This window comes from Ictidomys tridecemlineatus, chromosome 13 (genome assembly GCF_052094955.1).
Source record: "Ictidomys tridecemlineatus isolate mIctTri1 chromosome 13, mIctTri1.hap1, whole genome shotgun sequence".
Taxonomy (NCBI): domain Eukaryota; kingdom Metazoa; phylum Chordata; class Mammalia; order Rodentia; family Sciuridae; genus Ictidomys; species Ictidomys tridecemlineatus.
Genome location: NC_135489.1, coordinates 65,931,609 through 65,992,556, shown reverse-complemented (window position 1 = coordinate 65,992,556; position 60,948 = coordinate 65,931,609). Strand labels below are relative to the sequence as shown.

Here is a 60,948-nt window from a genome sequence, read left to right as displayed (position 1 = left end):
TGGTTATTGGAGATCAAGTAAATGGTGCATTCAGAGGCAAAGGAAGGAAGTTCAAGACCCAGGACTCACCCACAGGATATTTCAGCATTCAGAGAAAAGACAGCCAGGCAGACACTTGTCAGAGCAGCTGATGAAGGAAACCAGAGGAATGAAGATTAATGGAAATATTTAACTAATACATAGGCAGACAATGACCAGACCAGGTGTTAATACATAACTCTCACCCACAGCCTGCAGCCACCTGCACAGCCAATAGTCCCCTCTTAAGATACTCAGCCCTGGGAAGCAGCCTGCTGTAGGCCAGACTTGTAGAGATCAGACTTTTAACTCTAGCAACAAATCATGAGGGCAAGTAGTCACTTCTGTAACAGTTGGCTTCAAATGGCCAGAACTTCAATTTCCCTACATGTTGACCCTACTTCCAATATAAGACCAACTAGAGAAGGCCAAATATGTACCCATAACCAAACACAGAAGATTCTAGTTAGATATCTTCAGCTTCCTGTAGCCAGCAGCCTCCATCAAGGTTCAGCAGAGCCTTTCCTTCACCACACAATGAAGTTCTCCCACACCTCTGGTTGCCCTTGAGTCTCCCTCAATGCAAGTGCTGGTGACTGACTCCCATGCTGTATCAAGCTCCAAATGAGTTTTTCAACAGGTTGGTCTTTATCTCCACAGCACCATGGGTTAAGGTGTCAGGTAGGGTTGAGTTTGGGGAGGCAAATCTCTGGAGGGAGAAAAGATAAGAAATTGATGGCACATTCCAGAAAGAAATTCTACTTTGCATGAAGAAGTCTAACTTGAAGGAAAAGGGGAGGGGGAAAAACAAGAACTGCTGAAGAACAGTTACAAAGTCTTAGGTCCAGCTTCTCCACAGGTGGACTAGTTGGGATAGGGATACAAAGACCATGTATGGGAAAGATAGAATATATTTGAAAATCCAAATATTTAAAAAGAAGATTTTAGACATGGCTCCAAATCTGGTGATCATAATTCAGAGGTTGTGATGACGGCAGTGATGACTGACATGAAGCAGAAGGAAACTGACATGTTAGAAAACTGAAGCACACACAGGTAGTGTAGAAATAATGCTGTAACTCATAATTTAAACTGTTATGGGATGTATAACAGATGTTGATCTCTATTCTGAGACTTAAAGGTACAGGAAATATGACAACATTTTGTTATATTTTCTATGAATCCGCTCACATTAGATGCCAGTTCTTCTGGGCCAGCTGGAAGAAGATGGTCCCTATTCATTCTCGTACCTCTCTCCACCTGACTCAGGCCAGGTTACAATAACATGCAAGGAACCTGCTGTGGTCAATTCCAGTGGGTCCATCCCCACATGCAGATGTCCTTGTTCCTTCTTGGACACTGCTGAACCTTTCACCACTAGGAGAATCCCCTGCCCTGGTCTCTGCACCTCCTTTCTCCACTGAGGCTCCAGAATTGCTGTTTAATGCTGGCTGCTGGCTTCTTCTGCATTAGACAGTCCCGACAAGGAATCACAAAGCTGGGCTACCAGAACAGATGAGAGAGGAGGAGAAAACGCGGAACAAAGAAGCAAGATTTGATGTTACCATAAATTCTTCTGACAAAGTCAGGCTAATCCTGGTGTTTGATTATACATGGCATATTATGAATATAGTAAGCATACTCCAGAATGTAAATCGACATCTGTTGAAATAAGCTAGTAAGAGAGTTTTAAATGTCATTGTGGCTTTTCAGGCGATTGTACAAATATAAAACACAATAGTTACAGAATCAATATTATTATATATTTAATTCACTATTTATTTTTATTTCAAGTGTCATCAGAGAAAAATTTTCTTTCCTACTAACAAATTAACAGAACAAAAGAAAAGGACATGTTATTTACTCTAAGCTTGTGTTCCACTTTAGTATCTAAAAATATTTATAACATACTCATTCAGTAGGAAAAAAAAACTCTCCACAATGGGAAAAGACAGAGTTATAATTACAAAACAAAAGGTGTTCTTATTGTGTTATTTTTATTGGCTAAATAAACATCTATAAAACAAGACATAGAAAAACAATTCCATTCTCAGAAGTCTTCAAATTCTCTCCTCACCTTTCTATATAGCTGGCGTTAAATCATCCTTATCTCTCAGTGTGATAATTGGACTCTGAGAATGTAAATTAAAGTCAGGCTGTGGGAATTTCATTGTTAATGGTGCCTCTGTTTTGGTTTTCTCTCTCTGCTGGTTTGCATGGGTGAATACCATGACAGGAAGAGCTGCCCCCCTTGTCTCCAGGGTGTGGCTTTAGGGATTCTGACCCAAGCATTTGCTTTACTATGGGACATGGAAAAATCCAACTTCTCACCATGAAGTAGGACCATGACAGAAAAGACAATGATATCAAGGGGTTTTAAGCTGCGCTATTGTTTCCATGAATATAAACATTAATATCATGCCGATGTTTCTGGTGAATGACCTGGTAGGGCTCTACAGAAAACAGGGCCCCTGAGGCTGGGGACAGTGGAGATGGCCAGGTTGACCCTGCAGACTACTTTTGGTCTTGCCTCTGGTACTTAAAATCAGTAACTGAATCTCTCAGAACCTGTTTTCTTTTTATTAGGAAACTTTAGCTTAACTCGACTTCTATTAATCATATTAGAACTATTTAGATTTCACTTTGATTGAACAGATATTTTGTGTTGATTACACTAGTCCCAGTGGTTAGTGGTACAGTTTTTACCTGATATGATTCTTACCTGTTTTATTTTGGGAGATTTATTGGCCAATATAATATTTTATGGAGATTTTAATATTTCTTTAAAATGTAATTGGGGGTTAGCTCAGTAGTAGAGCCCTTGCCTGGCATGAGGGAATCCCTGAGTTTCATACCCAGCACCACAGAAAGCTAAACTAAATCATTATAACACAAATAATATTATGCATAAATATTAACATTGTTTATTATTATATTTAAAATACAGATATTAAACTAATATTGAAATACAAAAGAGCATAATTAATGAAAGACTGTTAAGTTACTCTAGAATTCATGAATTTTTCCTCATAAGGAATTTGTGTATGTAATATATTGTTTCATTTGTTCTTGATTCTACAAAAGTTGTAATAATGAATGTCATCTGGCTCATTTTTTACTCAGCAATATTAGGATTAATATTTATTAGGATTTGTTCACTTTGTTGGGCAGATCTGTAGTATATTTGTCTCCACAGCTGTGTTATATTCCACTGAGAGAATATTCTACACTTTAATATCCATTTCTCATTTGTGGCATTTGGATGCATGCTCTTTTCACTGCCACCAGTGCTTTTTCATATGGCTCCCCATGTGCTTTGTGTATAGCAAGCATTTGTTACAATAGAGGATATAGTAGAGACTGACTCCATCTTCTCCTGTTTGACTGCTTTTCCATGTTTATGGTTTTAAGCCCCATCTCTCACTCCCTTTCTGACCCACATCTGGATGAATCCATGAGGAAGCAGCTGCTCCATCCCTTGGTACAGGTAGGAAATTCAAGGCACAGATGAAAAAATTCATACCAACCCCAGCCCAAGACTCCATGTAAACCCTAATTCTCTTTCCCCTTCCCTTAAGGCAATTTGCACTAGCTTGGGAAACCTTCCTTGCTCTCTCTAGAAAGCCTCCTTCCTTACCCTCTTGGTGAGTATGTGGCATTGACCACTGGGACTAGTGTGGTTAACACAACAGACTGTGGTTAACACAACAGACTGTGCAACAGCAACACCTGACTTTTAGGCTGTGGATGGCCGTGAGCTCTCTGTACTGTATTGCTGCTTGAGTCAGGGCCTCCCTGCAAGCTGCACCATTTCCTCCTGCATCTGCTGAGTTCCACAGAGCCTTCACTATAGATTTAACTTTTCTAAGGCAGAATTCAATTTAGGGAAGGGGGCCCTCCTTGCAAAGGCATTAGGTCTTGTCTCAGCTGGACATATTTGTGCATTACTTTGAATGTCTTGATTCCAGCACTCCTAAAAGCAATTTGCTCAATAGTACTCTTCCAAAGTCCTGGATTTTTGACAGGAAAAAGTTCCTGATCCTCAAGATAATAAGAAAAAACATTCATGGCACCCTATGATATGGCCTGAGGATTAATTCAACCATGATCACTAGTGCAGGAGGTCACTAGCCATCAGGTGAGGTGTCCTGGAAGAAGATACTTATAAATGTGAGCAGCATCAATGCTCTTGAATCATAAGAAGGAAATGTGAAAGAGGAAGAAAAAGAGAGAGGGAGAAAAATCTGGATATAAAAGGAAGAAATAAAAAATGGAAATAGTAACCTACAATTTAACACTACTGGAAATCTAATTTTTATTAAAAGAATTATTACACCAAAAAAAAAAAGAAAAAAGAAAGAAAGAAGAAAGAAAGAAATAAAGAGAGGGAGGGAGGAAGGGGCAGGGCTGGGATTGTGACTCAGTGGTAGAACACTTGCCTAGCATGTGTGAGGCTGTGGGTTTGATTCTCAGCACCACATAAAAATAAATAAATAAAATAAAGGTATTGCGTCCAATTGCAAATAACTAACTAACTAACCAAATAAGAGAGGGAACTGATTGACTTTTGAGCCTTTGCAAATGTACCAACTGGAAACATTCATGATTTTAGCCAATACTGAGGCTTGAGTAGAATAGTTATATACAGGGATCCCACTAAATTAAAAAAGGTAGCACCTATTATCTTAGAGAAAATTACTGAAGTACAAAATAGAGAACAAGCATCTTGCATTTTAATCATTAGAATTAATAATTGCCTTACCCAAATTACCCATAGTCAGCATATATTTTTTTTTCCTCAAGTATGTAATGGACACATTGACCCTATGAGTAATAAATCAGAATTAAACTATGGTTATGATTTTGGCATGTTTGAATCAACCTGAGAAAATGCACATTATTGTCCAGTTGTCCCAGACAAAAGAGTTGATGTTGCATAATGTAAATAAAATATAGTCTTCAAGGGTGATCCCCAGTGTCCAATATGAATATGTCCTGTTACTAAACTTGGAAAGGCTATCGGAGCCTTAAAGCCATGGCTCTACCCATTAAGTCTCTTATACACAAAATTAGGAAAATTACTCCCCCCATCAACCAAACTAATAATTATTTTGCTGTTATAGATTTGGTGAATACATTCTGTTCCATCTGATTTCAACAGCCCCTCAGCTACCTTTTCCCCCTGTGTTTATGAGGACACAACATATCTGCTCACCTCAGCATCCCTCAGCTGCCGTGGGATCTGCCAAGCAAGACCTTAATGAACTGAGGTTTCTCAAAGAGCACTGCCATTACATCATCATGATAACTGCCTCATTACAGGGATTCATTTGACATGCTCACTTAGGACATACAAATAAATATTCAAAAAGGAGCTCATGAAGAGAGTGGATTCTAGCTTCACACAGCACTGGGCCCCATCTGCTTGGCCAAATTCCTGAAAATTATTTGGAAACCAATGTTGCTCCATTCCTGACACTGTGAAAAAGCAGAAACATCCCTTAGGATTTTGTTTAGGTTCCCAGGCACCCATTGCTCATTTACAAGTTTTGCTTAAGCATATATGTGCTGTTGCTTAAACTAGGCCTACTTTGAGTGAGGCTTTCTCCAACAAGAGTCTCAGTTACAATAGAGTGGTGCTCCAGCTAGTGCTCCTAGAGTCCTTCAATGCAGAGGTTTTGGAAACCTCATCTCATGTATTCTGTATTATGTGGACCATCTTGATGGTGCTGAATTGTCTGTGAGCTGCTAATTTGAAAACCTTCCCTTCTTAGCCCTGTGCTATAATGCCATCAGAGCAGCAAGTACTGCCACTTTCTGGGTTCTGGTGGAACCAGTGAATCTCTTAGTGCCTGGTGTGTGTGATCCTCCTGCCCCTGATGCCCATTATGCATAGGGTCACAGAAGGAGCAACCTACAATTATGGCACAGTCACCAAGCCTCTTGCTACAGGATGCAGCCCAACATGGGCCCTGGAAGTGTTCCCTCTATAAGAGGGAACATCCATTCTGTGCTCAGTCTCTTGCCACATGCCATAGTGCTAGAGGGTGTCACCCCTTACCCAGTCTTCTTGGGTACCTTAAGAGTTGATCTTTTGAGACAAACTGAATGAGCAGCAGCTGGAATTTGCATTCTTAATAAATTGCATCTCCTCTATTGCATGCAATGGAGCTCAGTGGAGAACTGCTGTTTTTTACCCCTTATTCAAAATGTCACTGATAACAGGTCAATAAAGTTGGCCAAACTGAAAGCATTTTAATTCTAGATACCCTGGCCAACAACCAGACATATCTGTACACTTTATGGACTTGTTGTCTATTGAAAACAGTCTGGCTGTCTGTTCTAGCCAATAACCCAATTCCCTTTTCAAGGATCCTTCCATGGGATAAAGAACTCTGAGAATCTCTTGTTTCACTGAGAATGATTAAATAAAGTGAGCTCTTTTTTATTTTATTTAGAGATAGGTTCTCACTAAGTTGCCTAAGTTGCTTAGGGCCTCTCTAACTTGCTGAAACTGGCTTTGAATTTGTGATCTTCCTGCTTCAGCCTCCTGAGCCACTGGAATTACAGATATGCACTGCTGTGTCCAGCAATATTGAGTTCTTAAATGAGGTGTTCAATGAACCTCAACCTCTTTTATCATTTTCACAATTCTTAGAGCATCATAACAGTTCACTCAAACAAGATCAAAATCACATTAAGTAAAACCTGGCACATTTTGATCATGTGTCAAACATAAGGGAGTATTATAATAAAGAATGGGGTTCCATTATTTCAATGTATGAGTGCTGAAACCTTTAAGCCTCACTTTTCCTTCATCTCCTTGTGCTACATAGCAAGGCAAGCTCATAAACAAACTCAGTGCTCCCTCCTTTGGTGGTAGTGGGACTTTTGATCCACACCTGAGAACCTCTGTCAGAATTTCAGCCCTAAGCATTATGAACAGCCTAAGCCAACCACTTTGCCTTGTTCTCTCCAGTTATGCTTGGCCACACTAAGAAAACTTTTCCTGCTCTCCCAGAAAGCCTCATTTTGCAGGTAAGTGAAAAAAATCCAACTTTATCAGCTAAACAAATACCAATCTTGGCTCTAAATAGAGAATGGAAGTTATAATAATTGTTCTGCTCTAAAACATAAAATAGCCATGCTCTAAGTTCAGCTAATCAATATGTGTAATTAGTGTTTAATTTTTCTTTTATTTTCATTTCCCTGAATACTAATAAGATGCCAAGTACATCCATTTATTTTTATAGATCATAGATATTTCCTCTTCTTTTTTTTAGAGAATTTTTTAATATTTATTTTTCAGTTTTCGGTGGACACAACATCTTTGTTTATATGTGGTGCTGAAGATGGAACCTGGGCTGCAAGCACTTCAGGCGAGTGGCCACTGCTTGAGCCACATCCCCAGCCCCAGAAACTTCCTCTTCTAAGAAATGGTTGTTCCTGTCATTAGATCATGTTTCCATTGGAGTATGATTTTCTTATACATTTCTACATGCTCTCTACAAATACTGAATAGTTATTTAGCATTGTTACATGTGTTATATCTCCTTCCAGTGTCTGGTGGCTGATCACTTTTTTAAAAATATGTCTCAATGATAGGAGTGCTTCATTTTAATATGGTTGAACTTATAATGTTATACTGCAGATAGCAGTTTTGGTACTCAACTCCAGGGCAGATAGGCAGTCACTTAAGCTGGCATTGACTTTGTATATGGTATGAATTAGAAGATTACACCTATTTTTCCTACTTATAGCTCATTTTCTAGTTTAACATATTGAATATTTCTCTTCCTCCCACAACTTTTGACATCTAGCAACATTACATATGTGTTGAACTGTCTCTAAATTTTCCTTTGTCCCTTTGGTCACTGTCTTTTCTCTTTCAATATGTAATCTTTGTAGGTTTTGTATATTAAGGAAACTCACATAACAGTAGAAAACCAAAAAATTGTCATCTTGTAAATATTTAAATATATATACACACAAAAAAACTTATATAATTTAAAATGAATAAGTTTACAGGTGTAAATGCAAACCGTTTCTAACTCAAGGCAAGTAATAACCAATGGTGGGCCGGCGGGAAAACGTTGGTAAGAATGGAAACTAGGTCCTAAGGCTGGGACTTTCCCACCCGGTTAGACCAGCGAGAAGTGAGAACTAATCCAGGAATTCTTGCCAGCCCAAGCAATCCTGGAACAATCTGTCAGCGGACACATCAATACTCTGCAGAGATCACTGCTGTGGTCTCAGATTCGCTAAGCCACCAACTTCTCTCCTGTATGCATGCTTTCACCTCAGGCACCAGGTGACCAAGCCACGTGGACTAAGGGCTTAAATCAAAGACATGCCCAGGGCATTAAACATATACCAAGGGAACAATTAACTTGAATACAATGTCCAAATCGGCAACAAGTTCTACCATCCAGGGCTGACATCAGATACAAGCTTCAAAGAAAAATTTCTTTACCAAGGCTTATTCCAGTTTCATGAGGCTAGCATGAGGGTGTATACTTTTGCCAGGGCAAATTTATACTTCAGAATCCCCTCTGAGGGAGGGGCGCGCGGACGTGCGAAGGCTGACTGCCAGGGTCCTGCCAGGTAGGGGCAGTGCTCTGCTCTGGTCCTGCAGAGTTAGCTACTGCCACTCGCGCTCCCAGGCCGCGGGCCTGCCGCCTGCTTCTAGTGTGCCGCTGGCCCACCGCCCCCTCTCTCCCCTTCCTTTCCTCCCTCCCTCCCTTCCACTCCTCTCCTCCTTTGGCGCCCATTCCCACTCCTCTGGCCGCCAGCCGGGCCTGGAGCAGACGACAGGGGTGGGGGTCCTTGAAGCCACCGCTCTGTCTCGCTAGGCTCAGGCTAGGGCAGCAGAGCCCCCGGGTGTGGCCATGAACTTACCCCGGGCGGCATCGGCAGAGGCAGAGGAGGAAATGGAGTGGAGCTTCGCAGGAGGAAAGCCTGGACCAAGTGCTCTGGAAGGTGTTGGAGACCGAGTATCTGTCCACAGAAACGACGATGACGCGGGATGAGGACTGAGGACGAGGAAGACGGGGAGGACCTTCCTGGTGCGAAGCTGCCGGCACCAGCAGGGAGAGGAAAATTGAAGAAAAAGAAGATTTTTTTTTTTTTTTTTTTTGCCATATGGCAAAAGGACTGTCTTATACCTTTGAGAGCCTCACCGAATGAGCAAAGCGCGATAACCTGAAGGGTGTATTTGTGAGAAATGGAGGAGGTTTTGTTGTTGTTTTGTTGGTACCTGGGCTTCAACTCAGGGGCATCAACCACTAAACCATATTCCCAGCCTCTTTTTTGTATTTTATTTGGAGACAGGGTATCACTGAGTTGCTTAAGACCTTGCTAAATTGCTGAGGCTGGTTTTGAACCATCAGCCTCCTGAACCGATGGGATCACAGGCAGGAGCCACCACACCCAGCGAAGAAACGGAGGAAGTTTGAAGATGATTTATCACTGGGAACTGAAGCCAACCACCTCCATGAAAGTGATACTCAAATTGAAAACGGCAATAACATCTTGGCCAAAGAGAGAAGACTCCAGTTTCATCAGAAGAGGAGAAATGTGAAATGTGGGTGTGGGAAGAGCAGTGGGACAGTCTCAAGAGTTTCAGAATTATTGGAACTTTGTGAGGAAGAGCCTGAAGAAATGCTTTATAAACTTGGATTCGGATGAGATGAACCAGACATTGCTTCTAAAATTCCTTCCAGATCTTTAAATTCTTTCATTATTTGCCACAAGGGATAGATATTAAAGCATTTTTAAAATTTATTTTTTAGTTATAGGTGGACAAAATACCTTTATTTTTTATGTGGTATTGAGGATGGAACCCAGTACCTCACGCAAGCCAGGTGAGTGCTCTTCCACTGAGCCACAACCTCAGCCCCAATATTAAAGTATTTTTGAGTGCTCAAATGCAACCAATGACATGCTTACTATTAAGGCAAATGTGTTTTCTATTTTATATTTTTTCTTCTTTATACTCTCAAGTCTCTGGGACTCCCCTTCAGAGAATTGGAAATATGTCCTCAGTGACCTCTACCAAGGAGATAGACTTGCCTCGTCTTTAAGTGTAAGTAACAATGCAAATCATTTAATGAAAACATTATCAAAACTAAATTTTTGATAAAACAGAGAAAGGAGAAGGTAGCACTCCTTCTCCAGCAGTTGAAAAAGGAAAGAGGCCAAATGTTTCAATGATTGAAGAAAGTGGCAATAAAAATGATAAAAAATCTCAAAAAGTTGTAAAAAAGAAAGACTCATCTTCTATGTTAGCTACAGTTAAAGAAGAAGCCTCGGGTATTTCCTTAGGGGTTTTGGAGAATGCTGACACTGATAGATTTTCTGATAAAACAAATAGAAATTTTAATAAAAAAACGTGAGAGTGAACAGAATAAAGAAACTCAAAGTCATGAGATTATATTGCCTGAGGAGTCTGTTGTAGAATCTGATTCAGGTGGTGATTTTAACATGTCCAAACACAGTGAGCTGGAAAATGCCCCTATGTCTGCACTTGAAGAAGAGCCTTGTGCACCATTGATGATCCCATTCATAAGAAATATAATGACATAGCAGAAGGACTCCTTTGAAATGGAAGATGTTCAGAGTATAGAGGGAGAAGCTTCTCATGTTCTGTCCACTTATGAGCTAGATCTAAGTCCAAAAGAGATCATCTGCTATGTTCTTGCAAGTCAGCGTTCTGATAGCAATGGTTTTGCCAAAGATTCCACTCATGAGTCCCTGCAAGCCATGGGGAATAGTGCTGATAGTTGTGACAGTGAGACAACAGTCACATCATTTGGTGAGGACCTTGTTACATCAATAGCACAAGATCAACCTTATTTCAATGAGTCAGAAGAGGAATCTCTTACCCCTCTTCAGGAAGGAAGAGCCAGGACAGCAACAGTTGTCGAATGTGGGACTGTTGAGAATACCGGAAATATGCAGTCCACCTGTAGTCCAGAGGATCACATTGCTGAAAGTACCAAAACAGAAGAGGTTTTGTCTTCAGCACAGACAATAGAGCTCATGAGGGAAATAAGTGGTAAAAGTGATGTGAATTTGCCCAGTACACCACACACCATATTCTGAAACTGCTGGCTTTCATTGAAGCAAAATGCAGTGATAGGAGCTCTGAAAATACAGTAGGGCCTCCTTCTTCTGTGGACAGATTTAATATAGCTTTGCAAAGAGCTCAAATGAAAGTTTGTAACTCTGTCTAATCAAAGAGTAGGGTGTAACCTGATAAAATCAAAAGATCTTTTTTAAAACAAAGATACTTGCTTGCAAAAGCTGGCTTTCCTCCAATAAGGTCTCAGTCTTTACCAACAACTTTATTGAGCTCAGTAAGGGTTGTGTCCTCTGTCAATGTCCAGTTGTCTCCAGGGAAAGAGACCAGTGAAAGCCCACCTTCCTTCAGCTAATAAATACACACCTGAAGAGGAATAAAAGGGGGTAAAGAGGTGACTGAGCATGACTGAGTATGCAGTCAGTCTTTGGTTAAATCTACCATTTTTCATCTCTTCATCATCTGTGAAGAAAGAAGAAGCAACCCAGAGTGAGGTGACCAGGTTGGAGGAATGCCATCATGGAAGGACTCCTGCCTGTTCACAATTCATCCCAGCATGGATATCTCAGTCCACCTCTCCCTGCACTCTGTCTACTCTCAGGGGCAGGAAAGGCCCCTGTGTGAGCACATGAGAACTCTGAGCATACACAGTTTTCCCAGCATACACAGTTTTCCCATCTGAGGTGCCTTTGCCTCCCCTATAAGGTGTCCTTACTCACCAAGATACGTTGCCTATCCTTACTGAGTGTGCTCTGTGAATCCTCCTTCTGCCATAGAAATGCAGTTTCAAAGAGTGTTGCATGATATTAGAAACTCACTGCAGAATCTTTCATGGTACCCTGTGATGAGAGGACCTGCTTTTGCTGCGCTTCCATGTAGGACTTAGAAATCATCTGTTCTACATCTTTATGAAAATACTTTTCAGGAGCTTCAAGTAATGAGGTGAAGCCTGAATTTGTTTAGAACACAAATGATGGATTTAGAGTTGGCATTGCTGCATCAGCAAACCAAGGTTTTTATCACCACATGACTGAGGAGGAAAGATATGAAGTTGATCAGCTGCAGGATTTGAGAAATTCAATCCGAATGGAACTTCAGGACTGCTTGTTTGACCTGAATGGACAGCTTCAGGCTGTGCAGGTGTCTTCTCCTTTCTACTCCTCATCACTTGTGGAAATGTGTGGCAGTAGAAGTGCTGATAACTTGTCATTTCCTTCTCCACTTTACATAATGGAACCAGTCACTGAACTGATATGAGAACAGTCATACTTCTCCATGGAACCAGTCACTGAACTGATATGAGAACAGTCGTACTTGAAGTCTGAATTGGGCCTGGAACTTAGAGAAGTGGGATATGAACTCCCTCCTGGAGAAAGCTCAGAATCAGTTTTCTCCTACACAACATCAGTTGTCGGGGTCGGGGTGGGGGGATGCCCTGAACAGGAGCTGAGCACTCCCCCTTAGCCTTGAGTAATGGGGCTGTGGAACTAGCATTGCACACAGTGCGAGGCAGGTGGGCTTCACCTTCTCTTGGCAAGAAAGTACAGCTCTGGGATTGAGCTACACCTCCGTGTTTGCTGTAACACAATCCTTTGCCTTATTTGGGTAGAATTTTCTATCAAATTGAAATGAAAACAGGGGTTTAGGGTGTGCTTGCTCTCTTGCCTCTTGCCTCCTTTGCTCCTCTTTCCCTCCAGTGTGGGAGCTTAGGTCTCAGAGCCACCACTGACCCCCAAAAAAGGTATTTCTGTGTTTGTGTGATCTTTCAGTTGCCAGCACAATTCATGTGGAGTGACCCTGACTCCACTGCTCACACAGATTGTGGTAGATAATCAGAGTCATCCTCTGTGTGTTCTGGTCCCTCTCATGCTAACAGAAGAATTGGAGTGCCTTCAAACTCTGTGCAGATGCCCCCAGAGTTGGAGAGTTCTGAAGAAGTTGGAGTAGCCAAAGAAGAAGCCTCATGGGTTGTAGGGACCTAACTCTGAAGTGGAAGAAGGGTCTGGAAAACTCCCCCTAATGCCTAAAGAAATGCATAGAAATATGGAGCAGAACAAGTTGCAGCAAGTCATGTAGGAGATTAAAGAGTCAATTGTTGGGGAAATCAGAAGGGTAATTGTAAGTTGACTTTTAGCAGCAGTATCTTCAAGTACAGCATCTAATCCTAAGCAAGATAATCATTAAGTGAAATTTTTAGGTTGGCATGGATCCTACAGTTATGTCTATTTGTGTTATCAATGATATACACTGGTGGAGGTGTTATCTGTACTTCAGAAGATACTGTCTGCTGAGCTGGGCTACTATATACAATGTGCTATGTGTTTCCCCTCTGTATATCTTTTCAAAAAATATACATAGAAACTAGGTACTTTGCTGATTATTTATTTTTTTAATCTCTCAAAACTGTAGCAATTTGGAAAGGCCTAATATTTATTTGTATGTTGATATTTTTCCAATTGATTCTCTATGTAGAATTAATTATAAAACTTGAAGAATTCCAGAAATAACCAGTTTATAAATAACACTTATTCAGACTAGCTTCTTACAACACTGACCTTTATGAGGTATTTACTGTGCAATAACTGATTCATTTTATGAGAGCTTGAAGCAACCAATGATTTTTCCTTCACTGATGTTAATTAGTGTCACTTCCAAGAAAACAAACTGTTCTGTTGTAAAAATTGCTCTTAATTCTTGAAGAGGCTACTGATAGCAGTAGGTTAGAATTACCTACAACTGCTCAATGTTCTTACACTGTAAAACTCATTGCTTTACCCCAAACAAATGTAATTTTATTACAGCTTACATATCATTTTTCTTTTGGAAATGTGCCTTATGTTAAATGCTATGTACTTTTGCATTGTCCAGATTTCTTATAAGGAGATGTTTCTTCTTCTGTGTTTTAAACTACATAATATTGTCAAAATAATGGGGCCTCTGACTTGAATAGATAGAAATGAATACGCTGGTTTCTTGTTTTTTTCCAAATGGAAGTAATTTAGATTTGTTCTCCTCATATATAAATTATTTGAATTCGGTATTAGCCAGTCAAAACTCTTTGTTTTTAATGAAAGAAAAAGAAAAATGGTTTCCTATTTGGCTTTACATGTATTAAATAAATGTGAAAAGTAACAACAACAATAATAACCAAGAATCCTTAATGCAGTAGGTGCCCAGAACCTGCTCAGTCCATCTAGAAGCATTTGCGGTGGAAAATGGAAGGGCCTAACTCAGTGTACTCCTGCTTGTTCATCCACATCTGCTGGAAAGTAGAATGTGAGGGCAGGATGGAGCTGCCAATCCACACAGAGTACTTGTGCTCAGGGGGAGCAATAACCTTGATCTTCATGGTGCTGGGTGCCAGGCTGTGATCTTCTGCATCCTGTCAGTGATGCCTGGATAAATGGTGGAGCCACCAGACAGCACAGTGTTGGCATAGAGGTCATTGAAGATGTTGATATTACACTTCATGATGGAGTTGAAGGTGGTCTTGTGGATGCCAGAGGATTCCGTACCCAGGAAAGAGGGCTGGAAGACTGCCTCTGGACACCAGGACCACTCATTACCAATGGTGATCACCTTCCTGTGGGGCAGCTCATAGCTCTTCTCAGGGAGGAAGAGGATGAAGTGGTGGCCAACTCCTGCTTGAAGTCCAGGACAACATAGCACAGCTTTTCCTTGATGTAACACATGATCTCCTGCTCTGCTGTGGTGGTGAAGCTATAGCTATGTTCTGTCAGAATCTTCATGAGGTAGCCTGTCAGGTCCTGGCCAGCCAGGTCCAGATGCAGGATGGTATGGGGAAGGGCATAGCCCTCACAGATGAGCATTATGGGGGCGACCCAGTTACCAGAGTTCATAACAATGTCAGTGGTGCACCCAGAGGCATACAGGGACAGCACGAACTGGATGGCCACATATATGCCAGTGTGTTGAAGGTCTCTAACATGATCTGAGTCATCTTCTCTCTGTTGGCATTGAGGTTCAGGGGGACCTCAGTCAACAGCACCCCGTGCTCCTCATGGGCCATATGCAGCTCATAGTAGAAGGTGTGGTGCCAGATCTTTTCCATGTCATCCCAGTTGGTGACAATGCTGTGCTCCATGGAGTACTTCAGGGTCAGGATGCTGAGCTTGCTCTGGGCCTGTCCACCATCATACCCTAGTGGTGGAGACGCCTGATAATAGAGGGGAACACAGCCCTGGGGGCGTCATTGCCAGCAAAGCCAGCATTGTACATGCCGGAGCCATTGTCAGTGATGAGCTTAGTGATTTCTTCTTCCCTTGTGATTGCAGAGCTGCAGGAGGACATGGAGCTTGGGCCAGTGCATGATCAAGATAATGCATTCTCACTGTTTCTGCTATTGTATATATGGTACACATATATGTAACATACATACATAGCATTGCTATCGACTTTTGTATGTTAATAACATACTGCCAAATTAATAATCTGTTTTTTGAATCTTAGCATTTTTAACTATAAAAACAAATTTTACTTGTTTTGTTATGAAGTAAAAGTGAAGGAAACCACATAAAGTACCCACTTTACAAGTATCCTTTATTTCATCTCCTTTGGCATTAGCTTTTCTTTGCCCCCAAATGCTCTCCATGTTCAGTGCAAGAGTGAACATGGAAGACCCCAGAATAACTCTCAGTTAACCATAGCCACAGGTCTTGTGTTCTGTATTCTACCTATAGTAAATAAAATATATATATATATTTTTTTTTTCTATGAAATCTTTATACTGAAAATATAAATGTACCTCCCAGGAAGGAAACACCCATCCAGTGGCAAAAATCATTAACATGAACCAATAACAAATGTATTCCTTAAGTACATCTTATATTCATTTTTCTTAGAAAACCTATATTTGACCATTTGAGTTAATAGTCAATGGAAATTAAAGTTGATCATTCCCTTCCATCTTTTTTTTATTGGTTGTTCACAACATTACAAAGCTCTTGACATATCATATTTCATACATTAGATTGAAGTGGGTTATGAACTCCCAATTTTTACCCCAAATGCAGATTGCAGAATCACATTGGTTACACATCCACATTTTTACATAATGCCCTATTAGTAACTGTTGTATTCTGCTACCTTTCCTATCCCCTACTATCCCCCCTCCCCTCCCCTCCCATATTCTCTCTCTACCCCATCCACTGTAGTTCATTACTCTCCTTGTTTATTTTCCCATTCCCCTCACAACCTCTTATATGTAATTTTGTATAGCAATGAGGGTCTCCCTTAATTTCCATGCAATTTCCCTTTTCTCTCCCTTTCCCTCCCATCTCATGTCTCTGTTTAAAGTTAATCTTTTTTTTTTCCTGCTCTTCCTTCCTACTCTGTTTATAGTTGCTCTCATTATATCAAAAAAGACATTTGGTATTTGTTTTTTAGGGATTGGCTAGCTTCACTAAGCATAATCTGTTCTACTGCCATTCATTTCCCTGCAAATTCCATGATTTTGTCATTTTTTAGTGCTGCGTAAATATTCCATAGTGTATAAATGTCACATTTTTTTTATCCATTCATCTATTGAAGGGCATATTGGTTGGTTCCACATTATAGCTATTGTGAATTGTGCTGCTATGAACATTGATGTGGCAGTATCCCTGTAGCATGCTCTTTTAAGGTCTTCAGGGAATAGTCCAAGAAGGGCAATAGCAGGATCAAATGGTGGTTCCATTCCCAGCTTTCCCAGGAATCTCCAAACTGCTTTCCAAATTGGCTGCACCAATTTGTAGTCCCACCAGCAATGCACAAGTGTACCCTTTTCTCCACATCCTCGCCAGCACTTGTTGTTTGACTTCATAGTGGCTGCCAATCTTACTGGAGTGAGGTGGTATCTTAGGGTGGTTTTGGAAAAAAAATATATTTTAAAATTGCATCTATACTGAACATATACAGATTTATTTTGTCTTTATTCTCCAAATGATACAACAACCATTCACATAATATTTACAATGTCTTAAGTATTATATGCAATCTAGAGATGATGAATTAAAATATTCAGGAGGATGTATAGGTTAAATGCACATTCTACAGTACTTAAATAGAGTTTAAGCTTGTATTCATTCTGGTGTTTTCAAAGGTGGGGTTTCTGGAACCAATCCCCTGAGGATACATACGTGTGACTACATTTTAACAGGGCAGGGAAAAAATAGCAAAAGATGTGCGCCGTTTTACCTAAGGACCTCATATGCTGTAAGTTTAGTTGAAATGCAGAAGTGTTTGTATTTTCCTGGAAAAATCAGATGAAACTGTGAGATAACATGCACACAAATGCTTTGCTGCTTTCAATGCAACACCTAAGAGACAACACAGCATGACTCTGGCTCAGTACATCCTCCCAACACAGTTGCAGGGTGTGAATATAAGAGTCACTGTTTTAAAAGCTTACAGCTTTTTTTTTCATTGTTTTTCCCTCATAAGAATTTAAGTGAACCAAAAATTACAAGATTATATAAATGAAAAGACTGTGACTTTGGTCATAGTAGACTTTTCAGAACCAAAAGATAGCAATAATAACATGACAATAGTTTTAATTCAATGTCAGGAATCTAGCACAGATATCCCACAAAACTGAATGTGAGAGTATATTTCAGGTAAGTGAGGTATGTGTCAGAGTGACAGGTAATTTTTGGAGGATTCACCCCCACCACAAATGGTCAAAATTTTAATACATTAATTGAATCTGGAATAAAGATTTTTGTTATTTTTGAATTATTTTCACTCAGACACTTAACATATAATCCAACAATCATAGTTTTTCATCTTATCCAAATATGTTCACAACTTATTTCTACAGAAAATCCGGCACATGCATGTTTATAGCAAATTTCTTCATAATTACTAAGAATTGGGAGAAACCAAAATGTCATTCAGTAGATTTATGTATAAACAAACCATAGTGCATCCATATAGCAGAACATCATCCAATATTAAATATTAAAAAGAAATAAACAATTAATGAAAAGACATGGAGGAGCCTTAAATGCAAATTGTAAACTAAATGAAACCAATCCTAAAAACCATATATACTGTATAATTCTAGTTGTCCTTCATTCAGGAAAAGATAAAATTGTGGATACAATAAAAACAGCCCTGAGCAGAAAGGTCTCAGGGGCAGGAGTAGTGATGAATAGCTGGGGCACAGGATTTTAAGGTGATGAAACCATACCATATGATACTGTAATGGTATGATGAAACCATCCCATATATACTATATGATATCATATGATAATGTATTCCATGTAATGACATGGAATACATATCATTATCCTTTTGTCAAACTCATAGGACAAAACAGTGAACTCTATGCAAGCTTGATTTATTAGGAATGTATTAACACTGAATAATCAATTATAACAAATGCCCCACACTAATGTAAGTAGGGAAACCTGGAGGTTTTGAAAGAGGCATAAGGGAATTCTATTCTTTCCATTCAATATTTCCGTAAACCTACAATTGTTCAAATGTAATCTTTTACTTGAAAAGTATTAGCCAAGGAAGTTGTAGATTTATATCAAAGTATTCATGCAAGATTCAGAAATTTAAAAATATTAGTGATAACTTAGGGTAGGGGGCTTAGGAAACAGGGTATGAGCTTGTGAGCTAAAGGGCATGAGGTTTCAAGTTCTAAATGTGACTTTGGTATTGGTGGTGTATTAAAAACTATTGCATTGTAGTCTCTAAATGGATGAATTTTGTGGTATGTGAATCATATCTCAATCTGATAAAAAAATCAAATGGCCTAGTTCTGTGCTGTTAACTTGAATGAATAGCATTTAATAGTTTTTTTTTTTTGCTGAAATGCATGATGTATATTCTGAGATCCTCACATATGATTTTTTGCTAGAAAGACAATAATGATTAAAAATATAAAATCTGAAATAAACATCAGTCTTTAACAGAGTTTAGTGAAGGTTCAGGAGAATTACAGAAGCTAAGACCAGGAGGCATAAAAATGTTTTCCTTCTAGATGACTGTTAGAACGTCAGAGCAATATTATCTAATATCAGCAGTGGTGACATGGAAAGAGTATAAAATGTGGATGTGGAATAAAGTTTTAAGTATTTAGTACAAGCAGTTCCAAAGACTGGGGGCACAACTCAGTGGCATAGCATTTTCCTAGCATATTTGAGGTTCTGGTTAGATCCCTAGCATAACACATGAACACACAAAAAGTTATAAGAACCCCTTTTTTCAAAATCACATGCACAGAAAGGCTAAAGTATACAGCATCCTTCATCAAGCTGCCAACTCTCCTGTCTTCACTGAAGGCATAAAAAAGATGAATTTCCCCAACTCTGTAATTAGTACGAAGTTTAAGATCCTAGGATATTTGACCTAAACTTGAAGCATCTCATGTGGATGGTTTTGGACTCTGAGTTTTGAGCACCAACCAATCATTTGGACTTTGAAAGAAATAGCCTTTGGCAGTAATGTCACCAGGAGGAGATACTCTTCGTTATCTCAAAGGGCACTTTATATATCTAAGCTTTTAGTGTAATTTATACCAAAGGTATTTAACCACATAAAAATATAGAAAGTATATTTTTATATTTGTGTTATTTTCCCATCAGATTAACAAAATACTTGAGATAATTGTATTGTGAAGAAAACCAGTTTGTTTTAGCCCACAATTTCATTCTGCTGATCAAGTGTATACACTGTCTTCGTGGTGTGGGTGCCCAATGGCAATAATGGGACCTCATTCTGGAGTAAAGTTGCTCACATCTTGGTCAAGAAACAAAAGAAAAAGGAAGATGAAAAGGTTAGAGTCCCACTATCCCCTGGAATAGCATGCTCCAGAGACCTAAGGACTTCTCACAAAGCCCCTCCCCATAAGGGTCCATCTTGCTTCCCGAAAGTACTGCCTGCGGAATGAGCCATTAACATACAGACCTTTTGGGAACATTTATCTAAACCACTTAGTATTCTAAATTCTGGTCATATTCTTAAAACTTATTGTCTTCAAAATATCTGTATACAGAATTGAATTTCAAAGGCCCACGTTAAGAGATATTACTGCACACAGACCAATTCTGTACGTTTTATAGGGAATGGATGGATTTCCTTAATATAGTGCATACATATTGTGCTTTCCTTGTATTGTGCTTTTCCTTTGAATGATCTCTGCAGGCTAACATTCATGGTATTTGTGCACAGAAAGTCCATATAAGGCAAGATATAAAATTTCATGTACTTTTTTCTTATAATTCATAAATATTAAAATGAGGTGACTAAAAATAAACAACAAAAAATTAACTAAATTATTTTCCTAACACATTGAATCTAAATTCTAAAAAGTAATGCCTGTAGGAATTATTTCCAGGACAAAAACACATACATAATGTTTGAAAAAACAGAAGAAATTATGTTCAAAATGTGTACATGTATAATTATGTGATAGTCAATGTCTATTTCTAAACCTTTATCCTCATTAGGCTCAATGTTCACTTTTCCAAAAAATATGATCATGTAAAGTCAATAACACACAACTCTTTAAAAATGTGTGCACACTATATTTAAAAAGATGAATTGAAACACATGTTCAATTATTTAAATCCATGCTTCATCCTACAAACTGGAATATATTAAGTCATGTAGTGTCCCTAATAAATAACTAATATATATCAGAAATAATATAGGTTTAGAAGATAATATTGATCAGAAGAAATAATTTGAATTATTATAATTATTTGAAAAATAGGAAGATTTTGCATGAATCCTTTCAGGTCTATAGTCCACAGTTTGATGGTTTGGATGGAATTCTAGCCAAGAAAAAAGTTCTATATATAATGTTTTCCCATGAAGATAAATCTCCTTGAAGTGTAAAAGAAAAAGAACAAGGGGGAATTAATCCAGTTTATGTTGATCCTTTATTTTATCAGATATTACTTAAAGTTAATTTTAAATCTATTTAATAAAATTGAAGGAATTAAATAAATAGTTTTTTAAGTATAGGCATGCCCATCCACCATGATGATTCCACTTAAATATGCATTAAAATGATAGGCTAAGATTTCAGAGCAGAATTTAGTTAGTTAAAGCTCCTAAAATCTTTTGCCAAATACCACAATCACTAATTTAAAATATTGTATTATTTTTCTGGAGTCAAACTTTGCATTAAGCTTTGGAAGCAAAGCTTTGCAACTTTGTTTTATTGATATTTGGGGACAGAATTAAAGATACTTTTTACTGGATAAAATGTGTCTCTATTAAATTGAAATATTTAAAGTCTGATCATGAAAATAACACAGATAAACAATGTCAAAAGTCAAAAAACACCAAAACATTTTCCTTTAAAATCAACTTTCCAGCAGCTTTTACTTTGTCAAGTCTTATAATCTCAATGTGCTTGAGTTTCCTCAGTTATAAAATGGGAACAATAGGTTATTTGTTTTGGAAGGTTCTGACATTAACCTTCCAAAACAGCCACAATTTATAAACATAATGTTAGAACTAAGGTGATTTTTTTTTTAATTTAGAAAGACCCAACTACAATAAAGTGTGAATTTGTCATATTTTTAAAATTGGTAACAATGTGTATTTACTCCCAGTTTATATTATTTTTTGACTTTTAGAGTAAATGAAAATTTTATTTTATTATATTTTAAAATAATTTCTAAGTGTTAAAAGCAAGACTGAGTATAATTCAGTTTTTATTTTCCATGAAACAGACTTGGTAAACTGGAGACCCTGAAGCAGGTATACCCAAATGGTAGTGTCAGGATTTTAGCTGTACCAGAGGCCTTTATGTGCTACACATAATTTGTATAAATTTTTATATGTGCAAATTGGGTACATAAACAGCTCTCCATTTTTCTAAGGGAATGCAATAAATATAGCATAGTGAATAAGCATAACTTTTATACTCCTCAAAAAATGGGAATGATAATGTTTGTAACTTCCACAACATTAATGTAGATTAATTAAGAGTCCTGACACCATGCTTATCAATAGGCTCTATGTACATTTAACTTACTATTAATACTACGACCTCAGGAAGTCCTTTAAATATCCTTGCCCATTTCTTTTTTCTACTCTTAAATATGATGTCTTCTTTTAAGAGGGCAAGTATATGAAACACACTCATTTTTAGTAAATTTAAGATTTCAGATGTCGGACACAGTGGTGCACACCTATAATCCCAGCAATTTTGAAAGCTGAAGGATGAGCATTGTGAATTCAAAACCAGCCTCAGCAACTGAGAGAAGTCCTAAGCAACTTAGTGAGACCCTGTCTCAAAATAAACAATAAAAAGGGCTGGGGATGCAGTTCAATGGTTCATCCCTGGGGTGGGGGGAAGATTTCAAGATTTAGAAAATATTTACAAGATTTTTTATCCTTCTGAAGAGAATTTTGGAGTATTTTCTTAGGAATTGATAGAAAATACAAATTTTCAAAGATAAAAATAATAATTATCTATAAGAAGTATGCTTGGATTGACAATGGATTCACATATGTGTGTTTCTTTCAAAATCAAGTCTAAAAAGGCAAGACATTATTTCATTTTTGTCATTCTTAAGCTTATGTTTTTCTAGAGTTTATAAAATATGGGGCTGAAGATATAGCATAGTGGTGGAGCAGGTGTTTATTATGCATGAGACCCTGAGATCAATCTCAGTACTGCCCCCCAAATTGATTAAATTAAATTTAAACAATGAATAAATAAAACCAAGCCAAACAAAAAACCACACCCTACAAAAAAAAAAAAACAAGAAACAATAACAAAAGTGAAGGAAAAAATGGGGTGGGGGGAGATCATACCCCACATAGTCATCTGACTGAATGAACTGGAATTCCAGTATCATAAGCAACATCTGAAGGTTTGTATTGCAGGCAGCTAAGGTGATGAACAGATAAGACATAAAATCAATGAAGATACCTTCTGGGTCCTGGAAACCCTAGTCTCTCCCACAAAGCTTCCATGGAAAGTACTTTGGGTCCATGGAAAAGCCAAATGTCCCTGAAGATGGAATTTTTCAAGTTCAGGAAAACCTTTATGTATTATTAATACAGACACAAAAATTAATGCAACTGCTTTGCCAATTTCTTACTTTAGAATGTATGGAAAATTTGTTGGAACAGTATTTAAATTTCCAGATCTGTCTGATGTTTGTAAGGTTTTGTCCAGATGTTTATTAAACTCTACAAGAACAATCTTTTCCTATTGACTGTCATTGTCTTACTTGACTCCTATTTGGTTTCAAAATTTTAAAGGCACACAATATGATTTCCTAAGTAGTGGAACTACTTATGAGTCCTGAACACCCAGAATTCACATACATTCTTGCACACACTTAAAAATCCATAAATATAGGTATTTTTGATTAACCCAATGCAATTATTTTTCAACATTAAAATATATATACTTGGGCTGGGGATGTTGCTTAAGTGGTAGCGCAGGGCGCTTTGTTCGACCCTCAGCACCATATAAAAAATGAAATAAAGATGTTGTGTCCACCGAAAACTAAAAATAAATAAATAAATAAACATTAAATTTTTTTTTCTCTCTTTAATACATACATACATAAACAAACAAACAAACAAATAAATAAATTCTATTCACCATGCCAGAAACAACTCTCTACCTTTGGTCCCAATCCCAGCATCACTGGACTTTGTCCAATTCTTTTCTAAGATTAACAGGGCACACCTCCGTTGTCTGAAATCCACAGTCAATGGCAGAGCTGGAATTAAACATTAATTGAAGAGTTGTTTGTTTGTTTTCAACTATGCCACTTAAATCACACAGTGCCTGGCATATAGGAAATCTACAAATACTTTTTTATGTAATGCAGAATCTATGCACTTCTCAATATATGAAACTTGATTGACTTTAAACAATAAGTATATCATGGGCAGTGAGTGAAACTGAAACTTCCACTCCCTCACCTTCTTCACTACACGCAAGCTCAAAGATCAGAATTTAAGAACACTTTAATAGCTGACTGGACCCAGGTGGTGGCGCTAGCCGCCACAGAGTTTTGTTTCCAAGCCCTCCGTGTTTTTATTTTTACTTTTTGAGAATTTTAATATTTATTATTTTTTTTAGTTTTCGGCGGACATAACATCTTTGTATGTGGTGCTGAGGATCGAACCCGGGCCGCACGCATGCCAGGCAAGCGCGCTACCGCTTGAGCCACATCCCCAGCCCCAAGCCCTCCGTTTTTGTCTCTGTTTTTGTCACCTGGAGAAAAGAAGCCAAAGCGCCATCAGGGTGGAGGTGCCCATAGGGCAAAAGAATGAGGCCCTCTTCGCCTCTGGCCATGTCTGTGGGATGATCTATCAAGACCCTGTTGCTTTGGTCCCAACTGCCCCAAGCAATGAGGCTCTGTTTGGGGCAGAGCAGCCCAGCAGGTTCTGCTACCTTTGCTTTCCTTTCCATTGCGTGTGAAGATCCTGGACAGTGTGCCAGCAAAGTTGGTCGACCACCGGGGCAGCCTTAGACGTGAGGAATCCAAGACCAGCGTCCAGGAGCAACCTCAGGCCCAGACCAAGACCCTGAACAACAACCATTGTAGGAAGCTCCCTGGCCGTGACCAGGCTGTAAAGCCCACAGGGTGCTACTGCGTCCTTGGGCTTCTACTGCGCGGTGGTAGATGCCTCTGCCGACATCTTCTCTGAGATCAGAACCAGCCCTGATCTCCGCAGCAGTGCCAACCCGTCAGGCCCTGTTCTTCAGAATGGTGCCTCTGAACTCGGCCCTCCGCAGCCTTGCTGCGGTCCAAGTCCTGTTCTCAGCAGTGCATCCCCTGCTCGTCAACGTCCAGTATCTGCACTAGGCACTAATCCTAGGAGCGGTGCCACCCGACCAGGCCTTGATCTTCGCAGAGGTGGCGCTTCATCTATTCCTGTTTGCACCAGTGCATCCCGGCCAACCCTGCCCTCAGAAGTCCTGCAACAAAATCAGGTCCTACTCCTAGCAGCACGAACTCAACCACAGGCTTTGGTCCATGGAGTCACCCTACCCAGTGAAGTTCATCCGGAAAGTTGGCCATTCTCAACTGCCACTCTCTGCCTGAGCCAGCTGGCAGAGACTTCCTTCTTCCTCTAGGGCAGCCTTACAAGACCTTGTCTTTCAGAGTAATCTTAAGTTCTTCTGAACCTGTGGAAGTATGCCTTCCCAGTCTGTCGGGCATGCAGTCTGTTTGCCTTCTGCCTCATCCTCACCTCCTTGTAAGTTCTTTCCTTTAAGAAGGCAATGTGGTGAAGCCTTCTCTTCATCCTCCTTCTTCTCTTTGTCCTTCTCCCTTCCCTCCTCTCACTAGATCTCCTGGCCTAAGCCCCTTCTACCACCCCCACCACCAAGTTTTCCTAAATTCTAAAATTAACTTCCTATTTTTTTTCTGATTCTGTTATAAATGTCCCAGGGCTGAAAATCTAAGTAAAGAATCTTCCAAATCAGTGAAAATTTGTAAGCAAAATTATAAAATTTATGAAGACATTTGACTTAAGCATGTCATTGCTCTTAACAAAATACCTTCTATCACTGTTATGCCTATTTACTTTTGACTGTTAGTGCAATAATATAAAGTGGAATTTATCAACCTCCTGAAAGTCATCTTGACTGTCAAATATGTATTATGTCTATGATTATAATTCAAGTACAAATTAATTAGGAGTCCATGAATTAAATTTACTTACAGCACAATATATTTAGCAGAAAAATGATTGACAAATACTTAAACCAACTGTATCCATTCTTCTGTAGTTCTTGGATTATTTCAAAAAAAAAAAAAGAGGGAGATACTTAAGATGCTATTTTTAAAGATTTCACAGCCCTGAATTTCAAGTTTTGAGAACTGTTTTGACATTGAGGATTGTTTTCTTTTAAGCAAATTAAATATTTTCAGATTGTCTTTTATTTTTTTTTACCTCCATGTATGACTTAAGTATGAGTAAAAGAGAGCAATTAAACATTTCACTGTTTTTTTCTCTGATGAAAGGATGATGTTTGAGTTACTTGTGAATGAATATGTATTGTGCTCAGCTTGCCGTCTGACTACATCACGATGTTCATGTGGCAATTACAGAGCCTGATACACTGAGTGCTTTGTCCTTTGGTTTTGTCAAGACAAAAACCCAGTGTAATCTTGATTCTGAGAAAAAGTGAGATTACAGTGGAAACTGAAACTATCTTTCTTCCCTAAAGGGGTACAATGAATGAATATATATATAGATAGATAGATATAGTTAGTTAGTTGTCAATGGATCTTTATTTTATTTATTTATATTGCAATGCTGAGAATCATACCCAGTACCTTACACATGCTAGGCAAGAGCTCTACTACTGAGCCACAACTCCATTCCCTTAAGTACATATTTAAATATAAACATATATTTAAATATATGTTTTAGTAAGCAAACACTTCTCATTTTATCAAGTGAAACCAGATGGGCTTCAAATGCTCCTATGCCAAAAAAAAATTAAAGGATCTGGTTTCGAAATAATTCAAGACCTTTGATCCAAAACAAGAGCACTCTCTTTCAAAATAATTTCTTCCAGAGTTCTATGTATGATGCCAAGTATTCTGCCTTGTCTCATAATTCATTTTCTATATACAAATAGCAATTATACTCTAAAGACTTGCATTGGTAAACATAATTATGCAATATAATATGAACTTTTTCAAAGTTTGTTTCCAGTTTCAATAATCTGACATTGTCATTTTCAAGTCTGTAAGGGCTTTGAAGGGGACTCTATGATTCTTTTTAACATTATTTTCTGAACACATTTTGATCAGGCTATGACCAGGTTGTCACAGATGCATGATTTCCTTCTTCTAACTCCGACTGGAGCATTAGTTTATTCTACATGCATAACCACTGAAATAATCTAACTTTGTGAGTGATACCTGCATACTCAATCTCCTTGTTAGGCAGAGGAGGAAATACAAGTCAGGTTGTTTAAGGGATTTACCCAAGATGATGAGAGGACTTCTTTATAACTTCAGAGGTGTGTAAATTTCCTAAAGTGCTCCACCATATTGCCATGAACTTAGTGACTTAAAACAAATTTTCTATTACAGTTTTAGTGTTCAGAATCCTGAAGCCAGTTTTCTGACGTTCAATCAAGATGTCGACAAGGTTGCCTTCCTTTTGGAGGCTCCAGGGAAGGACCTGTTTCTCACCTTTTTCAGAGTCCACCTGCTATCCTTGGCTTATGACCAGATCTTCCACCTTCAAAGGAAGTCACTACACCTTTCTTCTTTCTGACATGTTTCTGTCTTATAAGGACTCTTGTGATCACATTGAACCACCCTGGATAATTCACTATTTTTATCCTACCTTAAGATTCTTAACTTGCTGTGTAAAGTCCCTTTTACTAGAGTCACAGATTCCTGAACTAACACACAAACAGCTTTGGGGAATACATTATTCTCTCTAACTTAATAGGTAATTTTGCCATGTGGACATTTTTTTTATTAAATAATATTACAGATTATACTTTATCACTGCATCAGCAAAAATACAAATATAACTCAGGCCTGATTTTTTTATTATTATTATTATTATATATTCATTATTATGACAGTTGCATTTTTCTTCTGATTTAGAAAAAAATGAAAATTAAACCATTTCATTGACTATTGTACCTCACAGATAGGTAGGCCCTGGAGGACTAATATAAAGGGTTTCAGATGTTTGAATTTCCCCTACTATCATTCACTTTCATAGGCCTATTTTAGAGTGTCAGAGCTAAATTGTACAGGCAATTACATGCTACTTTGGAATGGTCACCATATATGGCTCCTTGCAGTGTGATTAAGAGTCCACTCATCAATGCAGTTTTGTTGATCCTGTTGCTGGGGAGTTACACAGACAACAGCTTTCTGCCTGACATTTAGGAATGACACCATCATATCAACATAGTTCCATCCTCATGAGCAAGTACTTTTGCCTGAGAATTTTATAAATCATGCCTCTAACCTCTTGTGCTTCTTTGAGTGTTCCAGCAATGTAATATCCAGAGAGAAATTCATATATCCTCTGAGGTAAAGATCTACCTGTATCCTTTCTTCACACTGCTGCTATTTTCTCTAGCCCATGAAATGAATGATATTACATGACTATGTGGCACATTGTAATAAGACTGTGGACCAATGTCCTCCCAAGTGAAGGGTCAGCCAGAGGTCCCCAGGCTACAACTACACAACATCCTCAGAGTTCCATGTCTCAGCAACCTACCTTCACACAAGGAGCTACCTGTATCATGTCATGAGACCCCTGTCTCTCTCATTGATACACATGATAGAGTTTCTAAAACATTGTCTTGACCCACTTTTGAGGTCCTGGCCAGAAGGTGTTCCATTCCCCTTCTTGAGCACACAATTTAGTCTGTAACCCACCTCCTCCATTTCTGGGTTCTCACACTCTGGGCTACTATTTCCCTTTTCACCCCAGGGTCAAGTACCAGACTACTAGTGATAGCCCTTGTGCCCCAAAGCCCACTGGCATTATTCAAACTTGTCCTAAATCAGCTTATTCTGCTTCATCTATTTCTTCTCATACTTGGCCATAACTCCTCTCTCTTTCTTTGCATGGATACCTCATCCTAAGGAACTCTTTAGTTGCTCCTAGTGAGGCATGCCCTTTTGCTCATAAGCCTGTGAGTAAAATAAGTATCCTTGAATGGCAGTCCTGTTTTGAAGCATTGACCTTCCCATAACTCAGAAGTCATTGTAAAACAGACATGTCTTTACAAGACCCACTGAAACCTTGTACTGAATCAACTAAATAGTCCAAAGAGCTCATTGATTCCAGGGTAAGACATGAGAGCCCAGGAATGCAGCAATAGAATTGGTGAGCTAAAATTCAGAAACTGGCATATGAACAGTGAAGCGTTTAGAATGCAAACACAAAAGAAGATATATTTATATAAAAAGTTAATGAATGATAAAAACTTGTGCTCTATGTGTGTAATATGAATTGTAATGCATTCTGCTGTCATATATAACAAATCATAATTAAAAATCCATCTTGCAAGAATGCAAATGTTTACTTATCCCATATAAATTACATATGAAAAGCTTTGTAAGTACTATCTTAATTAATCCTCACCATAGACACATAGGTTTAGAGGTCTTATAATTTTATTGCAGATTTAGAATATGAGGCTCAAGAAAATAAGTAATTGCCTAAAGTCATGTAAGTAGTAAGATACATAGGCAGATTTTCAATTGTATTCTGCCTGACTCTTGCCATTTCTATGATGGAAAATAATGCTTCTCACTTCCACAAACATTTTTTGAAGGGGATTCAAGAGTTTGAGGACATTTCCATGGACATGGAAAATACCTTAAAGGAGATCCAGAAATTGAAAAGTTTGCTAAAGAGAGAATAAATTGGATTTATTTTACAATGGTGTGTTAAAAAATGTAATGCAAAATAAATAAATAAAATCATTAAAAAATTAAAAGCAAAAAAAGAAAATCAAATAGTAATTCCTTTAAAATAACATCTTAGCATTTTAAGTGTGTAATAGAGTAATATTAACAATTCATATTGTTGGAACAACTTAGGTGCCCTTCAACAGAAAGTATGGTGTGTGTATATATATATATACACACACACACACACACACACACACACACACAGTGGAATATTACTCAGCCTCATGGAGAATGAACATATGGCATTTGTTTGCTAATTGATGGAACTGAAGCTATCATGCTAAGTGATATAAACTAGTCTCAAAAAAACTAAAGGCCAAATGTTCTCTCTGAGATGTGGATGCTAACCCATAACAAGGGAGGGGAAGTATAGAAGTTCACTGAATTGGACAAAAGGGAATGAAAGGGAGGGGGGTGGGAATAGGAAAGACAGTAGAATGAAATGCACATGATTTTTCTATGATCATATGAACACATGACCACTGTATCTGCACAAAAATTGGATAAAAATTGGAATGGCTTCCAATTTTAACATAATATGTTAAAATACATCTTAGGGTCCTGTGTATGTAAAAAAAAATTTCAAAAAGAAGAAATAATTTTATATGGGTTTTGTATTGAAATTAGCATATTTCATGCTGTCAGTGATGAGAAATAAAATAATGTTTTCTGATAAATAAAAAAAAAGAATAAATTGAAAAATGGGTTTGTGGTGAGGTAGGTGGGGGAAGAGAGCTCTCTGCATTTCAGAGTCATGTCAGGGGCTCTTAAGTTTGTATATTATGTCCAGTTACTTAGAATTCAGGGAAGGATGAAGCCTCTCAAGTTCAAGGGGGAGGTGGCACCTTATTTTGAGTTTTGTTACTGCTTCTGTCAACCAACTAATTTTGACCTTGCCAATTTGACTTTTAGGATGTCATGGTGAGGACATGTGTCTCATACAGTGATTGTAGTTTATTTACAGCAGACCCCTCATTTTCCTGAAAAAATGAATATAACTCAGGTTTATATCCACATTTTTAAATGTGGATGCCAAATTTTGAGGAAAGGAAAGGAGTGAGACATCTCTGCTACTGAGACTGGGTAATGTATAGAAGATTTAGTCAATGGCCTTTAGAGAGTTTATATTTTCATAATTCCAAATCTAAAATGAGCTACATAAAACTCTTTTCTTTGAAAGTACACATTTATCCATACATAATTTAAGGAGGTATTCTTCTGGTGAAAATTTAAAATGCATAAATTATAGTGGTGCATTGTCACGACCCCCTTGCCCGCAAGAAAGACGCGACTCAGAAATCTTCTTTCAGCAGTTTATTCAGGCCCTTGATATTCTTCTAATAATTCTTCTAATAATCCTTGGATGCCCCTCCCAGCCTTAATAAAGCACCGCAAACCCCAATGCGAAGCTGCCACGTGGACCTTTCTCACAGGGTGCTAGAAAACAACACGCCAACTCTCTCTGATAAGGAGTTGACAACACGCCAACTCTCTCTGATAAGGAGTTGTCCTTCACAGACCACAGTGGAGCCAGCGCCATCATGTAATGGCGACCACAGTCCGCAGGAACGGCTCACCACAGCTCCCCTTTTAGTTTCACTAAGACAATACAGGCGAGAATAGAGGTCCTATCCCACTGTGCAGAAGTGGCTGCATAGTATGGTCCAGCCCTAGGGGGCGCCTTCCCCAGATCTGACACCATATCAGCCGACGCCTTTTTTCGTGGGGCGGGGCGGAGACACGTCAAACCCGCATGCAATAGGACATGCTCCCCTTGAGGTCCCTCTTCTCAATGGATCACTCAAGTGCAGTGCCTTGCCTCGCATCCTGTATCGTGACGATGGTGAGTAAGAGGGAATAGCTGAGGTTGAACTGTGGCTGTCTAGAAGTACAACTACAAACAAGTTGGCAGAACCCTGAAAAAAAGGCACAGACTTTAAAGCGATAGAGAAGCACTAGCGTGGAAACCCATCTGCGTGCAATGGCAGCAAGACCGGCAGAGTGCAAAGGCTTTCCAACACTAGAAGGATGACAAAAGAAGGACATGTCGAACCCAGTGCAATGTTAGAATAACTTGGGGTGCAACGACCATGTCAAAGGCACTAGTGTGGAAACCCATCTGTGTGCAATGGCAGCAAGGCCTGCAGAGTGCAAGGGCTTTCCAACACTAAGAGAATAACGAGGAAAGACATGTCAGTCCCAGTGCAATGTTATAATAACTTGGGGTGCAATGACCATGTCAAAGATTTACTGCTTAAGATGCGCAAGCCAGACCTGTGGCGAGTTACCATTTTTTAAAGCTGCAAGAGCTTGTATGACCATAGCCTTATCTTGAGCACTACGAGCTTTAAGGTGACAGAAAAACCACAAACAGAGGAACATACCAAAACAACACAGTGCACCAAAAATGCCTACCCCCACCCACTCCTTAAAAAAGGTAAAGGCAGAAGATATCCAATTGGTGAATTGACCCAGAGTCACGGGATCGACACGGGTACTATTCAAGACAGCTATCTGGGTTAGTTGAGACTGGATCATGTCTTCCGCTTCCATGGACCAATTCCCGGCCAAATATCCACCAATGATGTGGGAAGCATTCCTGGAATCATTAAATCTGACAGAGGTTATACATAAATGTGCACGTTGGTCAATGCAGCCTAAAAGTACTATGTCAGCCAATTCCTCTACCTGAGCTTGAAGAAAATCTATTCTTTGGTTGGCAGCTAAAATCCCTGACAAAATATGTTGATTAATCGCATTTTGCGATTCAAGTATAGTGGACGTTTGTTGAACAACTTGATTAATAGTGGCAGCAGTTTGTACTTGACTGGCCATGGCTACTCCGGCCGTAACTGCTGCAGCAGCAGATGCCGCCACGGCTGTCACTATAGCTGCTGTGATTCCAAAATCTCTGCGGACTCTAAGTAGCTCTACAATAGGGAATTTATCTGGATCCGCAGTGACTGGGATTGGGACAAAAGTTGGAATTCTCATAATCACTGCTACAGTCCAAGAAACATTCCAACACTCAGATAAGAAACAGGTAATATTAGAACAATCCAGCATCCCCGATGAGGTGTCATTAGCTAAAAGGAACAGGAACGGGGATTGGATACAGACCAATGCAGGAGGCAATGTGGCATAATGTAACAGAGAGTTGAACGAAACAGATGTAAGTCTATTACCTCGTTCACTCTCCTTAGTAGTGCCAGAAACATTAGCCAGCCAACTTTTGGCTCCCAGTAATTGAGCCAATGCAGAAATATCGGCTGAAGCCCCCTTCTCATTGGAAATGAGCCATTGAAAGCAGGACCAACCTGTTCCTGTAGAGGAGTTGGCATTGTTGTTAAAGTTATAAACATATCTCTTAAGAGGGGGGGGGAAAGGAGAAACCTTTAGCAACTTGATGTTTCTCCCAAGAATGATCCTGACAAGGCGTAAATGTTGGGGGAAAACCAAAATTAGGGGTACAGTAGGGAGGGGCCTTGAAATGAGTGGCATTGCAAGTACTATTAGAAGAAGGAGGCATTGGGATTAGTACCTCGGAGATAATAGCTAAAGTAGTTATGTTTAAAACAGAGCTATTTGCAGGGGTCCCTGAGCCTGATTGCTTCCCTGAAACTACTTGGCTCAATACAGCACTGAGAATACTCCCTGAGACTCGACTGGACTGCAATGGGTCCTCCCAGTTAGTCAAATTTTTGGTCTTAAGGCTAATACAATTAGTGTTCCCAAGGCTGAAACAAAAAACTCCTGTGAGATTAACTTGAGACTGATTAAAAATATTTTCCATGTCCCCTCTAGGAGAGGTACAAGGAGCAGACATCTCACATGAGGTAGAAAAAAGAGTGGGGAGGACACTAGAATTACTATGAACTGGCATTGGCATTGGCCATGCCCGTGCCACTGCCGACCACTGCATTGGTGTCATCTGTACCGTTGGCACCAGCATCAGAGCCAGAGCACTCATCAGAATGAAGCTCCTCATCATGGAACTGTTGTGGCACCTCCTGCTGCTGGTTAGTAGATCTCGAGACTCTTCTTGTCAGGCGTTCAGGGATCCACAGCGGCTCTGTGCGATCCTGGGGGAAAACACATACAGATCCTCATGCCCATGTCAGCACGGGGTCAGGGCCGTTCCATCGGCCCGTAAGAACATCCTTCCACTTAACATAGCCAGTCACAGAGGGCTGAGGGGACACATGTCTATCAGCCGCAGAGCAGTTATGAATATCCAAATTCAAAAAATTAATGGTAAAAAGAGCTAAGGACAGGCGTTCTTTAGGAGTGTGGTCAACTCCTATTCCCCCTTTTTGTTTGTCTAAGGTTTCTTTTAAGGTGCGGTGGGCACGTTCAACAATGCCTTGCCCTTGAGGATTGTAAGGCAACCCACGAGCAAGTTGTACTCCCATAGTAAAACAAAAAGATGTAAACTGTCTGCCAGTATAAGCAGGTCCATTATCAGTCTTAAGGGATGCAGGTGCACCCCATGCTGCCCATGCCTCTAAGCAATGAGTAATGACATTACGTGCCTTTTCTCCCGATAAAGCAGAAGCATGAATAATTCCAGAGTATGTGTCAATAGAAACATGTACATATTTGAGGTTACAAAAGTCAGGCACGTGAGTTACATCCATTTGCCAGACAACCAATGGCTTCAATCCTCGTGGGTTTACACCATAAGTAGGAGGATGAAGAAATGTGACACAATGGGGACATTGTAATACTATCTGACGAGCATCCGCTCTTGAGATGGAAAAACGTCTGCGCAGTGTCACAGCATTGACATGAAAGTTGTGATGAAACAATTTAGCTTCTTCTAAGGAGGAGGCCAAGCATACCAACTGGCTTCTAGTTGCCGAGTCAGCACAGGCATTACCCTGTGATAATGGGCCAGGAAGAGAGGTGTGAGCCCGAATGTGCATAGGATAGAAAGGGGCAGTACGGCTACGGATAAGCTGTTGAAGCTGATTAAAGTAAACAGATACATTATGGGTGTCACTAATAGCTCCTACAGCCTCCAGAATTTTGAGCGCCTGCACCACATAGATGGAGTCCGAAATGAGATTGAAAGGAAAAGAACACTGTTTAAAAACTTCAATGACAATTTGTAGTTCTACCCATTGTGGATTTCCAGGAGCAAATTGATGCTGGACAGGGGGAGAGTCATTAATCACATAAGCTCCCATTCCAGACTTAGAGCCATCAGTAAAGATGTTAACAGCCCCCAGAATTGGAGTGGGTGAAGTTACTTTAGGGAAAATGATGGGATGTTCTTTAACAAAATGGAGTAATGGATGAGAAGGGTAATGATTATCAATATCTCCTTGAAACGAGCAACATAGAATGGCCCAGTTGTCTAGAGTAGCACACAAAACATTAATTTGAGCTTTAGAATAGGGTATGATAAGAGAAGAAGGTGCTTGTCCGAAAAATTGAATGCTCTGTTGAATCCCTCTAAGTGCTAACGCTGCAACAGCATCAGGATAGTATTCTAAAGATTTTCCTTGGGATACATGTGGGTGGATCCATAGTAAAGGCCCATCTTGCCACAGTACTCCAGTAGGCTGCCGCATAGTGGCAAGCACACATAACTGGAAAGGTTTATCACTCTGTAGCATGTTGTATAGCTTCTTCTACTTGTATAAGGGCCACTCTGGCCTCTTTAGTGAGGGTACGAGGGGAAGTAAGATCTGGATCACCCTTAAGAATAGCATACAAAGGCTGGAGCACGATATTAGGAATATGTAAATAACCTCTTATCCAATTAATATCTCCCAACAGTTTTTGAAAATCATTTAGAGTTTGGAGATCTTGAGTTCTTATAGTAACCTTTTGTGGTTTTAATATGTCATATCCAATCGTCGCTCCCAAATACTTAATAGAATCCCCTGTTTGAACCTTTTCAGGTGCAATATGTAATCCATATTGAGCTAACAACTTCACCAAGTCTTTATAGGCCTCATTAACTGACTGTTCTAATTTGGCTGCCAATAATACATCATCCATATAATGAATAATCTTGATGGAAGGATATTTTTGTCTGAGAGGTGCGAGTGCCTTCCCTACATACATCTGACAAATCGTGGGACTGTTAGACATTCCCTGTGGTAAAACAACCCACTCAAACCTTTGATCTGGTTCCTCGTGATTACACGAGGGAAGGGTGAAGGCAAAACGCTGTGAGTCTTTAGGATGCAAAGGGATAGAAAAGAAACAGTCTTTAATGTCAATAGCAATGATATGCTAGCCCTGAGGAACAGAGGAAAGCAGCGGCAGCCCTCTTTGAATGGGCCCCATAAGTTGCATTTGAGCATTAACTGCTCGTAAATCATACAGTAGGCGCCACTTCCCTGATTTTTTCTTAATGACAAATATGGGAGTATTCCATGGAAAAGTAGAATGTTGAATGTGGCCCAAGTCAAGTTATTCTTTAACTAGGTCATGGGCTGCTGCCAGTTTAGCCGAGGGAAGGGGCCACTGAGGCACCCAAACAGGCTCCTCGGTGAGCCAAGTTATGGGTATTTGAGCCCCAGCAGCCCCTATGAAAAACCCAGACCAAATATGTCAAGTTTTGGACGACCTTGCACAGGGTTTTTATGCCCTTGTAGACGTTTTCCTAGTCCTAGACCTGGCCTATACCCCATATTTTGCATAATCTGTTGAGACATTAGGGAATAGTCATTACTAAGGGTGAACCTCATGTCTTTCATCAGATCACGGCCTCATAAAGAAATAGGTAAATCAAGCACATAAGGTTGAAAGGTACCACTGTGTCCCTCTGGGTCCTTCCAGGATAGATGTCTGCAGCTAATTTGAGGAGCTTGGGCATATCCAAGTCCTCTTAAGGATTGATCAGAAGTCTGTACTTGCCATCCCTTAGACCAGTCTTTAAGGGCTATAATACTACGATCTGCTCCTGTATCCAGCAGTCCCACAATAGATTTACCCTCTATGATTAATTCCAAGGTGGGGCGGTTGCTCATACCCAGTGACAAATAGACACAATTCCCTCCAGTGCTACAAATCTCACTTCCCATCCGTGACCGTGAGTCAGCTGGGAAGTGGTTATGTAAACTAGGCAAAATTAGTAATTGAGCAATCCAATCCCCTGGGGAGATAGACACAATGCCTCTTGGAGCTTCCACCATGACTTTTACTGTCCCCACAGTATCAGGGCTTATGACTCCGGGAAAAACATGAAGACCTTTTAAAATAGAGGAAGCACGTCCAATCAATAAGCCCACAGTGCCAGGTCGTAAAGGCCCTTTGAACTCAGTTTCTACCAACTGGACTCCCATCTTAGGTTTAATACGAGTCTGGAGGTGGAACAGAGGTCCAATCCCGCTGCACCTGTAGTGGCTCTCCACGTCTCATGGGATGGCGTAGAGATGGCCATGTCTCGGGTTTGGGTGTGACATTCTCCATTGCCCCATATATTTGTGGGCCCTGGGGTCGAGGGCCCCTCCGGCCGTTTTTTGACCCAGTTAAAATAGGCTGCCCATGGATGTCCCTCACTGATCTACACTCTTTTGCCCAATGCTTCCCCTTTTTACATCTTGGACACAACCCCGGTAAACGAGGGCCATTGGAAAAGCCACCATGGGGAGGTCCATTGAAATTGTCTTTTTTGGGACATTCATGCTTGAGATGACCAGGCTGACCACAACGGAAGCAAAGCGGCATCGACCCCATAAGTGCGCACAGACTCTGCCAGGGTCTTTACCATTTTGAAATCCAAAGGCTCATGAAATCTTCCCCTATTATCATCCTGAAAAACTGGATAAGCAAGACTGGATAAGCATAACCGCCCCTTTTTATAATCCGAAGGACAGCAGCTGCAAGACCTGCATTAGTTAAAGGTCCTTCAAGCTCTCTACACACCTTCATCCATGCTTCTATGCCTTTATTTTTATAAGGAGTAATCACTGTTTTACATTCTTTGGTGCATTGCTCAAAAACCAATTGCTTGATAAGGGGCATGGCTCTATCAGAATCTCCAAAAATCTTTCCAGCGGCATCCACCATCCTTGCTACAAAATCTGAAAAGGGTTCTGTAGGGCCTTGTATAATTTTAGTAAGGTTACAAGACACCTCTCCTCTATTTGGAAGTGATTTCCATGCCCGAATGCAAATGTTATTAATCTGGTCATATGCTTCAAGAGGAAATCCTGTCTGTTGATTAGCAAATCTCCCTTGTCCCAAAAGCATGTCTTTGTCCCAATGGGGGTGTCCTGCTGCATGATTTTGGGTGGCCTGCTCTGCTGTGCCCTCTAGCACAAATGCTCTCCAGTCCAAATATTTGCCTGGGGAGACGTAAGCCCGAACGAGGCTAGCCCAATCAGAGGGAGTCATACAGTATCTGGACAGATTCTCCACCTGAGTTTGTGTAAAAGCGGCATTGACCCCATAAGTGCGCACAGACTCTGCCAGGGTCTTTACCATTTTGAAATCCAAAGGCTCATGAAATCTTCCCCTATTATCATCCTGAAAAACTGGATAAGCAAGACCCATCTCAACGTTAACAGCCCTCCATGTTTGGGCGTGGAAACTTCGTCCCGAAACACCCCCGCCATACAGAGGCGGATCGGGAGGCCTTCCTTTCTTGAGCCCTTGCTTATCTCTGTTCCCTTTAGCTAGACTCCCTAGCTGCCGGGACAGCGTCCTTAGCTCCTCCTCCTCATTGTCTTCTACCTCTGACCCACTTTCGCATGGGGGCGTGCGCAGCACACTGAGATCTGGATACAGTCATCTCTTCCCGTTCTCCACGCCCTGTACATTCCCCTCCTCCTGAGACACTTCGCTCTCTGTCGTTTCTGACTTTTCTTCATGCAATTGTTCTAAAACTTCCTGCCCTTTAACAAGCGCTTCTTGGCATCTGCCATCTGTAAGGCAACTACGAACCATCTTCCAGAGGGGTATCACCCCGCCCTCTAACATGCCCTGCTCACGAGCAAAATCAAGATCTTTGCCTAATTTATCCCAGCTGGGTGTAGTGAGGCTGCCCGAAAATGCGAACCACGGTGCGGCAGTATCCACCCTCTGTAAAAATTTCTCTAAAGTACTATGTTTCACCTCCAGTCCCTTGGAACGTAAAAGGCCATCTAGGGCCAGAAGAAGTGGACTTGAAGTCACGGCACCCATGACGCAACACAAGAAAACACAGAAAACGAAAGTGAAAATACACAAAAACAAAACGAAAATACACAGAAAACAAAAACGAAAATACAGAGTGCAATTGCTATGAGATGTAACGCCCTCTCTTCATTTACAGAGGAGCAATTACCTTTTAACGCTCCCTCTTTATTTACAGAGGAGCTTCCGCCTTTTAACAGCGGGTCCCAACTTACCTGGGACTTACCGGCGCACCTCCCTGGCTGCTGAAAGTTCTGGTTCCTGGGTTTTTCTTTTTTTTTTTTTTCTCCCGGGTTTCGGCACCACTTGTCACGACTCCCTTGCCCGCAAGAAAGACGCGACTCAGGAATCTTCTTTCAGCAGTTTATTCAGGCCCTTGATATTTTCTAATAATTCTTCTAATAATCCTCGGATGCCCCTCCCAGCCTTAATAAAGCACCGCGAACCCCAATGCGAAGCTGCCACGTGGACCCTTCTCACAGGGTGCTATAAAACAACACGCCAACTCTCTCTGATAAGGAGTTGACAACACACCAACTCTCTCTGATAAGGCGTTGTCCTTCACAGACCACAGTGGAGCCAGCACCATCATGTAATGGCGACCACAGTCTGCAGGAACGGCTCACCACAGTGCATTGCAAAATAAATCAGAGATAAAATACTCTAAAGCTCTAACTCTCCAATCTCTCAGGAGATTCAGCCTCTGCCTCCACCTTAGGTTGTGCATAACATTTTTTTTCATCTAACAACATCAACATCTTTGCTTTAAATTTTTACTTTCTCTTTCTAAAGAATCACTTTTGCATCTTAGATCCTGCTTTTAGGTCCATATCCATATGGGTGAAACAAACTTACAAATGTCTTACTCATTAGGAGAAATGTCTTTTGGAAGTCTGTATTTTTGACTTTCTAATAGGTTAATGAGTGGCAGTTCTATTTGAAATTATATTTTAAATGATTTGATCAAGTGATCACAGAGATATATCAATGTATTGAATAATTATTTTCATTCTGCTTTTATGAATTTTGTCATTGATTTTTGACAAAGTCTACTTCTAAGAATATTAATGCATTAAATATTTTTGACAAAAGAATTTTTAATAAGTATTAAGTTTTAAGGTATTAATAATTTTGAATCCCACTTAAGTCTTGCTAGAAGTCTCTGCATGGAGCTGCTCATCTGTTCTTGAACACTCTTGGCTAGTATTCCTTTAAATTCTTTAAATATTGTTTCTGCCTTTATGTCTTTCTTCTTTCTTATTCTAAGTCCAGACACATATCTCTTAGAAATGTTGGGTATTTCCTGCATGTCTTTTATGATTTTGTTTTTTACCCCTCTATCCTTATTTTCTCTATGTTCCATTTTAGATATTTTCCATAAATCTGCCTTCATTTTCAATAATTCAGTAGAATCTGTTATTAAAGTCATCTGTTATAGTTTCAGATAATGGATTTTTTAATTTCTAGAGTATATATTTGATTTATGTAAATTCTAGTACTCATAAAGATCTTCTATTTCTTCTCTGATTCTTGAACCTATAGATCAGTTGTGTTAAAGTTCTCCTCTATCACAGTCCATAGCTGGTTCCTCTGTGACTGTTTCTAATGCTGCTTTTTCTCTTTGTTATCAGTTATGTTGTCTCACCTCTTCACCACCCTGCATTCTGACAATGTGCCAGGTATTTTCTCAAAGAGTGTCAAAGATAAATTTTACTATTGAGGTTTTCTTTCCTTTATTGAGGCATAAATGGCAGGGGCTGATTTCCCTGCATTCAGCATTAGGAAAATACTTAAAAATAAAATTGTCTGACAAGCCAGAAAACCTCTCCACAAAAGTTGAAGACTAATAAGCCCAATTTATTGTTGAATGAGCATTAAATTAGCCTGCAGTGCACATCATGGGAAATCCACAAAAGGTATTGCAAAGACAGGAAGAAATCTCACCTTTGATATAGAAGATGCAAATTGTTGCACATAGGTAAATGATCTTTATCAAAATGATGTTCTGTCCACCTCTGGTTTACCTGTGTTCCTGAGGTTCACTAGCATTTGGAGGATGTCTCTAAATGATGACTGAAGATCCACATCTTTTTTTAATTAAATCTTGAGACCACCATTCAACAGCTTCAAAAAATCTCATAATTGTCACCAGTGGAAGACCCGTTATGTGTCTGAAGCCCTTCAAGTTTCCACAATTGTCACTTTACTTCCAGACAGACAACCCAGGGGCCAACCCAGGGGCCTTCTGCCAAATGCAGCAGGTATCCTCAGGTCAAGCAAGGACAGATCCTTTGTGTCATATCACACCTCCCTTCAGGGCTCTCATCTCAGGCACCTGCAATAGCAGGTCATTACTGCCTAAAATCTTGAGGTATTGCTCTGCCTTTGAGAAGGTTTTGCCTCAGATCTTTTTCCTTTTGTGCAGAATTTTCCAAATTCTTCTGAGGAAAACCCATATTAAAAAAATATATTCTTGACACCTGTCAAAATGGTAAGACAGTTGGGCATGGTAGCTCAGGCCTGTAATCCCAGCAGCTCAGGAGACTGAGGCATCAGGATGTCAAGTTGAAAGCCATTCTCAGCCAATTAACAAGGTCCTAAGCAACTTAGTAAGACTCTGTCTCAAAAACAAACAAATAAACAAACAAACAAACAAAAAGACTTTTAAAAGGCTGGGATGTAGTTCAGTGGTTAAGTGCTTAATCCCTAGTAGCAAAAAAAAAAAAAAAAGAAGACTTTATTTGGGACCATCAGCTATGACTCTATTCCTGTGTTGAAAGTTTTGTCCACTTTCTCTTCCCTACCTTGGCTGGACCATGATCTGCTCCTCAGCCAGTGCCCAGAACTGGCAAAAACCCTGGGAAAGAACAGTTATCCTTAGCTTGTCCTGGGATGACCATACTAGTTGAAAATTGTGCTTTTCCTAGTCTATCTGGTTTCTGTAGCTTTCTAACACCTTTAAAATTACATTGTTTGTGGTGTTGATCTGGAACACTTTTCCAGTTGTTGGCAGGGTGCCCCCATGCTGTGCTAGGATATGCTCAGGGGCAGAAGGGACCTCCCAGATTGTTTGGTAGGGCTTCAGCTTTAATTTCTAACACTGAACCTGTCTTTTTGTCACAAAATGCAGCGATCCATATTTCTCTAGTGATCTGTAACTACTTGGTTTTTAAAAGCAAAAAAAAAAAAAAAATAAAAGCCAAACAAAAAAATACTTCTTTTTCCTCAAAAAGTGCCCTGTACTTTTAAAAGAGTTCTGGTAGTCTCTCCACTTCATTTCTTTCATGAACACAGGCTTCAATTCAAAAGTGTCTGTGACATTATACCCCTCACAGCTTTCCAGCCAGATATTTTTCTGTGTTTATAAATAAATTACTTACAGATCCCTCATGAGGTGTGGTTAAAAAACAAAACAAAACAAAACAAAAAAACAGAATTACTTTTCTTTGCCTAGCAAGCAAGAGGAATTCTATAATGTGAAATAATATCCTATTTTTTTGTTATGTTTGTAGTACTATTTTGCAATAAAGAGTTCACTGCATGGTTTAAAATGGTGTAGAAAAATTTATATTTATTTAACAAGTTTTAATCACCTATAAAGATTAAATGAAGAGTAGACTACAAGAAATACACACCCTGGAGTAGAAAGAAATTGATTTAATACAACTTGATATGTCAGAGCTCACTTTAGGGAAAAATAATTCTTCCATTATTAATTCATCCATTCACTCTTACAAGAAATTGATCAAGTCTTTCATTAAACCTTAATGACCACTGATTGGTTTGGTTGGGATGGAGAAAAATGATTACTAGACATTTGCATGTGACTTTGGAAGATAACAGACATTCTCTAAAGTAACTAAAAAATTAGAAATCAGCTCATCCAAATGGGAGAAAATAGGATGTTAAGAGGAAAATATGAGACTCACAACTCCAAGTATCTCTATTACAGTATGAGAAAAATGATGTGGGACCAAATAGAGTAAACCTGCTTTGTGTATCATAGCCTCTGATTATGAAACTACAGTTTAATTGAAAGCAAACAGCACAAATAACAGTCAATAATACCAGTAGCTTGCCATCTCTGTAGAGACACATTTGTATGCCATGAAATGTGAAAAAATCATGAGTCTTTGTAGTTACTAGAAGAAAATCCACCAAATCTCCAGCTAACAGGAAAAAAATGTTTGTTTTCATTATTTAAAACCTGAGCAGGTGGGAGTCTGCCCTCTGAGAAGCCCCAGCAGTGCCCTGGTTAGGACAAGTCTAGCCAGCAGTGGGATACTAATGAACTGGTTGTTGTTTCACCACAGCAAACAGATTGAATTGTGGGGGAGTGAGGTGGGCTGTGACTCACCAAGCTGCAATCAGTAGAAAGTATTTACACCTTTATCCTCTCCACACACTCCAACACTATTTGATTCTCAGTTATTCTGGCTCAATAATGCTGGTCACATGTGCTGGGTGTTGATAAAGTCCATCACCAACCACAGTTTATTTAGCCTGTTTTCTTTAGATATGTCATGAACACAAAAGGATTCTCCCTTTGAAAGACTCAACTGGAACTGGCCAGAGACAAAGTGCTCCGATCCATGAGGCAGCTGCGTTAGCTAGCTCTTCCAGGGAAAGAGTGGCCCTTACTGGGCAGTGTTCTCACAAGTACATGGCAGCATGTGAGGGCAAATGGGGTATTCTGGCAGTGATCCCAGAGAACATCAGCAGGATTTCTCAGGGAGCCTGGGGATGGAAGGAAGTTCTCAGCAGGTACAATTAGCAGGAAACTGGGCCATTCCACAGGACTTGCTGAAAGAACAGTCATGCTTTAATGTCCCACCTGAATGACAAGGAAGCTGGGGATATGCACCACCAGCTTTGTCACTGAGGGATGGATGAGGAGTCCATCTGCAAGTGTCTGCCCTGGGTAATGTCTAAACATGTTCTTTGGCCAAAGAAAGCTTAGGGCAGAATCCTGGGTTCTTCTTATAAGAAGTCCTTAGCACAGGGAAGCCATGCACACCAGCAGTGTCTTCAATGCCCAGGTGAAAGGAACAATAGAAACTGAACCTGAGAACCAGGGTGAACTCACAGCACCCCTGGTTGGGAGAATTAAGCAGAAATTAGGAGTCATTAATCTCTGTGCAGTGTTCCTGATTTTGTCTGTAACATACATATAATGAATGCTGATCTAGGTTTATATTTGCTTCATATAATTCAATGTGTTTCTCATTCCATACCTTGAACCATGGTGTCTAGAACATTCTGTGGTCAGCACTTTCTGACTATAGCAGGTTGACACTCATGGTTTTTGACAGCTGGACCAACTGTTAGATAATTACATGCGGTGTTTGGTCTTTTCATTGAGTTGTTTGCCGTACACAGTTTTAAAGATATATGGGAAAACATGTATAGAGTAATTTACGTTTTTACCTTACAGAATACTTTTCTATAGTAGGAAAAATTTTTATGCAATACATGATTCCTCTCAACAGTGGACTTTGTTGGAAAAGGTTAACTTTTGCATTCATCAAGAAATCTGAAGCACCTGAAAGAAATGAATAAGTACAAAGTTTTGAGGCAAACAATTGTAACTTTCCAATTCCTGCTTTCAGAAAAATTCAAATTCACTTTAAATACTATTTATTTTTATTTTCAAAGAGGTTTTTAAACACCATTGACAATATTTAATCTTAGTTTTACCACTGATAAAAGACACTTTAAGGAGATAAATATTTTCACACATTTCCTCCTACCCATTAGTGTAGCAAGCATAGGTTCAGCAATCAGGTGGTCTTTTGGGCCCATTTACATACAAGCTTTATTGTACTGTGCACATCAGCACTAAACAGTTGCTTTCTTTTTGCAGAAGCATAGAGAAAATTAGCAGAACGTTCTCAATAGTCTCATCATTCTGTAATTATTGACTATGTGCCCAGAATCCAGAAAAATTATATTCTAAATAATACATTTTTAATAAGCTGTGATAATAAGCTGGTTTATTTTGACAAATATACAAAATATACATAAAAACTTGTATTTGATTTGAGGAAGATTCATATATTGTTCACTTGGAAAAATAAACAATAATTTCAAAAACATTAAAAATATCTTCCATGTAGGTGGGCTACTCCTATAAAGACATAGACTTGTTAAATTATTATGGAACAAATTTCAAAAAAATGGCAGAAATAATAATGCAAAATTCAAAAGAGTAGATAGCTCCCAAAGGGTGTTGTGTTACCAGAGAACCCAAGTTTGGGTTATTGTCTAATTGCTAAATCTCAATGATTGATGTGAATTATTAGAAATAATCAACTATTATGTGAAGCCACACAGATTCAGGCTTTTCTATTTTAACAGTTACCCTAACTGTTTGAAGATACAATGCATGATTTGTGTCCTAATGACCTACATAATTGTAGTCCAGAATTTGCCAAGGAAAATAAGACTGGAAATGGTGACAGAAAATTTGGTTCCTCAGGTTTCTTTATCACAAATCTCTGATGGGCACAAGACCTGCCAGTGATTGTCATTAAGTGCATTTGATACTGACTGAGTTCACACACTCCAAAGATGGATGGAACCAACTATAGATATAGAATCAGAAGGGTTTTCATGTGACTTCTACCTTGGTAGTTTTGACTATTTTTTTATACATATGAACTGTTTCACCTGTCTCTAATAAGTCATATGAAAACAAAATCTCATTTTTACTCTGCAAAGAAAATTTTGGAGATAAAATGTCTGGAGATTAATGAGTTTATTAGCTGACCATCATGTGGTAGTTTTATTTGTGAGTAAAAGTTTTCCTCTTCAATGTTTGTTATTTACATTTTATGTTTTTTTTATATTCTGGTTTTGGCCCTGTTCTTTATTTATTTGCATTTTAAAGCACTCCCCTCCTGCTTTACAAATATTACATAACTCTTAAGTGAAACACGAAGTAATGTATAAACACCAATCATGTGCAATTTAGAGGCAATAAATGTTTATTTTATATGAATAAAATATACATGAAGATATTTTTCATGTTATATGGTATATATTAATTTCACCTACCAACTCCTTCATAAAAGCAATATTTATGATTTATATACTATATTTACCTCAGTAGGTTTTAGCACAAGTATAGGACAGATAGCATTAAGTAAATCTAGAAAATAATCTTCACTAATGACTGCAATATGCATTTCTGCCATCATGGAAATTTCCTGAGAGTGTTGTTCAACATGATGGCTTCTAGCTACAAGTGGCTATTGAGCATTTGAAATGTGGATGACAAAACTCAACTGAGATATTTATTTTGCTGACTTTTAAGTAAGCTAAATTTAAATGGCCACAGGTGGCCTGTGGATAGCACAGCTCTAGAGTGACCTCTCTTCAACAGACAGCAGTATCTGGGATTACTCCTTAAAGAAGTCAAATTCTCTTGTCAAAAAAAAAAAAGAAGTTCAAATTCAAAAGTGTATCCTCATTGAATTCAAAGGTATATCCTCATTTTGATGTCTTCTTAAAATGGGAGACAATTTTATTCAGAGCAATAAATAAAATCATTTGAAGTTTTCCAAAAATATATGCTTGCTCTACTATTTGTAAAAGGATTTACACATTTTACCTGACCATTTTTATGTTTCTGTATTGTTACATAGAATGCTCATTTTTTCTCTTTCTGACAAAGTTCTGTACTCTTTGTATAAAGCAACTACATATATTGAAAAGAATCAGCAATATCAATATTTATTCTCATTTCCTTTTGTCTTGGGTCTTATAATAGCCAGTCAAAAAAAAAATTAAGTTACTTAGGTTGATTCCTTTCTTCCCCACCTGTGTAGTTCTGTGGTTTATCAGTGATAGGATTAGGTTCATTTGTTATTCTTTATATGCCTTTTTGGTCATTCCTGCATCACATGAATCTTTATTTAGAATTAACATGGAACATTTAAGAGATAACATAGATTGGCTGTGCATTTTATGTGGATTTTAACAAAGGCACAGGACAATGTATCTACTACCAAGTCATGGTATTTAAAGGTTCCATTACTATAAACTTCCACTGGGCTTTGCTTCTGTCATCATGCCCTCCCCAGGTCCCAAGTCCTGATAATTACTGTAGTATTTCCATGTTCAGAATGTGTACAAGTGGAATCATGGAATAGGTCACATTCAGTATCTGGATTTTGTTCCATCTATGTTGCATGAATCAATAGTTTATTCTTTTCATCAATGAAAAGAATATTTTGTTGAAATCTTAAGTTTCATTGTGTGGATATCTCAGTTTCTTAATTCATTCACCTGTTGATTAACATCAGTATTGTTTTCATTTTTTTTGAAATTATGAAATAATTTGGTTAAACTTCCCTGAGAATTAGTAACTTTTATTAATTCAGAAAATGAAATTGAGAGAGAGTTTATTTACTCCCTGCTTTTCCCCATTGGGCAATGTGTGCAATCAGAAATCTCTCCAGGAAGGAAGACAAAGGGAAATGGATCTTGATCTTTCATGTTTCCCTTCCCCAAGGAAGAAAGCAAATGTTTGTAGAAAGCTGGACCAAAAAAAAATCTTAGGAATTTCACCAAAATCACTCACTACTCATGGACTGAAGGTCATATCAAAAGGTGAAGGTTGAATTTTCCTTGGTAAATGATAGAAAAATACTTAGCAGTTAGATTCACAGAGAGAACAAGGCTTAGAAGTGACCTTGAGAACTGGGCTGCAGTCATGTCTTGGTCAATCTTACCTTTATTTCTCCCTTGTTGAGAAACTCTTTTTTGACATATTCCTCACCTCCTCAAAATAAAATGTGCTGATCCAGAAGTTAATTCTAGCTAGATTTTTTTGAATTAAGTTTGGATATAGAGTAATGAGAAGTAAAAAGTTAGTGGTACAAAATGCCATAGGCCATTATTGCCATAAAAAGCAATAATGTAAGACAAAAGAATCATTACAGATAAGACCTTAAATTAAAAGCACATCTAAATTATTGACTCAGTTATGCAGATATAATTTAATAAAGAACTGAGAAGTCTTCAGGCACTTGTAGTGAATGAGATACTGCAAATTAAATATAAATTGAACATGTTAGCAAATTTATTCAATATGTTCCATAGGCCATGCTGTATTAAGTGAGTGAGAATGAAAATTTGTTTCCATTAAAATTCTTAAGAATAGAATTTGATTTGGCCAATTAGAAAATGAACTGCTTCCCCTTAAAAAGACAAACTTAGAAATGTTTCATGTCATCTCCCCAAAATTGGCATCAGCTCAGACATCTGTGACACAAACCTAATTTTCCAAATCACTTCTTTTTGCTTTGTACCTTGCTGCAGCTGCTTGATCACCCTCTAGTTCCCTATGTTAAACCTCAGAGCCATCTTTTGACTTATATGTCTCTTACTTGCTATTCATATCCCTATCTCATGCCTATATACCACTACTTACCAGTTGCTCTTGAACATAGTTATTTTGCTGTGTATATTTGGCTATTCAAAGGCCACTCTGGCTGGGCATGATGACATATGACTGTAATCCCAGTGGCACAGGAAGCTGAGACAAGAAGGATTGGGAGTTCAAAGCCACCTTTAGCATCTTACCAAAGACCTAAGCTTTAGACTTAGCAAGACCCGGTCTCTAAATAAAATATTTTAAAAGGGCTGATGATATAGCAGTGGTTAAGCTCCCCTGGGTTCAGTCTCAGGTATAAAAACAAAAAAACAAAGCGCGTGCGCGCACACACACACACACACACACACACACACACACAAACACACACACATAACTAGAGCTCAATAAATGTGAGTTTTTATAGTTATGGTTATAATTTTCAATACTGCTTGTTTGTTTATTTTCTGTACAAATTTCCATGCTTGTATGTTGAAAGAAGTCACAAGCAATATTGAATTATATTAATTATGTTATATACTATTGATTATGTTAATTATAACATAGATAATCTTCTGGTAGATAAACTATGTAACTTGCATCTAACCTATGTTGAAAATTTTCACCTCTACCTCAAATGTTTTTTTTTTAAATAGCAGACATATCTTTTATACTACAAGATATGTGTGTTTATTTTAAATATCCATTTTGTATATTGAGTTCCAGTATTCTTTTTCTTGTGAAGGGAAACCCATGATGTCATGGTGAAGACTTTCCTCCCAAATGTGCACTACTTGAAAGTTGATTGATTTAAAAAGTACATTCTGATAATTGAGTACATCTCAGTATTGATCCCTGAAACTGATATGGAGTTGCTCACAGGCAGCAAAACTCACAAATGAACTGCACAGATGTGTGCCTCATCCATTAATCCCTTATGCCTTTAGTGCAGTGTCACAAACAAAAATAGATAGTAATTAGTACTCAAGGAATGGATCACTGACAGACACAAAAGCAATAAGCTGTTTCCTGGGAGCAGCTGCTGAAGAGTGGTCTTCATGTCTGGAAACTCCCACCTGACTCATTGGAAGAATGTATTCATTTGCTCTCTATCAGTGTAAAATCAAAAAAAGGTTAGTTGGGCAGGAAGAAAAGCAATTTTGTAAGTCATCTCTGAGGAACAGATTCACCATGATGGGAAAGAACCGATCATTTTTCAACCCCTCTCTCCATGTTCAAACCATCATCTCATTCCTTCATAAAATAATTTCCTAAGAAGTACTAAAGAATCAGAAATCTTTCTCTGTAGCACAAACACAAATTTTTGATCCTCAGTATCACTTGTGTAACTGGAAGAATGAAATAGAATGGGACCATCTAGAGCCAGTGGTTGTGTCTGACTGTTTTTTTAGCTTGAAAAAAACTCTGCAAAACCAAAAAAAAATATATAAAAGGAAATAAACATGGAACTTTTCTAGCTGAATCAGCTGAAAAGTCTGTATTATCCATGACTACTCCATGACTGAAAGGCAAACTGCAGGGGTCTTTTGGCTCTGGAAGTCATCCTGAAAATCATTGACTCAAGAAAAACATTGAGAAAAAAATAAAGGATGACAGGGACAGGTAAAAGACATTTTACTCACAGTACTTCTGTTAGCTTTATGTTACTAAACAAATACTCAAGGTAGTACAATTTATCATGATCAAAAGTTTCTTTTGGTCAGATGTGTGGGAGGCCATCCTGGCATGTGATTTGAGTTACCTCGCTGGCTGGGCGAGAGGCGCTTAGGCACATCTTGTGTCCAGAGCTTTCCCCATCCTTCTCAGGTCCGAGGGCTTGTCCGTGTGAAGGTGTGTCTGGCCACTACCCAGAAGACCCAGTCATCGCCCTTGACCTTGGGACACTGCCCCCCTTAATCTTCATTGGATGGGATTTTCCCCAGAAGTTTTTGTTCCTCAATAAAAGTCCACTCTCTGGCATGTTCTCTCTCTCTTGCTAGCCTCTTCAGTAAACCTTGCTACCATAATAGGTGCCTGGAGGCTGGAGCTAGGAGAAGCCTTCCTGGAGCTGGTTTAAAGGTAATTAGAGTCTGTCTCTTTAATTCAAATTTCCCTAGAGGTTTCTCACGCTGTGAACCTTAATTTATGAAGCCTGTACTGGCCGAGGGCTAAACAGGTGCAGTGGTACATGTCTGTAATCCCAGTAATTTGGGAGGCCTAGGCAGGAGGAACATAATGTAACATGACAACTTAACAAGGACCTAAGCAACTAGGTGAGATCTGTCTCAAAATTTTAAAAAGGCTGGGGGGTGTGGCTCAGGGATTAAGTATTCAATTTCCTGTACCAAAAGAGTAGAAGTTTTTTTTTTTTTTGGCTCACAGTGTCATAGATACCTGACCCATAGATGTCATTGTTTTGGACTGTGATGAGTTAGCACATACTGATGGGAATAGGTGGTGGAACAAAACAGATCACCCCATGACCTGGAAATAAAAACAGAACACGGAAGGGGAAGAGACCAGGGTCCTATAATCCTTTTTTAAATATTGGTCCTATAACTCCAAATATTTAAAGACCTCTCAAAAGGCCCCATTACTTCCACATTCCACCACCTTTCAAATATGCCAACTTGGGGACCAAGTTTTTAATATATGGACCTTTGAAGAGGGCTTTTAGGATTTAAATTGTAACCAAAATATTATTTTTTCTATGTAAATACATTGTGCCTTATGCTCACTTAACTCTCTCACAAATTCTTTATAACTAAATGGTTTTTAAAAATTCATTTCTTACCTTTATTCTGGTAATTCTCTAGTAACATTCTCTTGGCTTAACATTTTCCAGCCCACATAAAAGAAAATCTCTGATTTCAATGTTATATGAGACCCTTCTATAGTTCAGTTCTTTTCTAACTGCCTGATTTCCAACCACTGATGTCCTACTCCCTCCACATGCTTCTGGTTCCCATGTCCAGCAGGTAGTTCATGTTTCAGGCATCCAAGCTCCCTGGTTGCTTTCACAAATCAAGACTTGGAAATGATCAATATTTAACAGATAAGTTTTAATGGAAACAATGTGTGCATGCAGGCAAATGAGTCTCAAATTTTTTTGAAGATGCAGCCCTTAGAGAATCCTTTCAAAACTCTCTACAGGACTGGATCAAGATAGGGAAAGTGAGGGAGGCTGCAGGTTTCAACTCCACAGTTTGGAATCAAAGCAGTGAGAAAATTGCATAATGGAGAGGTGGGTGAGAGAGAGAATGAACTGATTCAGAATACTGAGCTATCAGAGCATTGTAGGAATTTGAAAATTTTGGTTACTAGAAACAAAAAACAGAAAAGAATTTGTTACACAAAGGGCAGTATCTGCAGCATCAGGACAGGTCTGTGGAGAGGGATAAGACATGGAGAAAAGAGAGGCAAAGCTGACAAGCTTAGTTCAGAAAAAGCAGTAGAAGAGAAAGAAAGAATTAAGCTGGTGCAGGAGTTGCAAAAACACATGTTGAGCAAGAAGTGCTCTATTCTCTCAATTTGCCAGTGGAGAAGAGTAGTGGGCAGCCCATTTATAGACAGCATACCTCAACTTACAGCTAGGGATAGGCTTCCTACCTAGAGATAATAAGAAATATCTTAATTAAATATTTAAAAGGGAAAACCTTTTAAATGAACCAGCTGAGCAACCTATGTAGTGGGATAACTATCTATGAGATGAAGATACCTGAACTCCTCCTCTCCTTCTGGCTTCTGCAATGAGTGAGGTGGAGCAGAACAGAGTGCATGACACTACCAGGGAGTGCACCACCTATGGTGTGCTGCATGTCTCTGCCCTAGGCCACCACTTTTTGCTTCTGTCAGTAGTTGCATCCCCTAGAAAGTGGCAAGTACTTTTGCTGTTGGCCACCATCACATACCCAACCTTTCTTCACCACCTCATGTCCTCATTGCCAGGCTGTCACATTCTTCTGCCACTGTACACCATGGACTAAAACTCACAGCTGTTTTGTGCTGAGAGCCATTACCAAGTTGGAATGATGCATCGTAATCCTTGCCAGCATACCCCATGTTAAATGGACTTGCCTTGGAAATTTGCTGCGACCTTGCTTGTGTGTTTGAGAAAGGTGACCCTGCTCAATGACCATGGTGGATCCAGGATTAGGGTGTACCCTGCAGGAAGTATCCTCATCCTTGGGTTTAGGGCGTGACAATAGGAGTTTTAGGGAAGTTGGAGTTTGAAGATTATTCCTGCTGGGAGTAGGGCATGCCTGCTGCCTGAGTTCCTGCTGAGTTCTCGTGGAGAGAAAGTATTTAGGATGTGAATTGTGCGGGAGATTGGAGATTGCCCCTGAACCTGTGTGGAGGCGGTGTGAGTTCGGGAATAAAGAATTGCTGTTTGAACCTACAAAGCTGTGTGGTGGCTCGTGATCTTGTGCCAAGCCGAGACATTGGCATTTGGCAGTTTTGATAACCTTAAGTGTGTGCTGCATTTCTATAGGCAGATCCACAAGACTGTAGTACCAGGCAGGGAGAGACCTGTCCACTCTTTCACACTCAGGGGTCATTTCTTCTGACTTTCCAGAGAGTTAGTATGTGACAGACATACTGAGGAAGTGCAGAACCCAGCTAGGTTCATTCCAGAAATGGGGAGGCCTGTGTCCATAGGGCTTGCCTGAGGCTTGAAATCATGACCTGAGTTCTGCATGGTTCTTGAAGGAGAAAGGTGAACTAAATGCAGAATAAATTAATATACAGCTCTTTGTTTCATCATGGGGAAAGCTGATGTAATTACTATCTCTGAACCCAGAGAAACCAAACCAGACTGAGAAGCAGCATAAATCAGGTTAGGAAGAGTGCTAGATACAATGGATAGGAGAACTGGACACATGCACTGAGGCATTTAGAAGGGCTGTGGTAGATGGTGTGGGGCATTGCAATGTGTGGACCAGGGGAATAAGCCAATTAAACCATACATTATGAAAAAGTTTGTCTGCTTTAAGCAATACTTAGGATGTACTGAGATGAATTGAAAAATGACTGCAGAAGTCTAATTGAAAGTTGAGGTGGGACACATAATAGGAGTGCAAAAAAAGAAATGGATTCAAAAAGGAAGAATTTGAAAAAAAAAGGAATAATAAAAGGAATCACAGGGAAATAAAAGGGAGACCAACAGAATAGAGGAAAATGATAGAGAAATAGGGAGAAGAAGAGGGCATGAGAAATTATTGGGGAACAAAGTCTACCATATATGCTATGTCCATGTATGAATATACCATGATGAATCTAGTTTATATACATTATTATAATGTACTACTACTACTGCCACCACTACAACTACTAATGACAATGGAAAGAAGATCAGGGGAATAGAGGGAGCATATCAGGTGAAGAAAGAGGGGAGGGCAAGGGAAAGTACTGAGGATGAGATTGATCAAATTATGATATGTGCATATATGAATATTGCATAATGAATTCTATTATTACATATAGTTATCATGCTTCTATAAAAAGGATATTTTTTTTAAAAAAGAAAGGATTTACAGGGAAGTGAATAAAGGAAGAACTAAATGTATGCAACCATTGAAAATCACCTGAAGAAGGCCCAATATTTTAGAGACTGAGAAAATAGCAGAAATAAGCAAGGTACATCAGTTGATTGCAGAGAAAAAAAGATGAGCTTCAGGGCACAACACATCTGCAGTGTTCTGTGGGTTTGCCACCACCCAAAAGTGAGGCCCCAGTAAGACCTAGATAGAAGGACTTGCCTGGGGCTTGAAATCTTTTTTATATCATACAGGTTATCTACCTTGGGTTTTCCTTCCCTACTGGGAACAAAATGTTGTCATTCACACTATAATAGTTGCAAGAGCCTTGGCAACAAGGCTCTTCTTGAGGAAGAGGCTGGATAAGGTGCAGACAGGGCAACAGTTGGAGAGAATATATGTTGTCTCTCCTGCAGCTGTCACCCTTGAAAGCAGCACCTGGCTAACACCTCCGTTCCCTCTAAGAGTATTCCTATGCCTTTAGAACCATGTGGGCTCAGGCTGAGGCTCCTACAACACTTTGTCCTCAAGTGGTCTATTTGATTTGCTGTTATTGCCCCCTGCTTTCGTCAGCTCAGGGTGCTCCAACAAATACCATAGCCTGGATAGCTGAAACGACAGACATTTAAAGATTTCTCACCTTTCTTTCTTTTCTTTTTCTTTTTTTTTTTTGAGTGTGCCCATTGGGATTTTTTAAGTTGATTTTAGTTTTTAAATACATGACAGCGAAATGTATTGCAATTCTTATTACACGTATAGAGCATAATTTTTCATATCTTTGTATAAAGTATGTTCATGCCAATTCATGTCTTTATACATGTACTTGTTTTTTTTGCATTACAATTCTTATTACACATTTTTTCATATCTCTCTTTGTATATAAAGTAGGTTGACACCCAATTCCTGTCTTCATACATGTACTTTGGATATTGATGTCCATCACATTCCACCATCCTTGCTAATCCCCTGCCTCCTCTCTTTGCCTCCCTCCCCTCTTCTCTATCTAAAATTCATCTATTTGTCCCATGTTCCCCCTCCTTATCCCACTAGGAGTCAGCCTCTTTATATTAGAAAAAAAAACATTCAACATTTGTTTTTGTTTTTGTTTTGGATTAGCTAACTTCACTTAGCATTATCTTCTCCAACGCCATCCATTTACCTGCAAATGAGATGATTTTATTCTCTTTTATTGCTGAGTAAAATTCCATTGTGTATATATATATGCCACATTTTTTTTTATCTGTTCATCCATGGAGGGGCATCTAGGTTGGCTCCACAGTTTAGCTACTGTGAATTGTGCTGCTATAAACATTGATGTAGTTTTCTCCCTGTAGAAATGCAAATCAAAACTACTCTAAGATATCATCTCACTCCAGTTAGAATGGCAGCTATTATGAAGACAAACAACAGTAAGTGTTGGCAAGGATGTGGAGAAAAAGGTACACTCATACACTGCTAGTGGGACTGCAAATTGGTGCAGCCAATATGGAAAGCAGTATGGAGATTTCTTGGAAATCTGGGAAGGAAAAAACGCCATTTGACCCAGCTATCCCTCTCCTCAGCCTATACCCAAAGGACTTAAACACAGCATACTGCAGGGACACAGCCACATCAATGTTTATAGCAGCACAATTCACAATAGATTTCTGACCTTTCTAGAGGCTGGAAATACAAGATCAGAGGGCCAGCATGGCTGGGTTCTGGTGAGTACTTTCACCCGGGATTGTAGACCCAGGCTTCTCTTTGTGTCCTCACACAGGAGAGAGAGAGAAAGAGAGAGAGAGAGAGAGAGAGAGAGCAGATTACCACCTTCATGAGGACTAAACTCATTCGTGAGAACTCCACCTTTGTGACTAAATTACCTACCAAAAGCCTTAACTTCACAACTGCAAGCCCTAACTTCATAATTGTGGCTTTGGGGATTAGGCCTACAACATATAAATGTTGGTGGGGGAGGGACAGACAAGGGGCTGAGGAATGGATAACACTCAAAATTCTGAAGGTTCATGTTTCAATTTGTCTTTGATTCAGTTTCTCCTGACCAGTGTCTTGGAGGGAAGGCTGCAAGGCAAGACGTGGATGATGACTGGAGTGACTAAGTACACCTCACACACCTAGCACCAAGGAGCAACACAAAAGCAGATGGATGCTAGCAACAGGCTTTGAAGGGAAACTGTTTCAAGCTCACAGAAAGCATCTCTCTCCCTCTCTCTCTATCCCTCTCCTCTCTCCTCTCTCTATTCCTCTCCTCTTCCCACCCCCTCTCCTTCCCACCTCTATGCTGGGATTGTGGCTCAGCTGTAAGAGCGCTCACCTAGCATGTGCAAGGCTCTGGGTTTGATCCTTAGCACCACATTAAAATAAAGGTATTGTGTCCAACTACAAATAAAAAATAAATATTAAAAAAGCAAGAAAGGAAGCACCTGTCTCTATTCAGGTGTGTCCTGGATGTGTTTCCAGGAATTTTTCTGTGTGTTGCATTAGATAACTAATAATTTGGACTTCTGGCTATTTATTTTAATTCTAATATATTTACCTAAATTTTTTAATGTAAATCTTTTTATTTATGTATGATAGCAGAATGCATTACAATTCTTATTACAATATAGAGCATAATTTTTCATATCTCTGGTTGTATACATAGTATATCCATACCACTTCATGTCTTCATACATTTACTTTGGATAGTAATGATCATCACATTCCACCATAATTAATTATCCCATGCCCCTTCCCTTCCGCTCCAACCCCTCTGCCCTAACTAGAGTTTGTCTATTCCTCCCATGCTCCCGCTCCCTATCCCAATATGAATCAGCCTCCTTATATGAAAGAAAAAATTCGGCATTTGGGTTTTTGGGATTGGCTAACTTCACTTAGCATTATCTTCTCTAACTCTATCCATCATTTACTGATGAGTAATATTCCATTGTGTATATATGCTACATTTATTTTTTATCCATCCATCTATTGAAGGACATTTAGGTTGGTTCCACAGTTTAGCTATTGTGAATTGTGCTGCTATAAACATTGATGTGGTTGTGTCCCTCTAGTATGCTGTTTTTAAGTCTTTTGGATATAGACCGAGGACAGGAACAGCTGGATCAAATGGTTGTTCCATTCCCAATTTTCCAAGAAATCTCAATACTGCTTTTTATATTGGCTGCACCAATTTGCAATCTCACCAGCAGTGTATGAGTGTACCTTTTCCCCCACATCTTTATCAACACTTATTGTTGTTTGTCTTCCTAATAGCTGCAATTCTCACTAGAGTGAGATGAAATCTTAGAGTGGTTTTGATTTGCATTTCTCTAATTGCCAGTAATGATGAACATTTTTTTCTTGTATTTGTTGATTGATTATACATCATCTTCTGAGAAGTATCTCTTCAGGTCCTTGGCCCATTTATTGATTGGGTTATTTGTTGTTTTTGTTTGTTTGTTTGTTTTTTGGTGTTTATCTTTTTGAGTGATAAGTGCTCTATCTGATGTGTGAGGGGTAAATATTTGATTCCAAGATGTATGTTCTCAATTCATCTCACAGATTGTTTCTTTTGCTGAGAAGAAGCTTTTTAGTTTGAGTCCATCCTATTTATTGATTCTTGATTTTAATTTTTGTGCCAAGGAGTCTTATTATCTCCAAATGATGGAGATTAGGGATTACTTTTTCTTCTATTAGATGCAGGGTCTCTGGTTGTATTTCTAAGTCCTTGATTCATTTTGAGTTTTGTGCATGGTGAGAGATAGGGGTTTAAACTCATTTTCTTGCATATAGATTTCCAGTTTTACCAGCACCATTTGTTGAAGAGACTATCTTTTGTCTAATGCATTTCTTGCCACCTTTGTCTATTATAAAATAATTGTAATTTTGTGGGTTAGTCTTTGTGTTTGCTATTCTGTCTGGCAGTCTGTTTTGGTGCAATATCATACTGTTTTTGTTATTATTGCTCTGTAGTATAGTTTGAGGTCTGGTGTAGTGATGCCACTTGCTTCACTCTTCCTGCTAAGGATTGCTTTAGCTATTCTTGGTCTCTTATTTTTCCAATTGAATTTCATAATTGCTTTTTCTATTTCTATGAGGAATGTCATTGGAATTTTAACCAGAATTACAATCAACCTGTATAGTGCTTTTGATAGTATGGTCACTTTGATAATATTAATTCTGCCTATTCAAGAGCAAGGTAGATCTTTCCATCTTCTAAGGTCTTTTTTGATTTCTTTCTTTAGGATTCTGTAATTTTCATCATATATATCTTTCTCCTCTTTTGTTAAACTGATTCCCAAGTATTTTTGTTTTTTGAGGCTATTGAGAATGGGGTAGTTTTCCTCATTTCCTTCTCAGAGGATTTGTCACTGACATACAGAAATGCCTTTGACTTAAGGTGTTGATTTTATATCCTTCTATTTTGCTGAATTCATTTACTAGTTCTAGGAGTTTTCTGGTGAAGTTTTAAGGTCTTCCAGGTATAGAATCATATCATCAGCAAATAGTGCCAATTTGAATTTTTTGTTTCCTATGTGTATCCCTTTAATTTCTTTTTTTAATTTAATTTTCCACTATTTTTTTTATCTTTTTTATTTTTATAGGTGCTGAGGATTGAACCCAGTGCCTCAACACATACTAGGCAAGCGCTCTACCTCTGAGCCACAACCTCAGCCCCCCCTTTAATTTCTTTTGTCTGTTTAATTGTTCTGGCCAGTGTTTCAGGAACTATGTTAAATAGAAGTGGTGAAAGAGGGCATCCCTGTCTTGTTCCAGTTATTAGAGGGGATGTCTTCAATTTTTCTTCATTTAGAATGATATTGGCCTGGGCTTAGCATTATAGCCTTTATGATGTTGAGATATGTTCCTGTAATCCCTAGTTTTTCTAGTGTTTTGAACCTGAAGGGGTGCTGTATTTTGTCAAATGCTTTTTCTGCATCTATTGAGATGATCATATGATTCTTATCTTTAAGTCTATTGATGTGATGAATTACATTTATTGATTTTCATAGTTAAATCTAAGTTATCAATTGTATTATTGAGTTTATAGTTTCTTTGTTCAGCTTCTTTTTATTAGTTGCTCAAGACAATACAATGATCTTGACATATCATACATTTGATTCAAATAGGGTATGAGTTTGGAAGACCTATCTAGTGATGAAAGAGGTGTGTTAAAGTCACCCAAAATTATTGTGTTGTGGTCTATTTGACTCTTGAACTTGAGAAGAGTTTGATGAACATAGCTGCTCCATTGTTTGGGGCATATATATTTATAATTGTTAATTCTTGTTGGTGTATGGTTCCCTTGAGTAGTATGTAGTGTCCTTCTTTATCCTATTTGATTGACTTTAGTTTGCAGTCTACTTTATTTGATATTAGAAGATGTAAACTCCTGCTTGCTTCCGCAGTCTATGTGAGTGGTATGATTTTTCCCAATCCTTAACCTTCAGTCTGTGAATGTCTAAATTTTAGTTTTGCTAGATATAAGATTCTTGGTTGGCATACATTTTCTTTCAGAGATTGGTATATGTTGTTCCATGATCTCCTGGCTTTGAGGGTTTGGGTTGAGAAATCTGCTGAGATATGAATTGGTTTCCCCCTAAATGTGATCTGATTCCTCTCTTTTGCAGCTTTTAAGATTCTATCCTTATTCTGTATGCTAGGCATTTTCATTATAATATGTCTTGGTGTAGATCTGTTGTAATATTGTACATTTGGTGTCCTGCAAACCTCTTGTATTTGGTTTTTCCATTCATTCTTCATGCTTGGGAAATTTTCTGGTATTATCTCATTGAGGAGATTGTGCATTCTTTGGTTTGAAACTCTATGCCTTCTTGTATCCCAATAAGTCTTATATTTGGTCTTTTCATGCTGTCCCATAATTCTTGGATGTTCTGTTCTTGGTTTCCTCACTTTCTGCACTGTGTGATCAACTTTATTTTCCAGATTGTATATTTTGTCTTCATTATCTTATGTTCTTTCTTCCAAGTTATCTAGTCTGTTGGTTATGCTTTCTATTGAGTTTTTTATTTGATTTATTATATCCTTCATTTCAAAAATTTCTGACTATTTTTTTCAGGGTCTCTATCTTTCTCTTGAAGTAATCTTTTGCTACCTGTATTTGCTCTCTTCTCTCATTGTTGGAGTGATCCATTTTTGCTTGTATTTGCTCATTTAGTTCATTCTTTAATTCACAGAACATTTTAATTATGAACCTTCTTAACTCCTTCTCTGATATTTCATCAACTTTACTGTTCATAGGTTCTGTTATTATAGTATTCTGGTTTGTTTGGGGCACTTTCCTTCCTTGTTTTTTTTTCATGTTGTCTATGTGTCTTCCATTCTTGCAGTGTGGATCTGAGATATTACAGTTTTTTTCCTATATTCTTGTAGTACCTGTGCAGATTGTCAGTACTGCAACCTGATTTTGGGCTTCCAGATGATGCTGGTGTCCCTGGATGAATGCTACTGCATCCTAGGTCTGGGACCTGCGTAAGTTGGAGTGGGTGGGTCTGGGCCACTGTACTTTACCTCCCGGTAGTCTGCTGGTAGGAAGGTGGTCCTGCACCAAGGGCTAGGCTCTGGCAGTATCTGATCCACAGGGGAGGCCTACTGAAATCTTGGATCCTGCATGGGCTATTGTCTATTTAGCTAAATTTTGGTTGAAATATTATTTAGTCAAATTTATCAATCTTGAAAATGCCCTCTACATTTTTAAGGCAAATTCCCCTGAGGTTTCTTGTATGATATCTAAAGTATTGACTTTTTAAACAATAAATTTTTTGAAATAAATTTAGGTTTGCAGAAAAGTTGCAAATATGGTACAGAGAGTTCTCACATATTCTTTACCCATACTCTCCTATGTCACACAGTACTGTTTTCAGTACAAAGAATTAACATCTGTGCATCGTCATTAGCTAAACTTTCACATTTACTAAATTTTCCCACTAATGCCTTGTTTCTTGTTGTTGTTCCAGGATGCCACTTAAGACACCACATTGCATTTCGTCATCATGTCTCCTCAAGTTTCTTCAATCTGACCACTCATTAATTTCTCCTGGGTTGTGGCTGGGGTTGTGGCTTGGTGGCAGAGCTCTTGCCTAGCACATGTGAGGCACTGGATTCAATTCTCAGCACCACATAAATAAAGTTTTAAAAAGTATTGTATCCATCTACAATTAAAAATAAAATTTTAAAAATTTCTCCTTGTTGTTTTTAATCTAACCCTTTGAAAAATATTGGTCAGGTTGTTTGCAAAATGTCACTCAAATTATTCTCAAGACATACTGAGGTTTGCAGAGGAATTTTGATTTTTTGGAAGAATGTCACTGAGATAATATACCATCTTCATCCAATTATATCAGGGGAGCATGATACAAAAAGACATGCTAGGTGTGGTGGCCCATGCCT

The 60,948-nt window shown here is 38.9% G+C and overlaps 2 pseudogenes; one reads left to right on the top strand and one right to left on the bottom strand.

The window, feature by feature from the left end:
* The first annotated feature begins 8,906 nt into the window (after positions 1-8,906).
* On the top strand, positions 8,907-13,389 carry LOC120888580 (protein ITPRID2-like; annotated as a pseudogene).
* Positions 13,390-14,291: 902 nt separating this feature from the next.
* LOC144370150 (actin, cytoplasmic 3-like) lies at positions 14,292-15,128 on the bottom strand (annotated as a pseudogene).
* Between the last annotated feature and the right edge of the window lie 45,820 nt (positions 15,129-60,948).